The sequence below is a fragment of the Leptidea sinapis genome, chromosome 2 (genome assembly GCF_905404315.1).
Source record: "Leptidea sinapis chromosome 2, ilLepSina1.1, whole genome shotgun sequence".
Taxonomy (NCBI): Eukaryota; Metazoa; Arthropoda; class Insecta; order Lepidoptera; family Pieridae; genus Leptidea; species Leptidea sinapis.
Window position 1 is genome coordinate 4,645,315 of NC_066266.1, and position 61,098 is coordinate 4,706,412.

Below are 61,098 nucleotides of genomic sequence, written 5' to 3' on the forward strand. Positions count from 1 at the left end.
GCACTGCAACTGCACTGCAATTGCACTGCCACTGCACTGCACTGCAACTGCTCGACTCAAAAGACAATCGTACCAGTTCTGTTGCAGTTATTTAACAGAATTGTGTAACAGCATCTCAGGCATAAATATTTCTTCGAAAAACATCCAGAACCTCATTAATTTGCAATACAATATCTAATCATTCTTGGTGATACGGTCGCGTGGGTAGATTTTTCGTAAAGGCTGTCTCAAGCAGACGAAATGTATGACAATTGGTATATGGTGGTGAACGTCACTGATTTATTTATATTTTATTTTTATACCAACCAACACCTGATTAATACGCTCTATGTGATTATAATAGCTCAATTCAAGGTGCTGCTCTAGCCAAAGCACTTTAATTTTTCCTTTACTATTTAAATTCAAATATTTTATACAATACTAGCTGACCCAGCAAACGTTGTATTGCCATCATAGTTAACAGCTGTAGTTAATCTACTAAGTATAGGTAGCTAGAATAAAGTTAGTTTTTTACCTCCTGAGAAACAAAGATTCTAATTAGTTATTCATTTTTAACTATTCTTTCAATTTGATTTCTGAACGAAGGGGGCACATCAAAAGGAAAATCAAAATCGTTGTTTTTATATAATTCCGAGCATTTTTATATTTATTCACCTTTTAAACCTTCTCTGAACTTCCACAATTAATTTAAGACTAAAATTAGCCAAATCATTCCAGCCGTTCTCGAGTTTTAGCGAGACTAACGAACAGCAATTCATTTTTATATATATACATAGATAGATTTGATATGACATATAAAGTGTATTGAAAGTCAAAAACTACCACCCATTCCAAAGATAATGCCTCAGGCCTAATAAGAATGGGCGTAAAACACAGCAGGCTTTTTTTTATTGAAACATATGTTTTTATTTGGTGATAAAAGATGCGGGGTACGATTGGTCTAGCCGGTGTTCTGTATATAATAGAGGCATCGATAAGTAGTTTAATTTGGCGGACAACTGTTTACTGTGAATATAAAACAATAAATTGGGAACAAAAGCTGACTCAAGGTTCCAACTTAAATGAAAGATACGCAGACCAAGTCGCGGCCCGAAAGATAGTACGGTAATAACTGTATTTAGATTAATATTCCCATATTTGAAAAGCAACTCAACAGTTCATAATTGATAACAGTGATTATTACATTCCTGTTACACTAATTAAAAATAACAAATTTATGAACGATGCGTGACTCGCACCCGCGACCGCGTTTCTTGCGAGCGCTCTTCCACTTCGAGCCGTTCGAGTGAAGCCACAATCTGAGAGTTGAACAATATATATAGAAAATTTAAGAGAGAGAAGAGCGCTCACACGGTACGTCAGTCGTCAGAACAGAGGCTGCGGGTTCGACTCACGCATCATAGTTCATAAATTTGTTTTCAAATTTAATTTGTGTAATTAATCTCAGAAGTGAAGGTTTTATTTTTATTTATAAATTTAAAAATATAACAAATTGTTTACATTCCTGCTAATCATTTTCTACCGTGTTAGCTACGGTAGCTTGTACAGAGAGATTAAGATTTTTTTATTACTAAACAGTATCAAAACTTTAAATACATAAATAAGATGAACATGACGTAAGTTGTATATGTTTTGAGGGTTCCGTACCCCAAGGAAACAACAAAAAAATACTATTTAAAAACATACTTATTTTACAAAATAATTGAAAATGATATAGAAATCTATGTGTGTGGTATACTGGCCCGCCCGTGTTTAAAATTATGAAATAAAGCTGATGTTTATTATTCCGTCTGTGCAGCCATTACAGTGTCTCAGTGGGAATTTACTGGAAGCGTGCTCTGTGTTCCGGTGATTGATGGTTCTATTTTAAGAACATCTAAATGGGTTCCGTTTATTACTGAATAATGAAGATTATCTTCTTGCATGGTTTTTGTTCTCAGATCACAGCTGAAGTACACTTGCTTCTCTAGAACCAGTGGGAGGCTTCTTTGTACAGGATGCCGGCTAGATTGTGAGTACTACAACGGCGCCTATTTCTGTCGTGAAGTAGTAATGTGTAAACATTACTGTGTTTCGGTCTGAAGGGCGCCGTAGCTAGTGAAATTACTGGGAAAATGAGACTTAACATCTTATGTCTCAAGGTGACTTACGCAGTTACCGCTCAGAATTTTTGGGTTTTTCAAGAATCCTGAGCGGCACTGCATTGTAATGGCAGGCCGTATCAATTACCATCAGCTAAACGTCCTGCTCGTCTCATCCCTTATTTTCATTAAAAAAATAGAAGAAGAGTGGTCTAGTCTGTAGTAGAGAAGTGCCTACTTTCTTCACTAGAGTACTTAGAGTACTAGATAAAATTGAAACTCAATCGACAGTAGTATGTGTGAGAGATAGCGTAAAGTGAAATTATTATGGAGCAGTTGGAATGATGAAAATTTAAAGACATTTTTTGTCAAATCTTGTCCCTTTTTTAATATATTTTAATATTGAATAAATACTACCAGTGGGAGGCTCCAATGCACGTCGGCTAGATTACGGGTACCACAGTATCTTTTCTATTTTGGTCCAAATGTTGAGCAAAAGTGACTTGACATGTTATAGTTAAATAACGAGCGCAACTGTAGTGCCGCTCAGAATTTTTGGGTTCTACAAGAATCCTGAGCGGCCTGCATTGTAATGGGCAGGGCGTATCAATAACCATTAGCTGAACGACCTGCTCGTCTCAACCCTTATTATCATAAAAAAGTCACACGCAATGCCCTCCATTTGATAGGTATATCAGGAGAGTCCATTGAATAAAATGACGTAAAAACTTTAAGCTATTAAGGACATCCCTATGTGGCTATTAAGGCACCTACCAAATTATATATACACAAAAATTCTAATTGATACGTTTGACTAATAGAGGGCTCCTTCATGAAGAACTAACTTTTTATCATACTTCCTATAAAAATATGTTGTCATTGAGACGCATGTAGAAATATATATATGTAGGTATCTTATCGATTTAGATTATTTTTTCTGAGACAGTCGGTATGCTGACGATAGTGTCGTAATAGCGTCCACAAGAACGATCTACTAGAAACTGTTAATAGAGCAAACGAGTGCAGCGTATAAGAAGGGTTAAGCATGAATGTCTCAAAAACAAAATACGTTATGGTCATTTCGGGGAAGCCAAAGCTTACGTCACAATATATACTTACGGCCGTTCCCAATATTCAGTCTATCGCCTGTTATGGCCTACTTGAGATAAAAATCGTAAGCATCGTTGACTTCTACTGTCCCAATAAACTTATCGGCGGTAGCTCACCTTATCCGTACACGCTCTCCGTCAATGGGAAGACGTATATCTTACCAGCGATAGAATGTTTGTATGGAAATTGCAATTCTCGCGTCCCAATTTAAGGCGATAAGAATGACTTATCGGGTATATTGGGACAGCTTCAGATTATTGACAGTAGAAGGTATTAGTTTATCTCTAACTGTAGATAGTATATTTTAGCGCCATTTACATTGTACAATATTTTGCGATATTAAAATGGAGTGGGGTGATAAAGAGAACCGAATCGCTGTGATTGCATTACACAAAATAGGTATGGAGCCAAATGCAATGATTAAAACTCTCCATACGCTTGGTATTAGTAAAATGTTTGAGTAGCGGGCTATTAATTAGGTACAATGAGAAGTCTTCTGTTTGTGACAGAAAAAGATCTAGCCGTCCACGTAGTGTTCGTACGAAGAAGGTTAGGATCAAGCAGTAAGGGTTTCGCTGCAATCCTTCACTCTACTTACAATTTCTAGTAGACCGTTCTTGATACATAGCGGACTTAAAATCTTGGAGAGAGTTGTCAAGTACAAATATCTTGAGGCATGGCTAACAGACCCATGAAAAAGCAAAACAGACATCGACGAAACGAGTTCACATAGAAAAAAAATTGCTCGCGCATCTTTTATGAAGATGAGAAAAGTTCTTTGCAGGCGTTAACTTTCTCTGAAACTCTTTACCAGACTCCTTCAATGCTTAATTTGGGCCGTTGTTTTATACGATTGTGAAGCATTGTCCTTAGTGGAAGATTTACGTAAAAATATTGAAGCCTTCTAGATGTGGACGTTTCGTAGAATGCTCCGCATAAGTTGGACGGCTAAAGTGTCTAACGCAGAGGTCCTTGTCCGAATGTAGAAGAACATCGAGTTAGTGAGAACCATCAAACAGCGTCAGATCTCGTACTTCGGTCATCTACTACGCATCGATAGGTATCTGATGGAAAATTGCTGGTAAAAGAGGTGTTGGAAGAAGAAAGAAGACTCAGAAATATAACGGAATGGACTGGCATCAAGAGAGTCCAAGAACAATTCCGACTTGTCATAGACAAGGAGAATTAATTTAAAAAAATTACTGCTGACATCCAGTAATGGAGAGGCACATGAAGAAGAAGAAGAGACATTATTACCTTTTATTGATACTCACTAGTTTAGGCCAGAGCATCGTATAGACGTATCACTCGCCATCAGGTTTACCCGATGGTAAGTAATCTCACGTCTCGTCACTTTTTCATAAATAAAAACCTACATGTGCCCAAATGCACGTTTAAGTTATTTTATATATTCTAGGAAATAGGATTAAAAGAAATTTTTTATAACAATATACCTAGATGGTACCTAAAAACGAATGTTAAAAATTCTATTAGATCATAGAACCATTGTTCAAGTAAATATTTTATCTACACCAATGCTTTAAGTCCTCTATAAAAGATTCTAAAACAGTTAGTTTATTGTCAACATTAAAAACCCAAATGTCCTAATAACCATTACATCATCCGAAAGAGTTCAGAATTGTAATGTTGTACTGAATTTCATTACAACACTCCTATATAATAAGCTAACTGTTTGAGAATCTTTAATAGAGGTGTAGATAAAGTCATGTATGCAACTGTTCATAATTAGTTATTAAAACACTCATGTTACACTATTATCACACACACACATTCGTGTTTTAATACCCCTTATTACACAACAGTTGCATCAATAACTATTAAAGTAACTATTCATTAAATAATATTCTAGTGAAGGAAACAAAATGAAGCAATCTAATAATTTCTAATCTTAACCAAACTTCCGTCGGTTTAAGCAGTTTTTATAGCACGTGAGGTTTCAGCTCTTAAAAGTCTCTCGGAGTCTCATTAATTCAAGAATCTCATAACGAGATGACTGCAGTAAGTGGACCTGAGTGGACTTTGGCTCGGATTTGTAATAAGTTCTGAATTAATCGGTTTAGACTTGAGCTCTCTTTTATGAAAGCAACTCTCGGGACGACATGACGTTTATCTAATGATAAGCGACAGTCCTGCCCATTACCACAGTATAGCCCAACTAAAAAGGCATTTACTTTCTCAAAATTCATTCCTGTAGAATTCTTTTTGATGTCATTACTAACAGTGAACATAATAGACACTACTACTGCTTCGGAAACAAATGGCGCTCTGAGAGAAAAGAAGCGGCGCAAGAAACTCTCCCAGCATTCTTTTCTTTTGCGCTGTTTTTAATGAAATATATAATATTACTAGCTAACCCGACAGAAGATGTTCTGTATAAAATAAGTAAAATACTGGTTTGCATGTATTTGTCAATAATTTTTCAGAACATCAAGAATTATTTCGTAACATGTGCTCCTTGTTGTTATAATGAAATTGTTTCACAGCAGAACTGTCAAACCGTGCGTCAATAAATTCTCTCACAATAAATATGTCCATACAAAACAAATATTGGAAATAAAAATAATTATGGGTCCCAAATCGTAATAAAAACTATTCTATCTCTCAAGTTGGACTAAACTGCACTCCATGAAGTAATCCCCATTTAAATCCGTTCTTAAAAATTAAGGGCCCTGTAAACGGTCAAATTATTTGTCAAATATTTGTTTGACAAACGTGTTTGTCAAATTTTTTGAAAGTGTGCGAGCTTGTTTGACGTGTTTGTCAAACAATGGAAATGTTTGACCTGTTTGATGGAAATTTTGATTGACGGTGTGTTTGGCAAACCTGTTTGATAGTGTGCAACGGTGTTTGTCAAATAATATCTCAGTTATCGCCTTGAAACCATGGAAAACACAACTGCGACAATCAATAACAGCAACATGTCTGAAAAAGAATTTCTTTTGTAATTTATCTCCGTATATCGCGACATGCCGATGCTGTGGAGAATAAAATCAAAAGATTATATGGATAAACACAAGAGAATGAATGCGATCAAAAAAATGACGGAGTTATTGAAAGTGTCTCGCGGGAACATCACTGAAGATGTTAAAAAAAAAATAATATTTTACGAACAACTTTCAAGCGCGAAAATAATAAGGTGAAAAAATCTATGCTTTCTGGATCTGGTACTGATGAACTCTATGTACCTTCATTATGGTACTACAAAGAGCTTGAATTTCTACAAGACCAAGTGGAGGAAGAATCGGGGATCAGTTCAATAACAGGACAAACGGTAAATAGTAGCAATCTTTATTTTATTTTAATTCTACAAGTACAACATATACAGTTACCTACTCTTAACATTTGTAATTTTTTCATTTTCAAATAAGAATTCATTTTCAAAAGAATATTTTTATAAACAACTTGTTACAAATAGGTACAACATAATATTTTAACCTAACCAATAATAATATTTTAACTTAACCAATTAATAAATATTTTTTATTTTCACAAGTACAGCAAATACGATTACCTATTCTAAACATTTGTTTTGCCATGGAATAGCACCCGTTGAATTAAAATATTCACAAAAATCATCTCTCACTTCTTTTACTAATGTAGCGCTATTTCCAGCCCGTGTACGTTCGATATACAACAATTGATTTGACTCATTTCTCCAAGATCCTTGTATGACAGTCCCTGTAACACAATCTTCCATGTCTAATTCTCCATTCCTAATGTAGTTTTTTTGTTTCATTAGTAAATTGTGTAAATGACAACACGCCATTTTCAATTATTCGCCGAGGACGGGATAAACGATAATTGAAAATCCTTCTGTTATCATTTAAAACCTGCTTATTGTAGGGCTTCATAAAATTTGGAAGAAGCTGGAAAGCTTCATCGCCTACAAATACAAATGGCATTTTTTTATTAAAGTTTGGCAATTCCTGTGGCTCTGGAATCTGCAACTGATTGTTCTTAAACATATTCCAAAATTTTGTATTTTTAAGTACTCCTCCATCTGACACTCTACCATTTGTACCGACATCAATCATGATAAATTCATAATTTGCATTAGCTATGGCCATAAGCACTATGCTGTGTGTTCCCTTATAATTATAATAATAGGAACCGGAATGCTCAGGTTTTTGTAAAGTGATATGCTTTCCGTCTACAGCTCCAATGCAATTATCAAAGTTCCATGAATTTCCAAATTGTCGTGCCAATATTTTCCAACTTTCTTGTGTTTTGGGTATCTGAAACATAAAAATACTTATTATTATTATGTAATATGTTTATATTTATTGTTTTGGTTTCTAGGAATCATCATCAAAACTACCAACATCAACATCAACACAATCACCTTTGCCACCTTCAGCATCTATTAGTCCTGTACAAATAAAAAAGAAGAAAAAGGAGGACTTGCAACATGACTTAATGACATTAGCCAAGGATCATTTCAAAAAACCTGAAAATGAATATCAAGTGATGGCAAGAAACTGGGTCTTTAAACTAGAGCGCACATGCACATGGAGAACAAAGAAGACTGGCAGAAAAATTCATAAACGAAATACTCTTTGAAGGAGAAGAAGGAAACCTTCATAGACATTCAGTAGTTATTAATCCGTCTCAGCCAGCACTCGCTTGGAACACTCCATCACCTATTCCGTACACCCCATCTCCTATTTCACACACTTCATCTGAACAATCATATCTGTCCAATACGGAGCAACCTGTGATGATTCATATTTCAGACTCGCAAACAAATGAAAATAATCCAACCGAACCTGAAGATGATACAGCAGCCAAATTTATAAACAATTTTTATTCTCTTTAAATTATATATTTTGTAATTTTGAAATAAAAATCTTACCTGAATATTGCTTAATTTTTCATTTATCGCCTCACAAGTTTCAATGATAATGCCGCCGAGTGTACGAGGTGCAATGCAGGCTTGAAATTTTAGGTCTTCAAAATCGGCGCCACTAGCCAGGTACCTCAAGGTTATAGATAATCTTTGAGAAGCTGGTATAGATTTACGCATAACGGTATCCTGTTTTGCTATGCAAGGACTTAGCAATGTTAATAAATCTTCAAATGTTTTATGGTCCATGCGCAGGAAGTTTGCATAGTCATTTGGTTCTGTGAGCACTATTTCCCGTAACAAATTTTCGTGCGTATATTTATCCCGTAATTTCAACCACTCTCTAGACCATCGACGACCTTTTTTCTTTTTCTTCATACATAGTGCTAGTGTCAATGCCAAAAACGCCTTATCTGTATTATTACTCATTGTTATATACGACAGAAGATGATAACAACACACGAAGTCAAGGTGAAAACTGAAATATGGGCAAATTTATTTGATCTATTGGTTTGATCGTATGCGCTTTTGTTTGATGAAAACATGAAGTTTGACAAACAAATTCGACAAACAAATTTGACCGTCTACAGGGCCCTTTAGTTTAGGAGTCAATCGCGGACAAACAACGTGGTACGTAATTGATATATATTTAGATTGTACTGTCATTGCTATTGCCATAAAATAATCATAATCTAGTCCCAGGCTGTCGGATTATTTAGATATTCAACTGTGGAGTAGTAGGATATACGACAAAGCCACTTCTTAATACTTAATTTTTTATAGATAATCCCTAAACAGTGGCTGGGACTTTATTATAAAAGTGTATAGAGTATAAAAGTATATTATGTATCTTATAAAGCCTACAAGAATTAGTTACAAGCAATCCCTTATTTCTAGTGTTATTATAACTAATGTTATAAATGTGACTGTAAGTTTGTTTGTTACGCTTTCACGCCTAAATAACCAAAAAAAAAATCAGTACAGAGATAGACTAGAGCTTGTAAAAGCACATAGACTACCTTTAATTGCAAAAAAATAAATGGGGGGGTTGCAATAGGACGCACTTGATAAGAAATAATTTAGAAACATATTTCGTTCGAGCATTTTTGAAACTTTGACCTTCATGGGAATGAAATAGAAGATAAAGTTCACAGAGAAATACTATTAAAGAGACTGTCCACAATGACAAGGGATATGCGCTGTATCATAGAGCAGCGGAAAGAGCAGTTTCTATGTGTATTATTTGAAAAGTATCGTAATATTTATTTATGCAACTGTTGTGTAATAAGGGATATTAAAACACGAACGTGGGTTAATACCCCTTAATAAGTGTGATAATAGTATCACATGAGTGTTTAATACCTAATTATCAATAGTTGCATACAAGACTTTATCTATACCCAGAATATGAATCCTCTAAAAGATTTAAAAACAGTTAGCTGACTGCTAACATTAAAACAGCCAGTCCTAGTAGTAACCTAATATCATCCATTACTGATTATATACAAATAAACTAAGAATTAATGAAAGAATTATTATATTTGTATAGTGCAATTATTAAAGTTCACTTGAATATTATGTTCTTTTGCGTTTAGCATTAGCGTTTAAAATATCCAGTGTTGTGCTGTCAAAACTTGAATCGATCATTTTTTCAAGAAAAATGGCGGGGTTTCGAATAACCTATTTTTTTTTACGGCATGCGTTCTGTTAGTGTGGAACGCAAGTAAACGAAAATGTTCTTTTCTTGAAATTCATACAGATACCACGCATCGAGCAATAAGAATGTGGCTGTTTGTTGAAACTCTTTGCGCATCAAGGGATCGAAAAAAAACCGAGGAGTGTTGTTATGAAATTCAGTACAACATTAACACTCGTTTGGATGATGTAATGATTATTACGTCATTGGGTGTTTTAATGTTGGTAATAAGCCAACTGTTTCAGAATCTTTAAAAGAAGATTTAAAGCATGGGTGTAGATAAAAGATAAAAATAATGCCCAAATTACTATTCGACGCGGTCGCAGTCGCGGGTTAAAGCTAGTACTATATACACTAATGAGTAAAGACACTACACGCAAATTTTCCAAACGACGCACGTACATAAACGCAGCTGTCAACAAGGCCAATAAGCGGTCGTCGCAGTGCTGTTACCCACACGAACCTTGCCCGAGCCGCATTGAAACATGCACGACACCTGCATAAGTGTGGGTGCGTTATATCTAACGTTAGTACGTATTTTCCAGCTGACATATTATATACTGTGCCATCCACTGTACTTTAAACCACTGGACTGGCTGCTGTCAAAGTTCGCTGTTGGCCATGAGAGTCTGCAGTACTAAAATTTGTGATGACAACCTCAGCAAACATCGATAGATGATGGGAAACTAGTAAACAAAAAAATGTGTACTTTATTACGTCGTTGATTCTTGAAGTGTAAATATCATGGAAAACGAACGAAATTAATTCAAATGCAAAAATACTTCAGAGTTTTGTACATTCCTTCGCAGCCATTTGTATTATGCGTCAAAATTGGTTCTATCACGAGGCACAAAAAAATCCTGTCAAAAATATGGAACAGCCTGTCCAGTGGTATTTACACCTAGGTAACACTGAAAATGTTTAGAAAATGAAAAACGGCTTAATAAAGTGCCAATACTTTTATTGTTTTTCGAAGTAATCTCCGTTCCTCTCTACACATCGTCGCATTCGATGGAACCACTGAGAATAGCAGTGGGCCCATTCTTCCTTAGGGGTATCTTGCATTTTCTTACGCTTTCACCGCATCTTCAGGGTTCGTAAAACGAATACCTCGAATTTTATCTTTAGTTCTTGGGAATAAATAAAAGTAGCAGGGCGCCAGGTCAGGACTGTATGGCGGATGACTCATTATCTCGACACCTGCCATAGTCTAATGCAAACAGTGATTGAGTCTGCAGTAACTGTTCTTCCATCTTCTAGCACAACTGTCGCGAAATGACCTTTCCGACCAAAGAATGAGGCAGTCATCTTTTTACTTGACTTTTTCCTTTCTTTACCTTATCACTTAACATCAGGTAGCACCTGCAGGCAGACCTGTATGCCACCTTCCCCTCCCATAAAAGAAATATTGGAGAGTTAGCATCCGCACGTTGGCTGTGATTGGACCACACTAAAGACAAACAGTTAAGGCTGGCGACCAAGCCAATGGCCTTGAGGAATCAAGCATAGCTAGATTACCTCTCTCCCACAAGATCGCCATAGTTTTAATTCAGAATTAGAAGCGTTTTTAATTTATTACAAACATAATACAATTTCCTTTACAAAACTATATAATGTTAAATAGTATTGGTGTACAATTAATAAATTTTCGTACAATTTTTGATTAGATTGATTGATTAATATGGCTCCAATTGTATTAGTATTTTAGTGATTTATTTTTGCACTGTCTATAAAAAATGGAAATGTAAAGAAAAAATGAATTTTCTTCTCATATTCTGTAGATATTTAATTATTTTTTGTAAAAATATCAGCTTTATATAAACCGTTAAGAAGTGGTTTGAATTATGCGCTATTTCTGCGATTTTTGGGATAGGGGCCTTAAGTAATTTTATTTGTCATATTTCTCTAGCCGCTTGTAAGGTCGTAACCTTGTGATTACATTTATCACAATACATATTTCATTGAAGTGATAACCCCTATGAGCAAAAGAAACAGCAAACATTTCAAGAATAGTTTCATTGTGAACAAAACAACATACGCAACTCTCTAGCGTTGAAGGAGCAGTCATTAGGTGTAGGAAACCGTAAGAACACTACACACGAGCTTATATGCTTTAGCTAAGTATGAACTGTAACAATGCAAGATACTGCAATGTTAGATGCTACGTGTGGTCCGAGCTAGAGGCGGTAGCGATGATACAATATATCGTACGTTTTTTAAAGCTAAAAGTAAATAATATAAAGAAAAACAGTGATTTGTGCTATCTAATATATTAATTATTTCCTAAGCTCTATCATTTTTTAGTTCTTAACCTGGCTACTCGCTCCACCATATTTGTTTTATGTATTATTTATTCATGTTTTAGTTAAATATTACACGTTTTTTAATAAATTATTATCGAAATTATTATCTAAGCCAATACAATATACTAAGTATCAAAGAGAACTCGTTAACATTAGCATTTTTTTATGGAATTGTCTGTCATGTAAGAGTCATAACCGCTCACACTTTTTTACAATACCAGAGGACTCACAAGGGCGTTGCCGGCGTGTAAAATGGAAGTGGGTATATGTTTTTGTAAAGCAATCATGAATTTTGTCGTAAATCAAGTATATTTCGCGTTAACTTGCTCAATTTGATAAACTTCTCTTTCAAAATTATAAGTTTTCTTAATGGGAGTAAGCTTAGTGGTGAGCGTGTAACGGGGTCGATGAAAAACTAGGGGCTCAAAAGGGAGAAATCCAGATTCTTGAAGTCAGGGCCGTTTTTCATTTCAATTTCAAATAAGCTAATACTGAAAGTAGTATTTAAATTCTCTTTTCTAATAGTAAATGTTCAGTTGCGATCCATGAGCTGTCATTTACAAAATGTTTTAATCAAAAGTCGCTCTGGTCGGCATCTTGGACCACATCTAAAATGAAACCAACCTGAGTAGTAGTGTACATGAACCTTTCAGCACTCTTGACGGTCGCTGTTCCTAAAGAAAACGTGTTTTCCTTACACCTAGAATACCAAGACTTAAATAAACTGGATACGATGCTCTAACTCCCAAGTTAAATTTAATTAAACTTGCAATGAAGTGAAAAGATAATTAGTGCTTTTCGTATATTTTCGTCATTATTTGAATGAATATCTACTAATTTTTCTAGACCTAATTAGTTTTTATCTAACGTAAGTTATAGTTATAAGAATGTATTTTCTTAAAATGGAATTAACTATACTTTATTATACGAAAGCAATATTATTAAATTTAAAAAATACATACTTTCATATAATACATGTCTTACCAGTGCAGTACCTTTGCACATTTTTAGAAGTTCAATGATTGCACTATTTGTTTTTTTTTCTTTTTGAACTTATACATACTTCTCTAACCGCGTTATGAAAAAATAATGAAAGTGAAATTTTAAGAAGAATCGCATCACTGTAGCAGAAAAGTAACAGATTGAAGTTGGTTCCTAAGATTTTCTGACGTTTGCGACATTCGTTATTTTTTTTTTTGTTTATTCGTCCATTATTAGGACAGGGTTCAAGCCCATACAGCCGTATTTGCTATTTAACGCCAACGCCATCTTTGCAAGATTTCTTCTTGCGTGCATACTTATGTAGGTACACATAGTCTTTTTTTATTTAAGAGGGGCCAAACGGGCTCACTGGTTGGGGAGTGGTGAGGCATGGACATCCGCAACAACAGATGTAAAGAGATGTATTGCCGGCCTTTAAGGTAGGAGTATGCCCTTTCTTGAAGGTGCCCAAGACGTATAGGTTCGGGAAAACAGCAGCTGGTAATTGATTCTACAAAGTGGCTGTGCGAGGCAAGAAATTTCTTGCAAAGCGTGCGGTTGTGGAATGCCAGACGTCAACGTGATGCGGGTGGTATTTCGAATTTTGATGTAATGAACAGCTCCTTTGAGCACTCCCCGTGATAAATGCGGTAGAAGATGCAGAAAGAAACCACATCTCTACGCAACGCCAAGGAATCATGCCGATCGTCTTGATCGTCGATGATTCGAGCCGCTCTTCATTGTATGCGGTCAAATGGAAGAATCTAATTAATGTAATTAATCTAATATATTAATGTAATTAATTTATTTTTTTATTTTAAAATTCTAATTACGATTATTGACGTGACTCTCATGTTGTGGCTTCATCATTCAAGTGTGTATTTTCACTTTAAAAAAAGTAACAAATTGTTGAGATTTAAAAGAGCGACATCTCTAGTCAATTTCCTTATATGAAAATATTGGGGTTGAGCAGGTTATCAACTTTAAAGTAGATCCTGTAGATGAAGCCATAGCCTGAACAAGATTTATTAGGACACGCAGTTGCGTGCATCCCATATAGGCAATGCCTACCTTAATAAGAACCTAAATTAATATATACCACTAGTATTAAAGTTCACTTAGTTTCGTATCTATAACCAAACTTCTATTGAACATCCACCTAACCAGTAAGTTTTACATTACGCTAACTAAATACCCAGTTAAAAGATTTGCCTCGCGATGTAACGTCAATCTCTTCGCGTTATGCATGCAATAACTAAATGTCTAACTATATTGGGTACCTACTTGTACCTAGCATTACACAAACTAAAGTATTAGGTTGACCAAATGGTCCGTAAACTATATACGAAGCACAAAAAAAAATATTTTGACCTCAAAACCTTTTTTTTATGAAATAGGAGGACAAACCAGCGTACGGTTCACCTGTTCTTAAGTGAACACCGCCACCCACAATCTCTTGCAATACCAGATGAATCAAAGGAGCGTTGCCAGCCTTTAAGGAAGGTGTACGCGCTTTGTTGAAGGTACCCATGTCGTATCGTCTCGGAAACACCGCACAAGGAAGTTGTTTCACAGCTTTGTAGTACGTGGAAGAAAGCTCTTTGAAAACCGCACTGTGGTGGACCGCCACACATCCAGATGGTGGGGATGATATCCTAACTTGTGGCGTGTCGTGAGAAGGTGGAATTCGGCGGCAGGAATCAGGTTAAACAGCTCTTCGGAACACTCCTCGTGATAAAAGATAGCAGACACACAAGGAAGCGACTTCTCTACGCTAACGCCAAGTAATCCAGCCGTTCACAGAGCACTGGGTCCCCCACAATTCAAGCTGCTCTGCGTTGCACGCGGTCAAATGGATCGAGCTGATACTGGGGTACGTCAGACCAGAGATGACAGCAATACTCCATGTGTGGCGGGACCTGCGCTTTGTAGAGCGCTAGTATGTGGGCCGGCTTGAAGTATTGCCGTGCTCTATTAATGACGCCCAGTTTCTTTGAAGCCTAGCGCTGTCCGACTAAAGCGCAACTTCAAATAGATCTACAGTGCCTACCTTACTGGAAAACCAATGCACGCGACTGCTCGAATGGTTTGCGCAGTTTTAAGAGCGCCCGCACGGAACGCGAGAGGTCGCGTGTTCGAGTCCCACATCGTTGATAAATTTTGTTTTCAAATTTTATATCTTCTATAATATAAAAAAAAAATTGAGTGTCTGTTTGTAATATTATTGCATATATATATGGCACATATACCAAAATAACATTTTTTACAATTTCTTGTCTGTCTGTCTGTTTGTTCCGGCTAATCTCTGAAATGGCTGAACCGATGTTGACGGGACCTTTATTGGCAGGTAGCTTATGTAATAAGGAGTAACTTAGGCTAAGTTTCTTTTAGAAAAAATCTTTTATTTTAGAAAAATAAAGTAATGTTGCAATGTTCAAGAAATGCTTTAACTCTAAAACTAAATTATATGGCAAAACAACGTTTGCCGCTAGTATATAATAAAATACAGTTCCAGTTTTTCTTGATCTATGTTGTAGATAGTAATGGCGTCGTAGACAGCGCCTAGACTGTTAGACATGATGCATTAGCACGCTTGTGAAATGTGAACCGCCGCCTTATTGAAGCGTGTACTTGAGAAGACGTCTACTTGTCTTGTACTTACAGACAGCATTATGATAATTATTTTTAAAAGGCATTTATTTTCTCAAAATTGTTTTTTTATGACAATAAGGGACGAGACGAACAGGACGTTCAGTTGATGGAAATTAATACGCACCTCCCCATTACCATGAAGTGCCGCACAGGATTCTTGAAAAAAAAATTCTGAGTGGCACTACAATTGCGCTCGTCTCCTTGAAACATAGATATTAAGTCTCATTTGCCCAGTAACGTCACAATAATGTTTACACATTCACAGTCACTAAACAGTTTTCGCGTAGGCACTAATTTATATATTTATTCATTTGGTAATCTTGCGGCTATACAATAGAATTAAATATAAAAAGTTAGATTAAATTCACAATAGGAGATAAAACTGTTCCTGTACTATATAATGTCAGTGGTGGTGTGTGTTTGCTTAAAATTGAGCTGTTTATATATTGCAGTCTGATTGTAAGTATATATTTATTCAGCTATTACTAAACTATGTTTACAATACTATGATTACATTAAAAAAAAATTATAACAAAAATCAACCGACTTCTAAAACAATAGATATAATATACTCTTAAAAGTATAAAAATAATTGCGTATTTTTATACAATCTAATTTTGAAATAGTGTTTTTGTAGTCGGTTGTTTTTTTGTTAATAATTTTTTTTATTTTATGATTTTTAGTGAATTTGAAGTACACTAACAATTTGGCTAAATATGTGTAGATATACAAATTTTTTCAATGCAGCAATGAACGTAAGCGCTTCACAATTTGATTACAGACAGGAAGAAATTCTGCCACAGATGGCAAAGTCCCATTGATCATCATATTTGACTACGAGAATTACTTGATATCCGGATACCATAAAATAGATTCGGCCGAGTATCGTTAATTTGCTCCTAAGAATTGAAGAGTTCCGTTTCTTTGTCATGTTTTCTGTAATCAGAACTTAACTACCAAACTATCTTTGAAGTATACCCTTTCCAATAAAAAAAGAATCATCGAAATCGGTTGACGCGATTGAGTTATTCGTAAATTTACCATCCATTTTGCTATACGCATGTGTAAAAAATTTAAGACTTTTATGGTTTTCTCATGGATGCCAATGTCAGATCAGGACCAAATGGGACCACACAGGACGTACCAGCTTTCAAATAAAAAAAGAATTATCAAAATCGGTTCACCCAGTCGAAAGTTTTGAGGTAACAAAAATAAAACATTCCGACGAATTGAGAACCTCCTCCTTTTTTGAAGTCGGATAATAAAACGATCATTACGGGGAAGCGTACCAAGAATAATGGCAGCATTAGCGCGTTGGATTGCTAGGCTGATCCGTTGACCGAAATAGTTGCCAGCGCTTGGATTTCCAGTAGCCTTATTGAGGCGCGAAGATTGTACATTGTGCATTCTCCGCGCTTCTGGGCCCAACGCACTCAGATCGACATATTTGTGACGTTTGCCGTCTTCGGCAGTCGAAGCAGCAGCCCCAGTACCAACTGACGTAACTTGGACATGAGAAGGAGCCGTCGACACAAGTCGCGTCCCACACCAGTGCCCTTCCCCGTGCCCGGTCAGATTATAGTTTATAAAATACAGGCTGCTAACAGCGGACAGTAGATACTCAGGCTCAGATCTATAAAGCGTGCTTAGACTTTACTTACTTAAAACTTAGCTGAGTGCAGGGGCGAAGCTACCGCCGTATCAATTATACGGAATTATACCGACATTTGCATTTGCATAAGCAAAAATTAATAAAAACTTTTGCTGATTGCCGAAAACAAGACAAGGAGAGTATTTAATTTGAATTGTTTCCTTAATTTTAGAAAACTTGACAGATAATTATGATGAATAAAATATATTTCTTTTAATTCTATGCAAACCGATGTTTTTCTTTTGTAAGAAATCTATACCCTTCATAAGGACCGCCAAGCAAGTTTTTTGTACGGGGCCTCGCCAAGGCTAGCTACGCCATTTTTTTTGGCTTTCGTTATAGGCTAAATAATAAAAACGTACTTGCTAAAAGTCAGAAAGACACTTGAAGAAATAAAAATAGACATTCCACAGCAAAATTAAACTTTTGTGTTCACAAACAAATTATTTCCCTAGATGTTCGAAATTTCCACCACTTAAAGAGTCAAGCCCGACACTATGGGTCTTTGTTTAAATTGTGGTTTTATGTTGTCAGGATGAAGTAATACACGTTTAAAGGGTCAGAGGGAAATAGGCACCCGTAATTCAAGTTTTATCGTCTAAATAATGTGGCAGTTCAAATTATTTGATCTTATGGGCCCACAGATTGTTAATTTTTTGGCTTCATGTTGTTTTGTTTATCTTTCTGTCGTTTTAAATATGATAATAATTTCTATAGACATTCGTTATTCATATAGTATAGATTTAAGACGTTATTAGGTATTTTAATCCCTACTATCCGGGTCGTATGCCGGGTCGTTTTCTACCCTCAAATATGATCGAAATGAACCGTTATCGTCGTCGTCGTCGACCTGTTATAGTTTAATAAATCATTGTACTTGTTTGATTTGATTACTAAAAATTATGACTGTAATCACGACCATCATGTTCACGAAGCATCCTTACACAAACAATGAATTCAAGCTCTAATAGTCGATGCATCCAATATAGGATTTTTATTTGTACAGTAATATAGTTTTTTTTTTCATTTTTATCAAATATTTGATACTTTACTTCAACACGACTCATATATTGGATGCAGCACCTTACAAACTAATTTGTTATGTATATTACAGCCATTGTAAAATACTCATTGATTAAAAAGAGTGGCCGTTGAGATTTCGGTAAGAAGTTTTAATAAGAATAAGGTCTTCTCACGAACTCTACTTTTTCCGAAGATTTAATAGATTTAGTAATTTAAATGAATAATTTTATAATTATAATGACGTTCCAAAAATCCTGGCAAAATTATGGCTGTAGGCTAGTTACTATCGGTTAGAAACAATGCAGGCTCAGATAATTAAAGCGCGTACACCTTCCTTAAAGGCCGGCAACGCTCATGTGATTCCTCTGGTATTGCAAGAGAATGTGGGCCGCGGTGATCACTTAACACTAGGTGACCCGTATGTTCGTTTGTTACACTCGCGATTATATGTTTTGTTTTTTTTTTATGACAATAAGGGACGAGATGAGCAAGACATTCAGCTGATGGTAATTGATACGCCCTGCCCATTACAATGCAGTTTCTTGAAAAATCCAAAAATTCTGAGCGGCACTACAATTGCGCTCGTCTCCTTGAGACATAAGAATTTAAGTCTCATTTGCCCAGTAATTTCTCTAGCTACAACACCCTTCAGACCGAAACACAATAATGTTAACACATTACTGCTTCACAGCAGAAATAGGCGCAGTTGTGGTACCCATAATCTAGTCGGCATCCTGTGCAAAGGAGCCTCCCACTGTGTGTTTGTGTTAATGTCCGCGCATTGCTCAAAATAGATGTTAACTATCAACATCAATTTTTTCCGACGTTTTCACAGCTGTTATATAGAGTTTATATAATCTAAGTATTAAGGGTTAAGGCCGGAATGCATTAGCGCGGCGCTGCGCAGCGCTGCGCAGCGCTGCACTGCACGGTATAATATTATTTCAACCATTTTGTATGGATCAAGTCGCAGTCGTGGAGTGGTGCTACACTGCGCGTCGCGTCAGAGTTGTCCCAAATACCGCAGTGTCTGAAGACGAAGCTTTTCAACCAGTGTGTGTTGCCAGCGATGAATAACGGTACACAGACGTGGTCGATAACTATGGGCCTTATGAGAAAGCTCATGGTCGCTCAGAGAGTCTCGAAATCTCGAGCGATTGCCAATTCCGTGGCCGTCTGGAGGGCAAAGCCAAATTGGCTTCAAAGAAACTGGGCGTCATTAATAGAGCACGGCAATACTTCAAGCCGGCCCACATTCTAGCGCTGTACAAAGCGCAGGTCCGGCCACACATGGAGTATTGCTGTCATCTGGTCTGGCGCACCCCAGTATCAGCTCGATCCATTTGACCGCGTGCAACGCAGAGCAGCTCGAATTGTCGGGGACCCAGTACTCTGTGAACGGCTGGATCACTTGGCGTTGCGTAGAGACGTCGCTTCATTGTGTGTCTTCTACCGCATTTATCACGGGGAGTGTTCCGAAGAGCTGTTTTACCTAATTCCTGCCGCCGAATTCCACCTTCGCACGACACGCCACAAGTTAGGATATCATCCTCACCATCTGGATGTGTGGCGGTCCTCCACAGTGCGGTTTACAAGGAGCTTTCTTCCACGTACTACAATGCTGTGGAATGAACTTCCTTGTGCGGTGTTTCCGGGACGATACGACATGGGTACCTTCAAAAAAAGCGCGTACACCTTCCTTAAAGGCCGGCAACGCTCCTGTGATTCCTCTGGTGTTGCAAGAGAGTATGGGCGGCGGTGATCACTTAACAACAGGTGACCCGTACGCTCGTTTGTCCTCCTATTCCTTAAAAAAAAATAAGAGGGCAATGGAGAGGGCTATGCTCGGAGTTTCCCTGCGAGATCAAATCAGAAATGAGGAGATCCGTAGGACAACTAAAGTTATCGACATAGTCCAAATGATTGCGAAACTGGAGTGGCAGTTGGCAGGGCACATAGTTCGACGGACAGATGGCCGTTGGGGCAGTAAAGTCCTCGAATGGCGACCTCGTACCGGAAGACGCAGTGTTGTTAGGACCCTCAAGATGGACCGACGATCTGGTCAAGATCGCCGGAATACGTCGGATGAGGGCAGCGCAGGACCGATCGTAGTGGAAATCTTTGGGGCCAAAGATTTCCAGTCTTTGTCCAGCAGTGGACGTCTTCTGGCTGATGATGATGATGATGAAAATAGCACTTAATCAAGTACAACTAAAAGTACTCTGTGAGTTAATCCACGTAACAAGGAGTTTACGTATTTCAAAATGCGAAAAGCGCAACTAAGCAGTAGGAGAACAGCTTGTTCTCAAGCAGACGCCATTTGCAATAAATAAAATATTGTTTTTAAAACTTATAAGAACTGTCAAAGTTTCAAACTCCGTTTCTATATCGGCATACAGATGGCGTTAGTTTCAGTGAAAAAATTAATGTTCTAAACTTAGAACATATAATATTATAGTAATTGCAGGAAGAACCTTATCAGGTGGACTGCGATTGCCAGGAGTCGAGATTAGTATTTGCCATAGCTGTCATTGTGAAGGAGCATCCAACCGCGAGGCGCCATTTGTTGCCTCGGGGTTGGATGTGCTCTACATCATTGGCGTACAATGGGCGGCCATAATGCTTGAAGCGATCTGTTACAGACAACGCAAGCATATACTGGATATAATAAGTTATTAAAACAGTTATGTTGAAATTAACGTCTGTAAATACAGATAATGTTTTATTTAAATAACAATTATAATTAAAATCGTTTGTGTGGATGGGAAAAAAGCTTAGGTAATTACTTATATTAATATAATAATGTAAGGAAAGGTTATTCATGAATATTTTTTTATTAATAATAATTATAAAATATATTCTATTCTTAGTTACAATTGTTGAGTATAATACTTATACATTAGAATTTTGTGTATGTACATTATTCGAAACTATCTTTATTGAATCATATAAAAGTAACAATTGGTTAGAGCGAGACAGGAGGGGGCCACCTACTGCTGCCGTATGCGTGAGAGAAAGGGAAGCCAAACAGACTGGCGCCGTAACGCGTAACGTTACAAAGCGGCTTACCCTCCAATAAGAAGTTATCACTTCAATAATAATATAATTTGAAATTAAATAACATTGAGATACCTTCTGGAATATTGACGTAAATAATGTCCATAATATTATATCTAGGTATTTATAAATATCCGACTCTTAACAACCGACGGGCACAGTGTTGTCAAATTCCAAAGTTTTTACAACTTCATAAAATCTCGGTATTCCTGAATTTTACGTGCTCGTAATAATAACTTTTTTAATAGGATATAAAATAAAAGGTTGAAAATGATACACGAAATATAATTATTCATACATTCAGTTGAATAATATGTAGGAATGCAAATATATATAATAGTATCTAACTGATAACTGCGTTCCAACTAGATACCGCAGGCGTAGTCGCAAAGTGCGGCAACTAATACTCACACACGCCCAAGTGGGCGTACTCGACCCAGTCTCGAACAATGTGTGACGTTGACGTACCGCATGTACTGTTAAACATTGCTAATAATTGAAATTAAAATGCCGGGTTGCGTAGTAGAACTTTGTAAAAATAATACTACAAGAAATCAGAAAGACGCCGCTGGGATCACAATAATATATCATCAGTAAGTATTTTTACACGCTTTATATTAGCTTCACTTGTATGTTTGTAACTGACTCCTTTAAACGCGATTTTGACCCACTTTAAACGGCCATTTTATTCAAACTTTGTAGATTTTTCAAGGACCGATGGCAATACACTAATTTGATAAGATTATTCCATTATTCAATTTGTAAAATAAGATTTTTGACAATATATATAATAAATAAATCACTAATAAGCGCCATCTAGTAATTTATTGTAAACTACAAAGGAATCGTGCGACATGTCAAGACAGTCCCACAAAATTATAGTAACTAATTCGTTTAGAAGCGAATAGATGGCCATCACAATAAGAAGTAGGTATAACTGCTCGATAGGAATGCAATTTTTGGGTTTATACTTTGAGTTAAGTAGTACTTTTTTTAGTTGTGGAGGTTTTTACTTGTTTTTACTTAAAGATTCTCCACTTTATTATTAAAACATTTTAATCATAATTTGCTCGAATCATTTCCTTGAGGCTGATTTATATATCTCCACTAAAGTATTTAAGCCAATGATATTTAAAAGTATAGATAGTTTACCTAGACAACATACGGTGTTTGTAAATGATACACAAACCCACACATGAATAATTTAACATTGCAATATCACACTACATTACGATTACACGTCAAAGAAGGATAGTAAATGCAATTATCACATGTGAAAGAAAGAGATAAGTCTAATTTGCTAATTGCTTCGTATTTGCATAGCAAAAACACAGAATCATTCAACAGATATGATTTTTTACCGTACACCGTGATTTATATACAGTATGGATTGCATACCTATGAAATAAATGAAAATATAAGTAATACTAGTCCGCAGAACTATCGCAAAATTAATTATTTAGTTAAAGAGTTTATGTTGAAAAAGTGAAATTTTCAAACAAAATAAATATTTAAATAAATGTAGTAAAATTTAACAGTCTATATAGACAACTTACCTTGACCCTGGAACGATGTGCGAAGGCGGCAGGTTGTCGGCTTTACCTTTGATTCGTTTCATTTGTAATTTTAATTCACTATGTTCATTTATGCAAACACTTTTAATTCGGAATATCTGAACTGAACTTTAAATTGAATATTGCACATTCCAATAATAATGGAAACCTAAATTTTAAAATTTTCAAAATGTCCACCAACAACTAACTTAAAAACACAATTTACACATACACAAAGTCAAGTACCTAGTTAATAAGTGTCTATTTCACCTTGAAAAAACTAATTGCATTTATTAATTTACTAGCTAAAAGTTAAATTATCAAATTCAATTACTTTTTACTTACTACGCTAGTTAGCTAGAACTTCAGTTAATAAGTACAATTAGTTTTTCATAGTCAAAGGCAATCGCGCAAAAAGTATGAAATCACTACGAAATGCAAATTAGCCTATTTGCCTAGAAGACTCGCGATAAACTAAAGTAGAGGTCACTTAATATAACGAAAAAATAATTCCTTAATAGGGAGTTCCTCACAATTATAGTTTATCGACACTTTTTTATACTTATTTAGCAACCATCACCAAATACCTAAACATGGCTACTATTTTTTGTGTTTTTCGAATATCTTAATAATTTTAACAAATTATTTATTAGATAAACTTTAAAAAATATTTTTGTACGATCAAACAAGACCTTTTCGATGTGGACGAGTGAGAAAGATGAAACGCCGCTCAATTCTGTCTTGTACCGCATTTATCAAGGGCAGAGTTTGGAAGAAGCCGCTGGTTTCCACCATCGCACGACACGCCACAAATTTGGATGTCATCCCCACCATCGGGGTGTCTGGCATTACTTTACAGTACGGTTTTCAAAAAACTTTCTTCCACGTACAACCAAGCAGGTTGTGGACTGAACGCCCTTGTGCGGTGTATCGTGGACAAATTTAAAAAAAAAGTACGTACACATTTCTAAAGGTCTAGCAAAGCTCATTTCTCCATAAAAATCCTCAGTATCAAACGGGCAAGTTGGTACGATTTTTAACAATTAGATTGCATTGTATTACGTTACACTGTCCTATTTTATCGATACTTTTCTACACATACACCAACAAGATAAACTAGCCAACAAACTATAACGATTATTGTAAACTATAATGATTGGGTAAATTTTGTAAAAATAAATTATTTTCGTAAGTTCAATTAGAAAACCACTGTTTTCTCAATTATTTCTTGAGCAGCAAATAGGTAATTTGGTTCGATTTTTTATAGGTTGCTTTCAAATTACGTAACATGTGAAACAAGTAATAAATCGTTATTGTTACGTTTTTCCTTATTCACAATAATTATCTCTCAACTCCTAAATTTATTAAAACAAAATCACGAAGCTGTTTAGTTTGAAATACCTAGGGTGTAGTGTATTTTTACAACAATCATTACAGAACAATTTTACAGTTCCATTTTTACAATTTTACTAACGATGGATCCCAAAATGTTTTAAGTTTACAATTATTATTTCTTGTATATTAAATTTTTTATGAATGTATTTTTGTTGAGGGTTTATTACAATAAGATAATGGTAGAAACAGAAAATGATCCATTGATTCTTCTACAGTTAGCAAGGGATATACCGAAAGGGCAGTGTTACTGAAAAATCTCCTATGCAAGCAGATAGCACTTACTGTCTCCATCCGCTACCTACCCTAAAACTTGTTTTTGTAGTTTGATAGTTCAGCTATACGCACTTGTTTATTAAAAAATATTAAATTTCGTATTACATTCACTGCAACAACGCCTTTTTTACATCATTTCCTAAATTGTCGATTTTGCGAGTAGACCTCCTGGTACGTTACATACATTCCAAGATTAAGTATTAATAAAATATCAAATAGCCTGCTATTACTAATCTCATTCTATACCACCTTTATTATAAGACTTTGAAAGCCAGAACTTATTATAATCATCATAATATTATTTAAGAAAGACGCTCACTAACTATCAAGAAAACTCAAGTACCGCAATCAAGCGAATACGAACGCTATGTATTCTGCCTACGATTTCACTACTGGTTGATTAATCTATGACACATACTATTTGTCCTTGTCGCGCTGTAGTTGACATCATATTCTCTATTTTGCTCGAACCACCACGTTAATAATTCGAGATTTATTTGTAAATAAAAATAAAATCGTGATCAAATACAAATACGATGTTCTTTTATATAATTTCGTATGGTATGAAATACCTTCACTCTTATAAATCTTGCAAACAAAGTTTTTACATTTTCTTAACACACAGGTTGGCAAAAAGATACCCTGGAAAAGATGTCGAACAGATTTTGATCAGAAAATAGGGACAGACTGACAAACGTAAAACTTTACCAAAAGAACCTTTTTAAACAAAAGCAACCCTCTTTTTTGTCAGCGTTTAAAAAAAAACTCAACTGCTACTCCACTGATGTCACTGTCCAAATCGTTTTCTAAATTGAAAATACGCAGCTTAAACTGAAACAATGTTTATATCCCAGCCTATTGATCAATTATATTTCAAACAACTGCAGTAAACGCAGAAATGTATTGATATGGCAGTCGAAGCTTTATAGGCCTATCACAGGCGACAGACTATCCGTGACGCAATTTTTAGTCTGTGATAATAAGACCTAAAGAATTTTAAGGAGCAACGCATACGACGCGCAAAAAGTCTAACATAAAATATATCGTCTTAGATCTGACAGACCACGCCGCACCGCACCGTACAAAAATTTTGCCATAAAAAATAACGTTCGCGTCAACACGCGATAACGCAGGCGACGATTTTACAAACAATATTTTTCGGAAAGAAACGCAATCCCTTATCAAAAATCACATTCATATTACAAAGGCGAAAGTTTGTATGCTTATTTATTGGTTTGAGTGTATACTTTTACGCTCCAAATGTATTAGGATCTAATTAGTTAAGGTAGTACCTATAATGAGAGAAACAAACACTCAAATATAATATTTTTATTTTCATGAAATAATTCGGTAAACTTGTTATTAAAATGTTAAGTTCCCTGAGATAAATTTAATATTTTGTTAAAATTAGTCTTTTAGACTTAGACATCTTTTCCAGGGTATCTTTTAGGAATATGTTATATGTATAAGCGGACACCAACTTATTTTTGTATGACAGATTTTATCTAATTATAAATATGGTTGATCAACCTCGAGGAAATGATTCGAGTAAATCCCAATCGACTTATTTGGTTCGTAAATTTCTTCACATCTCTCTCTGGCGCCAATTCTCTTTCACTGTCTCGTGTACGGAAAAGCCTAAAAGGATTAGCTTTTACAGATTTGGGGTGTAAATAAGTATCAATTATCACTAGGGAACGATACGCCTGTAATACCGTGTAAATAGCACTAGTTTGTAATTGTTCACATTCTTATTAGTCATTCATATTCACTGGCAATGTGTTCTTGCACAAAATATAATATTGTTCTAAGGTCCTTTAAAAAAAGCGACTCTATCGACAGTGACTTTCCGTACACAAAATACAATGTTGCTAATCATTGTTCTCTGGACCCTTAAAAAAATATATTAAAAAGAGCGACTCTATAGTTTTTTTAGATGACGTGAATTGTCTAAATTTATGAACCGTCAGTGGTGACAAATTGTGTCTCTGTGGAGCGCTGAAAACTGAAGTGTTCTGTGGCTGTCGCTGTGGAGCTTGGAAAAAATAAATGCAACAGCTTTGAGTATTGAATAACTTAAACTTATTAATTTACTGACGAAAAAAAATTATATTGAATTAGTACAAATCTCAAAGGAAAATGGAAAACGATATCTTGGATTCCCTGAACGATCTAGGGTAAGTACGGAGTCGGTATTTATTTGGAGGTTATCGGTTACCAAGCTTCTAGGAAGTTCTTGTAAATTAATAAGTTATTTTATACTTATATACGCGAACAGCCGGTCCAAGCGGTAAATAATCATTTTAAGTATCCAGTTAAGTCGTTTTAAAAAGTATTGAATTTCTGTCACAAGCACTAGCCGATATATTTTTCAAATATACGTATATTTTTCACCTATAATGCTAACCATAAGACGTCAGGTGAACAGTATATTAGTTGCTGACTCTATTAATACACAATATTGTGACAAGTTAATTTTGAAATTATCATTGTAAAAAGAGGAAACGCGAGAAGATATGCTAGAGTTCATCAGACCATAAGTGACTTTTCAAACGTCCCGGTTGCGGGGAATCCGGCGGCGAAGTGTAGGGTCGAGTACAACAGCTTTCACACGTACTGGCATAAATTACCAGGAAGACCGTCGACAGATCTACCACAATGCGCCTGGTGGTCGACACTGGTTAGCCGGCCAGACCCACAATGGTGTATCGAACACGTAACAAGCTTTTATATGCACTGGCGGTCAGTCGCCCAGGTACAATCACGTCGTTTTGTCTCAGAACCTCATGTGGTCATAATTTATGTGAAAATTGCAAAATGGAGATGAATCTAGACATATTATGTAGAAAAGCTGTAAATGGTTTTTCAAATTGTGATGCAATAGATTAAAAGAGGATATTGAAATCCTGAAGTATGTGAAAAACCTGTTTTCATCATATAGTAGGTCTGGAAGTAAGGTGTAGAATGCTCCAATGTGTTCTCTTTTCATGTTAATTGGATGAATCCAATAATTTCTTGACTTCCTTTTCAGAGTACCTTGAAAATTAAATTATAAATGTGTAGTCACTTAGCATTGATGGTAAGAATGCTACTGGATACAAAATCTGGTTGTGTGAAAGCTGATTGTGTGAGAGGACAGTTGGCACCGGCTACCTGGCAACCGGGACTTATGAAAAGGGCTTAAGAGATATGGCCTGCCAATTACAATGCAGATCCGCTAAGGATTCTTGGTTGAACCCAACATTCTGAGCAGCATTGCAGTTGCACTCGTCACTTTGGGACATAACTCTCCTAACCCAGCAATGTCACTACCTACAGTACTTATAAATGACCAGAGATTGGAAATTGTGGATACTACGGTCTTCTTCGGTATCACGTTAGATAAAAAACTTTAGAGGGGTCCACATATTGCCCAACTACCAGATAGACTCAGATCTGAGGCATATGCGGTTAGAAAGATTAGAGAGTACATGAATGTTGCGACTGCTTAATTTCAAATTTTATTTGTGTGCTAAATTGGTGTACTTCAGTTATTTTCACTGCATCATAATGTACCATATTTTACTGTGGGTTCATGCTGCTGTCATTGATATAGTGTTGTCTTTGCAAAAGAGATCTGTTTGTGCTATATATTAGCTTGGTTATAGAGTCTCTCAAAGAAAAATTTAAAGAAATAAATATTATGACTGTTCATTGTCAGCACATTTATGAAAAATTAATATACATTCACAAAATTTGTCACCTTTTTAATTAATAGTGATTTTCATTATTATAACACTAGAATTAAGGGATTGCTAGTAGGCTTCATAAGATACATAATACCTTTAGGGTAAATGAATACATTTTCATAATAAAGTTCCAGCCACTGTTCAGGCATTATCTATAAATAAATTTAAATGTTTTATTAAAAAATGGCTCTGTTGTAAATCCTATTACTCCACAGCTGAATATCTAAGTTATCAGACAGCCTACGGCTAGAATATGATTATTTTATAGCAATAGCAATGACAGTACAATATTGTATATTTTTATTAAAAAGAGTGCAAAAGATAATGCTGGGAAAGTTTCTTGCGCCACTTCTTCCATCTAAGAGCAATATTTGTTTCGGAAGTGGTATTAGTATCTAGTATATTAGAAATTACATCAAAAAGCATTCTAAAGGAATTCATTTTGACTTTTATGCCTTTTTACAGCACACACACTTTTTACAAAAACAATAATGCTAACACAACTACTTCATTATCCTGTGCAAATTATTGAATAATATGTATAACATTACAGATATGAAGGCCATCTAGTTGATGAAGCATTCTTTGGAAAGGCCCTTGATGGTGGGCCGAAATCCATGGATTATACCAAGCTGGTTCATATCCTATCGGAGGAAATCAAACAACTTTGCAATGTAGAGGAAACTGTTAACATGATTAATGATCCAGATGAATCAAGCACATTTTTGTTGGAGCTGAGTTCCTTCCTGAAGGAGTTGGGATGTCCTTATAGGAAACTAGTGACAGGTAAACATTCTATTCTTTCTAGTGGCTTCTGTGGAAGGGGCACCACAACTCGCCAATGTCATGTTCCAACAAGCTTAGAGTGTGTCATTTGATCGGTGTAAACGAATTTACAAGTGATTATAGTAATGACCGGTGCCCAGAATCAAAACAGATTTATCTTCTTATTATACCTGAAACAAATATACATGCTGTTAGATTATAATGGACAAACACTGATAATATTACTTATATAAAACACTTATTGTGTTAGTTATAACTTAATATTATTTTGTTTAATATATTTACATAAAGTATTTACAAAAGGAGTGAAAACAAAGGTGAGGAGGCATTTCATGGAGGTGGGGCGGGGGATAACATTATGCAATTCTGCAAAATAAGACTTATAATTATATTAGGATGATACTATAACCAACTTTCCACATTTAAATGTGGAAATGTTGTAATACTCTTTCTACTTGACATCAGAAAGTAGTAGCCAGATGGTAACAGTACCTTCAAATGGTGATTTTGAGGACCATCACTAAAATGGCTGTCATATTTATATAGATGAACACGCTTTTATTGTACGAATGGTAAATTTTTATTTTTATTGAATCTTAGAGTGGCAAAACAAAACATAATACTATTTAATAAGGCTATGTTAGCTTAGGTAGTGTTTTAAAGTTTTCTAGTTCATTAAAAAAAACTTGTTGTGGTACTGTCAAATTAAAAATATTTGGGATTACACTTGACTGGACAAAAGTTGAATGATCACCACATGATCAAAGTACTGGGTATACCTGACCTAGAAAAGACAGTATTCACAGTAGAATATGGCGGCAATTTATGATGTCATCTATTTCCCTAGGGTACTGTGGTGGTCTACTGACAATCCATAACGGAACAAATTTCTCTACTGTGATGGAACTGTATAGTGCTTGCAGTGCATATTGGAACATATCCTTAATCTGCCTGTTAAGATAAAGATAAAGATTTTTTCTTTATTTCTTTTATTTCTAGACACCAGTTATGAAGTAACATGTTTATTCTTTTTTCCTCTAGTTTTTAACAATGTGTCTAGCTTGTCCACAGACATAGGCCTCCTCTAGGACCTTCCAGTGCTCTCTCTCCCGCGCTTCTCTACTCCAAACTGATCCAGCAACCTTCTTTATGTCATCTTCCCACCTTAGTATCTGTCTGCCTCTCTTTCTTTTAGCATCTCTCGGGTACCAATGGGTGAGTTTCTGTGACCACTTGTTTGGGCCTCTGATCATATGACCCGTCCATTTCCACTTAAGTTTTTTCTCTTATGTCAGTTAGTCTGTCCTTTAATTTTATGTCCAATATGTTCCTCTGCCTGGTGTTTTGGCATACTTCCAGTTTTCTCATATTTTTGCTTGTAAGGGCCCAGGTTTGGCATCCATAGGACATACATGGTGTTATGCAGGTGTTTAAAATCTTGCCTTTTTCTAATGCTGGAATCTCCTTACTATTCATGATTTCCTTCAATGACCAGTAGTGTTTCCAAGAGTTAGCAATCCTTTTATTGATCTCTTTATCCATTTGGTCCGTCGGGGATATTGTCTGGCCTAGATATTCATATTCATCCACATACTCTATGCTTGTAACTGTTAATTCAATTTTTGTCTTTGGTCCATTTGTCATGACTTTTGTTTTAGATGTATTCATTGTCAACCCAACTTTTGTACTTTCCTCATCTAATTGATTAATCATTTCATGTATCTCTGTGGGATTCTCGCTCAATAGTACTATGTCGTCTGCAAATCTTAAATGATGTAGATATTCTCCATTTATGATAAGACCTTTTCTTTCCCAGTTAAGAATTCTGAAGATCTGCTCTAATACTGCTGTAAATAGCTTTGGTGACAAAGGGCCCCCTGCCTAACTCCTTTCTGTATCTCAAATTCTTCACCAATGGATTCCAATTTTATTCTTGCCTTTTTTTGTATATTTGCTGTATTATATTAATATATTTTTGTTCTATACCTTGGCTTTTTAGTGCTTCCCAGATGCTGTGGTGTTTTAAGGAATCAAATGCTTTATTAAAGTCAATAAATGCTACATAATATATCTTTCTAAATTCATTATACTTCTCAATAATCTGCTTTATTGTATGTATACGGTCCACGGTTGAATAGTTGCTTTGGAATCGCTTGGAAGCTTGCTCAATAGGCTGGTTTTCTTCAAGTATTCTGGTCATGCATGCTAAGATTATTTTTGAAAATATTTTATATAAGTTAGGCATAAGGCTTATAGGTCTGTAGTTGTTCATTTGCTCCTTGTCTCCTTTTTTATGTAGTAGGGTAATTGTAGTTGTTTTCCATGAGGAAGGTGTACATGCTTTAAGGAAGGTGTACATGCTTTTTTGAAGGTACTCATGTCATATTGTTCCTGAAACACCGCACAAGGAAGCTAATGAGCTTCCTGCCACATATTACAAAGCTGTAGAATGCTACAGCTTTGTAATATGTGGCAGAAAGCTCCTTGAAAACCGTAGTGTGGAGGACTGCAACACATCCAAATGGTGGCTGTAACACATATCCTGTGACACTGAATAAGCTTAATTATCATATTATCATGCCAGTTAGTTCTCCACATACCAATGTTTATTTGGTTTTTGAATTCCATATTATGTAGGTACATTTATTTGGCACACTTGAAGAGTCTTCATAAAGAAAAGCTTTTGAAGAAATTGAAAGACAGTGCGTGAACTTAACCAACAGTCACTGGGCTTAGAGGGCTTAATTGAACCCATATTGTTGAATAATTGACTTACTCAGAACTTACGGAAAATAGATTGTGAACAAGTTTAACTTCAATGATTTAAATCCCACAGGTCACTTGTCTTCCAGACTCCAGTCCAGAGAAGATAAATTGCTCCTGCTTGATTATCTGATATCTGAGCTGATGGCAGCGAAGATAGTTAATGTTGATGCACCAAAGGTGAAGACAGGAATGGATATTGTTGTTGTAAGTATACCTATATTAAATTAGCAGCTATCTTACTCTGTCATGTTTTGGTCAGGACATAAGATTAGAGGAACTTACAAATGGAGTAAATTAGTCGCTCAATGTTACCCAAGGAATGGAAAGTGGATGGGATGTTGATATAAGACAGGTGGCAGGAACAACCTGGCGTAAAAATGGAGAAAAAGTGATATATATGCTAATGTTAAATGTCCAAATAAAAAGCTAATATTAATAAATATCTTATTCTGTGACATGCGACCCTGCTTTTAAGCTGTTCGTGCTATGATGTTTTTATTTATTGTTCTAGTGGCTTGCGACTCATTGTAATTACTGATTTATTCTCATTTTATTATTGTATTGTTATTTTTGTTGTATTGTAAAGGAGTTGGTATGAGGTAATGCCCACCTATTAGATATACTGAACCTTTTTGTTACTTTTCCTATACATTTGCTTACATACAAAGTAAATGAGTACAATTACTTACTTAATTCATAATTAGTTAAAAGTAAAACTATTAATATAATTTTAGACTTCACAGGAATTGAATTGTTAATTCTAATGACAAATAAAGAATGCAAAACCAAAAAAAAAACCAACATTTTTCAAGAAAATTGAGCTCATTTTTGTGTATATTGAATGTGAAATAAACCCTCATTCTAGTTTATGTAAGATTTATTCTTTTTAAGTTGGTTTAAGTCAACTAGAAGGGAGCATAATGAGTCAGAGCAAATCTCATCAAAGTAATTTTGACTCAAATAAAGTATTAAATATGCACACTAAATACTACACATATTACATACACTTTAGGAATATAGAATAAAAATATTTGGTTTTCGCATTATTTACACCGGATTTGATGAAGATATTCTATTGTGTTTTGCAAAAAAAAATGAAACAAATTGTTAGAGTCAATTTAAGAAATAATCAATTAAACTAAATGTAACATATGATAAAAAGCCAGAAGTATTGCTTTACAAGTATTACCACTATTGAGACAAAGAACTTAAACAAATATGAAATCACAATTCAATGGATTGTGGCACAGTTCCCGAGAGACACCTTTAAGAAGAGCATTACTACATGGTGTTTGCACAACATGTAGCAATCAAGTTGATACTGACTTGAACATTATGATTATATATTATGTTATTCTATGATTTATTATGAGTAAAATGAGATAAAATTAAAAGTCTTAGCTAGTCGGTAAAGTGTGAAAATATAATTTTAAAATTATTATATTTATAAGAAGAGAACCGTGTTATTGTAAATCGATTAATCAAAAATAAATAAAAACAGAAATAATATGTCTATCGTTGTCTTACTAACAACTAACTATCGGCAGTTTTCAATAACCTATCTATCCTTAGTTTAACTTACTAGAGGTAGAATAAATCTATCCTTTTACACTTACTTACATTTCAATAACCTATTGACAGATAGCATTGGAAATAACTATGGATACATAAGATCTTGTCATTTAACAGTGACAGCAATGTATCCGTAAGTTAAACTAAGTATAGATAGGTTATTGAAAACAGCTGTAAACCAAATAAGTGATATACTAGTTTTTTTTAGTATTCTGTTACCTTATTAATCAACTAAAGTATTTATTTATTTTATTATGGTTATCCACTTGATTAGGTTGATGCTAAAATCGCAAATGGATATCTTGTTAGAGTAATATATTATTTATTTATTTATATTTAATTAGGACCACCAAAAGTTGTTACATCCAAAAAATAATACTTAAATCTATACAAACACACTTTATAAGATGTACACTTATTATTACAGGAGTCTCAACATTTTACAAAAATTAATAAAAAAAATGTTAAAAAATATAAGAAATTTATAGTATTCAAAATGAAAACTTAATAATATTTAACAAAAGTGGTAAACTATTAATAAAGGTATTAAAACAATATATATTAATACATAGTTATTATAATTTATAATTTAAGCCCTTAACCATCTTAATGCTTGTTTTTTAAATTATACCCTTTGATCCATATCAGATGATATTAAATTGATCAAAGAATATTAATTAACAGATGTTAATTGTCAATGTAACTTCTATCACAGTTTCTGTTATGAAATGATATTCGCTTGCGAACACTTGTTGGTTCTGTTTTTTCTGCGATTTTCATGGTTTTTGTGCTGTTTTTATAAGGATTTCAATTTATGCTATGCAATATAATTAACATACATTTATTTCGGTACCAATGCCCCATACCTAGTGGTTGTTCTCCTTTATTAATTATTTATTAAATGGTAAACACTCCTGTGATTCATCCGGTGTTGCAAGAAAAAAAGTCTGAGTTTGGTGGTGTTATTCCATTCCCAAACTGTCATATCATTCTGGAAGTAAAACTATATAGTCTGGGAGTAAGATGAGAAAAAGACTAATTTATTGTATTTCAGATAGAGACACCAACAGCTAGAGATCTGAAAGAGATACTGATTACACTGAAGTTCAATAAACCACCACCGAATATAACTCCAGAGATACTGTTCTCTAAAGTTGAAGCTAAAGTAAAGGAGACCATACAAAAGGAAGGTGAGTAGAATCTCATTGATAACACTATCCCATACAAATGTTACATATATAATAGGGTATATTATTATTATATATTATTAGAAAAAGTGCAGAAGGCCTTCCTAAGAAACCTGTACAAACGTTGCTATGGATATTATCCTTTCATGTATCCAACCAAAGGAGACTTTTTTTTTTGTTCGACATTTAGGCCCACCTCGAAATGTGGTGTTTAGTATTGAAACATATATTGATTTATTGCTTATAATTAGCAGTCAGGGCAATCACCATAACCACTATACCAGAAAGCTTGCCAAAAATACTTAACAACCATCATTATAATTTCAAAGTCATGTCTTAATAAAATAAGTATTTCATATATATACTATTGAGGTAACGTTTTGTACACTGTTCATCATAGAAAGAAAAACATATATAGTATAAATATTTATTAGTCTTATATTAGTCAAATAGTTATTATGATGTTTTATATTTAGAATCTTATCCAGAAACAATGCAGGTGGCTCAATCTCATCTTGATGCCCTGCCCTAAATACCACCCAACAGACATTTCATGTTCACAGCAACCAACAGAATGTCTACCCACCAAACCATTGCAACAGTATCCGGCAAGAGCAGCTCTAGTATTAGAAATCGATGGGTCAACCAGTAGCTAAGTTTTTCTACTTGTGTGCCTTGAATGTATCCTACCCCGTAGAAGGTATTTATTTTGAACAAAATTTTTGTGTTCTCCGGAGGCCCTGTTCAACTCTCCAGGCATCTCAGACACTAAGTAATGTTTTCGCACATTATGATGAAATCGTACTGCACAATTTACACAACGACTCTCTGGAGTATAATATGCTGTAGATGTGATACTAAAATCTCTGAAATAAACTAAATAATTATAATAATGCAAAATAAACTTTCATGTAACTCGAAAGAAACGAAAAGTACGGAATTCCGTTTTGACAACATAAAAATCAAAATGACATGTGAACTGTGAGTTCACAGATATAGACTTTGTCTATGTTACTTTATTCCATTGCACGGTAATATTTAACTATATACTTAATGCTAAATTAGTTTAATCTCTAAAACAATAATTGAAATGAGGTTAATGGATCCAATAGATATTTGTTACTTTTCAAAAGCAGATAATCACTGTTAAACGTGGTGGACGTTTTGCAGTAATATTTTAATTTTCTCACATGAATGTTACAAAAGTTTCATTGTACGCATTTTATTGCCATGGTGACCACAACTGTATGCAGGTGCAGTGTTTGCCTTTTTATTATAATTTCATGAACCCGGTTAGATTTTACAATTAAATATGGCCTGTTGACAATAATAAATTAATTACAATTTTACTCCAGTGGGCCCAAAAAAAAATGTCTCCTTTCTCCTAGGTTGTTTAGGTTTGAATTAGCTTGGAGGCCAGACGGACTTGAGACCAGCTTATTATATATAAATTATGTGTCGAATTTTACCAGGCGAGGTTGATGCTCCAGATTTTTATGAGCAATTGTGTCATATACGTGTCCCTTAATTTAATAATCTTCGCCCACGAAAAAATAATCTTTTCGTGGTACCGCCTCACCGCACTGTTGCCCGAGCCATGGCTCCTATACCGCGTTCATTGGCATCTTTCAACGCGATCTTGGATAAGAATGCTCAATGGGATCCATTCAATGATGAATGGACTTCCCTAGCTTCTGATATACTAAGGTACGCGGAGAGCATTGATATTGTATAATTAATTCAATTATTCTTTAATATTCGTTTGTTTGTAATAATATATCCTTTTAGTGTTTCGTCCAATTAGTGTAAGTGGCACTGCTAATTTGACAATCAATAAATAAATATTATGACTGCATCGGCAATTTGGATAAATCTGTTGATATCCTAAGAGATTATATTTTTAATGAAAGAAAAATTGTACATTGTTACATTAAAATATATTTTAAACATTCTCCACATCTGATTAGGTTTTATTTAAATCTTCTTGCATACTTTTTAATGTCAATTGAAAGCACTTCTGTATAAACTTCCCTTTTGTGAGGTTTTATAAACATAATAAGAACGGACGCAAGAAACTCAGTGGGCTTCTTTTTTCATAGAAATTATGGTTTCAATGTAATATCTTACAATAAAACATATTATTTAATGTGTAAGTGCACTAAAAATCAAACCCCCCGCCCCTAACCTGTAATAAAATTGCATTTTTGCAATTGAGTTGAGGGGCCAGCTCAAATGATAAATTGTATTCATATTAGATGATTTTCAGGTGACCAGATGGTTGGAAAGCCTTTGTACAACAAGGCACTGACCGATAAAGATTGGAAACAATTAGACCTGATGTTCATGGATATGTTTGAAGAGTACAGGTGTAGACGAGAGACATTGATTACGAGGCTTGAGTGTACCATTCAGAGTTTTGAGGTATGTTTGTAATTTATTTATTATTATTTACTGCTGCCCGTGACGTCGAATGCATGGATGCTATAAAGCTGTAAAAATAGTTTTTAAACATAAAAATATACTGAATATTTAAAGTATATTGTTCGGTGTCCATACATCATCACCTCAAGCACCAACAAAAAAGAAAAATGCTTGAAATTCGCTTACCTTTTCATCTTGCTGTATCTCCGTGTGAAGACCACTGGCGGCTGAGCAATACAGCTGCAGTTCAGAGGACTTCTTGCGAAGTGGACTGTGTGTAGGACTAGGAAACTAACTCGATCAAGCTGTACCACTGGCACACTTAATCCAGTTCTTGTTATAGTCCAACTAGTTTTCCTTGAGGATGATGAAACACCTCTTAATCTACTCAGTAAATGCGGCCCAATAATGCATAAGCATAGCACCATCCTTGGTGACTATACCCTACTCCCAGTTGCTGTTTGTAATGCTCGCGTCAAGAAGATACGGTTCGTAAATGCGGCAGGGCTTGATGTTCCATTCTGGACGCGGTGTTACTAGGACTCATTAGGACTAGCCAAATAGCCACCCTGCAAATAATAATAATAACTGGTTGAAGCTCCTCTTCACAATTCTATTCGCGCGCGGGCACCGTGAAGGCATTGGCGAAGGATTGGTTCCGTCCTTCAAAATTTCGCGGTGCAGCTAAGTGGGGAAGAGAGAGAGCGTGATACGAGAATGACAAGGATACATAGATAGTGGCGTTAACAGTTTGATCGTCTCTTTCGCACGTTTGTCTATAGGTTGGTATATTTTAAATCGGTGGGACCTTTTCACACGATGCCGGCTAGATTATGGGTACCACAACGGCGCCTATTTCTACCGTTAAGGAGTAATGTGTAAGCATTACTGTGTTTCGGTCTGAAGGGCGCCGTAGCTAGTGAAATTGCTGGGCAAATGAGACTTAACATCTTATGTCTCAAGGTGATGAGCGCAGTTGTAGTGCCGCTCATAATTCTTGGGTCTTTCAAGAATCCTGAGCGGAACTGCATTGTAATGGGCCGTCCGGAAATCACTTATAATAACAATTTTTTATCTATCTTCCAGTGGTCAGACCGTCTGAAAGGCAAGAAGGATCTAATACAAACAACATACAGGCCCAAACGTGACCTACTGAAAATGAAGCCGGATGTAAAGCTGTCGGATTTCTTGGCAGCTCGTTCGTCACTGTTGCACGTTGAGAAGACATCGAGTGCTAGCGTCAGAAAGAACACACAGAGTGATGTTAATAAAGTGCTTATTGGGAAGGTAAGTTTTACATCTTAGGTAATTTAAATTAGTGGCCAACTGTTAACCTCTATTTTCAGCAACGCACGCACACTTAGCCTGAGATCAAAGATTGTGCTAAGCTTACACTCAGCTAAGTTTTACGTGAGTAAAGTCTGATTACGCTCTTTAGATCCCAGCTTAAAACAAAGTAAACACATCGCGAATATAAGATGTAGGTTGTGATGCACACTTAAATTAATAAATAAACCTGGACTGTTGTCATGCGTTGCCTAACTGCAAGGAGCTGCGTCTAGATATGTTAATTATCTGCGTTTTATATTTTAAAAAATACTAAAATACACTTTCATAGAAAGCCAAACGTAAAAGTTGAAAATATTTTGAATAAGCAATAACTACGACTTATTTATATAACAAAAGATGTATTTGTGTATATTTTAAGATATCTTTAAAATAAAATTGTAAATATATCTTACGCCTTACGCCTTTTTATGGTTCCGTAACCAAATGGCAAAAAAACGGAATCCTTATAGATTAGTCATATGTCTGTCTGTCCGTCCGTATGTCACAGCCACTGTTTCCGAAACTATAAAAACTATACTGTTGAACCTTGGTAAGTAGATGTATTCTGTGAACCGCATTAAGATTGTCACCCAAAAAAAAAATAACTGTAAAATAAGAGAATGCTGAAACTAAAAAAATGATGTAGGTACATTGCCGTGCAAACTTCCACCGAAATTTTGGCTTGAACGAGATCTAGTAAGCAGTTTTTTTTTAATACGTCATAAATCGTTACAACGAACTACAAGAACTTTTATATTATGTTATTTTCTGCTACGGAACCCTTCATGGGCGAGTCCGACTCGCACTTGGCCGCTTTTTATATTATAATAAATTTTTTTGTTAAGCTCTACCCATTCTTTGTAGCGCTTGCGACGCTGCGGATATTGTAAGACCATGCAGCATAGTGTGCAAAGTTACGGCAAAACAAATAAATTAAGAATTTTATATTATGTGCAGGATAAACCTGCAAAAAATCTTATAAATACACGCTATATATTCAATTACCCAACTAACAATTGAACGCAAAACTCGTCTGATAATTTGTACTAAAAATAATTTCTGTTTCAGGTTCCCGACCGAGGTGGTCGTCCTCACGAACAGCAGCCACCTCCACCCGAGATGCCTTCCTGGCAGCAAAGGACATCAGCGCCACAGGTATTATTATCGTATAGTAATACAGTAAAACCCGCTTAATACGATTTCACACCCGACCAACAACATGTCTTATGTGGGATACGGAAATTTAACTATATATTATGTTCTAATATCATATATTGTGTAGTTATTAAAATTATGGTAGGTAGGTACGTATTCACGGGCTACTTTCCGTAACTTGACGTCTGCTATGCGCCTATTTTGCGTCATAGGATTGGGTTGCTAATCTTGCCATCCCAACTCCTCAAGGAAGTTACTCAAACCTCTGATGTCACCCATGACTTCGAGGAGAGTCCTCGGTGACCCCAGGTGTTTGGCCCGGTATGTGGCCACACTACGGCACTCCAGGATGAGGTGTGTGGCCGTTTCTTCTGTCTCCATGCAAGCCCTGCACAGGGGACTATCAGTGACACCTATATTAAACAGATGCTTGTTAAAGGGTCCGTGACCCGTTATTACATGAGTTATCTCACATAATCTTGATCGTGTGAGTTTCACCAGCTTGCGAGAGAGCCTCTGATCTATGCATGGTAGAGCCTCTTTTGTCTGTCTGCATCCACTCATCTCCGTCCAGTATTTATTATGTAGCTCATTGGTGCGCTGCCTTATGACTATTAAAATTATACATTTCTAAATTAAATACATAGTGTAATTTTAATTATGTTATTCAAAGTAATCACTTATTTTTCATTTAGGGCTTCTTTTTGTGTGTAATTCACATTCTCAATAACATCCTCAATTCATTGAAGTGTGTAGGGTGCCATATTGTCATCAATGGAAGTATATTCAGGATAACCCTGCAGTATCAGGGGTTCTTGTTTTACTGTTTTTGGCGTATTAGGCTCCTCATGTCTAAGCCCCTTAACAAACTGATGTAGCTTCATGACGATTGTCTAGTGTTGTTGCAATATGTTTTGTTATAAAATTATTATAACTTTCGTGAGGCATTGTAAATTTATTTATTATCGTGGCTTTACTTAAGTTTTATCGGTTTGGGTACCGACTAGTTTCGGAGCATTCGGAGGTCTTCATCGGGGTGAGTGTAGTGAGTTCGCATTCACGTCCCGTCTCGCACTACGGATTTGCGCTCATAGTGCGCGGCTTGACAAGCCCGGAATAAGACCCATAGTGCTTATGATTACGTAGTGGTGGAGTCACCAATAGTGTCACAATAGTTTCAAGAGTAATACCGTGCTCGTCATAAACACCGGAAGCACCCCCCGCAGTTTGAGATAGGACAACGCAAACTCAACGCACTCACCCTGATAAAGAACCTCCGAATGGTCCGAAACTAGTAGGAACCTACTCTCAAAGAGCATGTAAATATTACGTAATAAATGGCGGGACTGCCTGAGTGAACATTGAAATTTAGTTTACTATGAAACATACAGTGATTTATAAGTTTCAAATAGTAGTATTTTAGTATGGCGATTGGCGACGTATAATCCGACGAAGTTTAAAAAGGAACAGTTGCTTAAAACGTAGTGGATTTTGGCTATCTCCGTTTATTACAAGATTATAGCCGTCATAAATAATGTTACGTTATTGTTAGTTCCTATGTAAATAAATTGTATTTCTATTTGTCTTACAGGGTGGTGGTGGACGAGGCGGCGGTTTTGGTGGAAGGGGCGTTGGTAGAGGTGGTAGCAGCGGCGGTAGGGGAGGCAGGGGTGGTGATAACGGCGGGAGAGGAGGGGGTCGCGTGCAGGGAGGCTACAATCAGCCAAGCGGGGATTATAGGTCAGTGGATCTTTATTCAGTGTCTGAAGATGAAGGTTTTCAACCAGTGTGTGTTGCCAGCGATGACATACGGAACGCAGACGTGGTCGCTAACTATGGGCCTTATGAGGAAGCTTATTGTCGATCAGAGAGGATGGAGAGAGCTATGCTAGGAATTTTCCTGCGAGATCCAATCAGAAATGATGAGATGCATGGGAGAATGTCACCAACATAGCACGAGTGGTTTGCGAAACTAATGTGGAAGTGGGCAGGGCACATAGTTCGACGGGCAGATGGCCGTTGGGGCAGTAAAGTCCTCGAATGGCGATTTTTTTAACAATTCTTTTGGATTTCGTAATACATATATTTGTTTTAAACATTTTTTCTGTAAAAGCATATACATCGGCCAATAAAAGACTTACTAACTCAACTAAGCTGAGTAGTAGTATAAGTGTGTTAATGATATTATTTTATGTTTTGTGTAATAATAAGTGTGTGTGGTGTCGCACCAGAATAGCACCACCACACCTCCTCCCGTGGGTGTCTTAAGAGGCGGCTAAGGGATACAAACAACGGAGGATGGGTAGCAGCATCTTTCGTTAAGAGCACACCACCTACTGCGATCGCCAACCCGCCTGTAAAGCGTAGCGATTATGGCAAAAACCCCCCAAAAATGTGACGGAGCAGGGGGTGCTAATAATCCCCAGGTGCAGCAACGCTACCACAAAATAATACCACGCAGTGTTGGTATGCTCCTCACAAGATGGACCGACGATCTGGTCAAGATCGCCGGAATACGTTGGATGAGGGCAGCACAGGATCAGAAAGCAGAAACCTTTGGGAGAGGCCTTTGTCCAGCAGTGGACGTCTTCCGGCTGATGATGATGATGCTTGTGTAATAATAATGTATTGATTCCACAGGCCCCACACAAGCCCAGCTAGTTTTAACCAAAATCCAAACAGTCGAAACTACCAAACTTATGAAGTGCCGCCCGGAGGGTATAACGCTGCCAACAACAGTTACACCCAGAACCAGAACCGCAACCCGGCGGGCTACACCACGGGTTACGGTTACAGCACCATCCAGGGTTACGATAGCGCGGGCAGCTACAACCAAGGATATCAAGGTATCACATTACATTATCATTATTGTAGCAATGACAGTACATATTGTACATTCATTAAAAAGAGCGCAGCAAAAATGTGCTGGGAGTTTCTTGCACCGCTTCTTCTCTCTCAGAGCGCCATATGTTTCCGAAGCGTACTACGGCTTGTCTAGTATATTAGAAATGACATGAAAAAGAAAACATCTAAATGAATCAATTCTGAGAAAACAAATGCCTTTTATGCCTTTTAAATACGATGTTCAATGATAACTATATTAATTTCAGTAGGCTACACTACGTACGAAACGAACCCCGGGTATCAAACGCAGGGATACCACCAAAGTCAACAAGCGTATCAAAGTGGCCGGTATCAAAATGAACACGACGATAGAAGACGCGGCAACTACCGAGGACGCCGTTGATTTTAATATTTTGTTTTGTACTGTGTTTCTCATTTAACCAAAGTTTAGGAGCTGATGAATAAAAATAATACCTAATTAGTTTAGATTAAAGAAAAATAGAACACAAATGTAAAAAATAGCATACACCTACAAGTAAACTCATTTAACATAACGTTACGTTCTTGCATGCTTCCAAACTTGGTTCTATTACCAAAATAACTGCCAAAACACAACATAAGTGTTATCACATACAATACAACTGTGCTGTGAAATACACAATGCCTGTGACCTTGCAGTGTATTGTTTGATGTCAAAGGAGTTTGTTACCTTCTAACCACAGTCGTATAAGTAGACACCTAATATAAACCCTTTTTAATGTTATATCAAATGTGTGTAAATGGAACTGTACTTTTGCATTAGGTTTCTGCGTAAGATAGAGTATAAAATACAGTTACACACGTTAAAATCCATTAAAAGTATTTTATTTGAATAAAACACTCGCGCTAATCAAAGAAAATACTATAAAAAAACCCCAATTTTTTATCATTATTTCCATCAAAATAGACAAGCATATGGCGATGGGGTTTAGGAAGTAATTTTATAAGTACTTAAGTCTTAAGTTTTAAATAAAATTTAATTCGACAGCTCTTAAACTTTAGTATAAGGATTGTGCATCTAGCGAATGTGCTATAAAGCCTTGTATTTTAATAACGAAACTCTCGTCAATGTAATAATTCATTATTCAAACGACGTATTGCAATATTTATTGATTATTTAATTTAATAAATCTCTAAATTGGCTTGTATTGTCTATGTGCAATTTAATATCGCTATACTTATAATATATTAAAATTAATAGACTATAACTACACATGTTGTCATAATAAAAGAAAAGATTTTTGTCATAAGGAAGGAGATAATGTTGAATCATGTAGATTATGTACTTATCGTATAATTTATGAAATATGTAATCCATTAATATATCTAGATCAGTTGGCACTGACTTTCTGTGAAAATAAAAACTATAAAAACTTAAATGTTTTTTATTTTCGTTTGTCAAAATAATTCGGATTATATTTGTATCAGCTAAGTAACACAATATAATGTTCCATACCCAAAGGATAGGCAATGGAAACTGGGCAAGATATCTCATTAATCGCATTAAAATCCATCAACAACTTAGAATTGACAGCTTTTTGTACCTAAATTGTTATTGGCTGTTACCAGAAAACTTAAAATCCGAAAAAAAAATAAGTTTTTTGAAAAAGTTCTTTCTATTAACGAATACTTAGAGGATTTTTTTAATGTCTGCACCTTTGTTCTTCATGTGCGTGCTGCATCAACGAGGTGTGTCATAAATATAATTATATAAATAAAACCATGATCAAAAAAATATTTAAGAAGTGCTATTAGACGTAGTCTTGTAAGATGGTATGGAACTATTCTGTCGCGCAACACTGTTGAACGTTGATTTTGTTCACAACCAACTTCACAATCTTCACGTAATAGAATTTGTGACCATTTTTAAATATTCCAAAATCTGGATATGTGGCCGGCTTTTGTGGTGCGTTTATCAAATTCCCTATATTATATTATAATGTACTCTGTGCTGTCAACTTTCTGCCTCTTTCAACCAAACGGTGGAATGAGTTCCTTACTCGGTGTTTCCAGGTATTAACAACATCGGCAGCTTCAAAATATATGATCAGTAGTAGTTGTCCCATACAAGTGATTTTATTCCATTTATTTGCATATTGTGACTATAAAATACAATTTAATGTGACGAAATCGGAATCTTGATTTTAGGATAAATATATAATAAACTCATACACATAATTTTGTAACTTCATTGAGTTAGTGACGTGCCACGCATAAGAAACAACCACAGACGAATCGAATTGAAATAAAAATACACTGAAGTATGTATTGGCCCGTGTTTTCCTTAATTCATATCGGGCAAAGACGTGGATATTGAAAGCAGCAGACCGGCAGAGAATTACGCCTTCGAAATGAGGCGTTGGAGTCCCATGCTCAGGATTCCCTGGAGAGCTCATTGGACAAATGTCTTATGTCTTAAAAGAGCTCGGGATTGAAAAAGATCAGCGGTTCTTCAGCGATCTCAGGGGAGCTACTCCTAAAATCGGTATTTTGATATATCGTGGCATTAGTCGTGTCGAATCCCTTAGTTACATCGTATTCAATGTCGAAACGATGATTGAACGAACGAAACATTTTTCGATATTATCGGTCCTAACCCTACTGTGACTTGAAAATGTCACAGACGAATATTCGAATTTGACAAATAAACGTCACTTTTACGATAATCACACCTAGGCTGTCGTTGCTATTATCGATTCAGGTTGTAGTTCTGCTTTTATTGTGATTGTCGAGTCAATTTGAGTTTTTTGGTGGATATTAAATAAATAAACATACACTTTTAAACTTGCGGTTTCTTATTAAATCTAAGTTGAAGTTTCGAATTCATTGTTAGGACGGTTGGTAACTTTGCCAGCACACATTTGTAACATCAAATCTTAAATTCCTTCGTCTTTTTCTTGACTCTAAGCTCTCCGGTATTCACCACTTGAAGTACATTGCTAAGAAATGCGAGAGGGGTGTCAACGTTATGAGGGCCCTTTCGGGGATACGCTGGGGTGCCCACCCATCACAATGCCATCTTTATATCATCATAATCAACAATAGATGGGTCGGTTCTCTAGTTTGGATATCTGAGTTCCATATAATTTCAAATTACAAAAGTCTCCCGCAGAACTCCATATTTACTGGCGAATAATTTGCCCTGTCAGAGGCGGTGTCATATATTAAATCACATAAGATCAACAAGGCTTTCATCCTGTCTGACTCATTAAGCTTCTTCATAGACCTAACAAACAATCCATTTAAATCTTCAAACAACCTCACAAATAATTTAAGAACAAAGGCATCTCTGTACAGATGTCAAACAATGGGAATAGACATTGCATTAGTTTGGATACCTAGCCATCTAGGGATAACTGGCAATGAAATTGCAGACTCATGCGCTAAAGACGTGATTCAGTCTGGAATATTAAAATATCATTACTGTTTCAATCGAGATCTACACGCTATGTATAAACACTCTCTTGCTGATTCATGGAATACTTTATGGCAAACCACAAAACAAACTAAAGGTTAATTCTATGGGGCTATCCAACCCTTTATCCCCTCTAAGCCCTGGTTCTTCCCACAAAAAAAAACAAAATAAACTGTTCACTTCTGTAATGATACGACATCGCTTGGGATTTGTCTGTTCTCCAGTATTTTTGGCCAAGATCCGGATAAGGTACCATTCAATATGTGAATGTGGCCTTGAAGAAGGTACTCTTGAACATATTTTTTTCTATTGCTCCCAAATTGTCAATTCCTTTATATGACCTTCTACTGAAAAATATCCCTTGCCTCATCAACATTCCTTTTCTTCTTACGTCTTGATGCCATTCCCCTTTCATAAATATTCTTTACAAATTTATTTACCGCAATAATATTAAATTGTAATTTTTAATATTTTAATTTCTACGCTTCTATTTGGCACATATTCCCACTTACATTCATACAATTCTCCCTTTAATTTCGATTAGATACTAACAATCTCTACCTTGACGTTGGCTGAATCATCGACATTCAGTCGACGGAGCCATTTAATTAAAAAAAATATTTACCATACAATATACATACTCATTAAATAATATTAAAATAATTGTGTCATTTACTACAATTAAGAACATATATAGGTAATAAATTTAAACTAATAGCATTATTTTAATTACATACTAAACAGGATTTTTTTACTACCGAGTAATTTAAGTCGTCATATTGATCGTTTATGCGTAAAGTAATGCAAATGGCCTCCTGAGAAATAGGAAATCGACGAGGAGGGTTGAGTTATATTTTTTACGTGTTTTTATCCGCAAGTTTTATATTTTTTCTTAATGGTCATATTATATTCATTATATATTTTTGGAATATTTACATTTTGTGTAATTGATGTATATTAGTCTGGCATGGTCCATTGCGCCTAAGCTATGTTTTGACTTTTCACACTTACAGCAACATAGCATAGATAATATTTAGTTTTACAAGGTTTGCACATAATTCATTCTCTCTAACATCGTAAAAAATCAAAATAGTACTCTATGGTTACGATAAACGATAAGGAATCGAACATTTGTTAGAGTAGCGTAGTTGCGAAATATTCGGAGTATTATCGTATCGTTGTCAATTTTGCAAGTAGACCTCAAGGTCCTATAATCCACAATGTTCGTTGAAAATAAATGCCACCTATAATTACTGTCTAATTTTAATTTTTGAAGTGAAACTTCTTTGGAATCCTTGTGATTTGAAACTCGGTAAAACGAAAAAGTGAGACGATAGAGATACAAGTAGGTAAAAATGAATTCAGGATTCGGGCGAGAGAATGTCATTGGAAGTATTTTGCTACCAGGCGATCATAATTAAGTCTAATGAGTAAAGTAGAGTAGAGTGAAATTGTCCTATGTATGATGTGAGTATACCTTAATAATATGTTCTGACGTCATGCGCTCGACGTATTACTACATAGACACCATGAGAACATAATTAAGGTAGCGGTGATGATGATGCCTTTCATACCGGTTGAAATCATGTGTCATCCTAGAAACATATAGTTACCAGGACTTCATGTGCAGTTTAGAGGTTTAATGTAAATTTTGCATCGAATACAGCGATACCGTTGATTGAGTTTTTGGACTCTACATTAAATTTGAAAATGTGCAGCAGTGTATCAACAACAAGATCAAAAACAAACGCAGTATTCCAAATATTTAATATGTACCTTAATAAGACCTAAGCATTTATTTTATACTTTAGTTACTATAAGCCTCTTGAATCATTTATAGAAAGTGTAAGCTCTGAGTCTGAATAAATCTAAATAATAAATACGAATAAAATGTAAGCTAATTATCAAACTTTCAATCACTGTGGTCATTACCAAAACCTACAATTATCCTCTTCCCGAAATTTTAAATTCGTCTCATTATCTGGTAGCCAAAATTTTTTAAGGTATCACTTTTCACATGTGAATTGGACACATGTTTTTATTTGTGTATCTTTATTTATTACTGTTTATTTATAGTTTCACAGGAAAGGCTCATCAAAATTGATTCAGTCGTACTGAAGCAAAGACGCCGAAATTTTTGTTTTTATTATATTTTGATAATGAAACAAACTTATTTATTTGTAAACCACTGGTTCAACTGACATGATATATATAAATATTTAGTAAGTATAGCATATATTATTTTTACACACAAAATGTTGTTTTTGTTTCCCTATATATATTTGTATTTAAATTGCAAGAATCTTCAAAGTTAGCCAGATATAAGAAAATAGACTCACATAGAAACGTTTTTAGAAACCTACAACCTGTAGTTCTCGTTAGCTAAGCAAATAAAGACTTTCCCAATTTCCCGATAATTCATACATTCAATCTTAATAATACAAAACGTGATAGTGTGCTTATTTTTCTTTTCACGTTAAAATGTATCGACAAGATGACTTAGGCGGCTCCTGGATCAAGAACTACAGTAATTTAACGCAACAGCATGTTCCTCTATTTCTTATAATCACTTTTTTATTTATCTATATTTTGTCGATATGATAGTGGCACGAACTACCTTGCTGGAATTTTTTAAATACATACTATACATATTATGGTTTTCAATCCCAACATTCCCAAGTCGATTGCCGCATAATATCGTCTCTTTCTATCGCAATACTGGGTGTGCTTGTTGAAAGAGTGCCGCTACTTAGAAAATGTTTAGTTATATGCGTGCTCTCCAAGCTTAATATTATTGTTACGAGGCTGTGTCTGTGGTCGCAGTGACATATTATGACAACCAAACTCGAAGGATCATCTATTTTGTAGATACTTTGAAATTTTGAAGCATAGTAAAAATACTCTGTGGTTGGTAGTTTGAAGCCGCAAGTGCCACTGTCAAGTGCCAAGTGCCAGAAATAATAAAATATTTCTTTGCTGCCAACTTTCTAAATATTCATAATATGGTAATAATATCACATAAATTGAATTGAATTTATTGTCTAACCACTTTGCTGTATAAATCGAATTTAATTTTTATTAGTTCATTAAAGTTTTGTAAAATCAATTAAACTGTAATCATGAGTAGAGCATACAATGTTCCCAGTGCTCACAAACATCAATAAACTCACGTGTAAGTAAATAACGCGGAATTTATTCAGTATTATAAATTGTATATCCATCATCAAGTCAAATGGCAGCAAAAGTGGACCAGAAGGCCTATTTACTAAAGTATTTGAATGGACCACCTGTTAAGAAGAAGAAAAAGAAAAAAGTGGTAAAAGGCAAAGGGTATGTTTAAATTTTTTGTTAATTCTAACTATTTTAGAAGTTTTATATGTTTTCTCTTTTCTATCAGAAGACACTATTTTTTTATTATTATTTAAATAGCTAATACATATTTTTTGTTATTTAAGTATGTTCATATTTTTTCACTTTGTTGTACAACAATTTAAGCTGTTAAAATAGACGATTTTCCAAACCTTTAATATTATATTTACAATTGCTAGTAAGATAGGTAATGTATAATAAAATACCCAAATGTTCATGAAACATGTAATAGGATACTTTTGCTTGAAAATGTTAACCCTAAACCTTTTTTGTACCTACTAGCTAGAAATTCTAGCTAGGACTACTCAAATTTATAGAATTATTAGAATCTGTGTTTAAAATTAGCTCTTCTGGTTAACACCATTAATGTGTACACCCCTTTTATTACAAAGTAGAGGCCCTACCACACACTACCTGCCTACCATTTGTGAAAACCATAAAATATGTAAAATTTAGGATACAAAATTCAGTACTGTACTCACATTTTGTGATACTTAAACTAACCTTCTGATATCAGTGGTGCCCAAGGGCACTAGATTTTTTAGATACACTAAAACAGAGAGTGCTGTATGGCATACTATTCTCTCACCAAATTCTGACCCTTATTTTGATTATAAGATGGTTTATTTTGCATAGTCTTATTGCTTGTTTCAATAGCTTTCACTTTCCACTCAAATCATTCCAATTATAAATGCAATGTATTAATACACATAAAATAATACTTGTTGACAGAAGACTACATCTGAGGCATGTCATATGAGTTTAACAGAAAGGTTAATCAATTCTCTATTGCTTTTACAACAACTGCAGAACCGTAGTGACACAAAAAACCATATAATTTGTGCTCATTTGGCACTCAGACAACTTTTTACTGATAAAATATGTTCTACAAGAAGAGTGAAAATTAATATACCTTAGGTACCTTATAATATAATTTAGCTATTAAAGCATTTTTAAATATATTTGGTAGTAATAGTGTAACAACATCTATGGGTCTATAGCTGCTTATATAATATATAGGTCTACTGCTGCTTACTAAACAAAAAAAATGCTTCATTCTAGCTTCAAAATAATTGATGATGACATTGATTTGTCAAAACTCCAAACACTTGAAGTTGATGAATTAGATGTGTATGGCGAAGGCGAAGACGCTCCTCAAGTGGTGGGGATCATTGACGAAAGACCTGATGATGTTAAGAAAGCGGAGCAGTTCAAAACCAGTACCAAATGGAAAATAATCAGTCAGGTATACTTATGAAAATTTATTGAAGTAGGCATTACTTTGCGGAAATCCATAATTATACAAATGATTTCAGTTTTCTTTAGTGTTAATTCCGCCAATATTTTTCTTTAAACAATTTGACATGTGTTTCGCCGCTACACGAGGCATCCTCAGGACGTGTTGACAAATATTGGCGGAATTAACACTAAAGAAAACTCAAATAATTTGTATAGGTATACTTATGTTAAGCACACCCTCAAACTTACAGTATAAGGTGCAGATTTGGCCACTAAAAGAATTGCTCTTTAGATTGATAATTTAGCTGCATGCAAAAGATGTGCTTGAATTTTAATTCCACCTTTGCATGACACATCACAAATTAGGATATCATCCCCACCCTCTGCAGGTGTAGCAATACAACGAAATGCAGTTTTCAAGGAAATTTCTTCCATTTACTACAAAGCTGTGGTATGAGCTTCCTTCTGCAGTGTTTCCAGGACAACATTACAAAAAAATACTCCTGTGATTCGTCTATTGTTGCAAGATAATGTGGGTAGCAGTAATCATTTAACACCAGATGACCTGTATGCTTGTTTGTCCTCCTTTTCCATAAAAAAAAAACAATTATTGCTTATACAGTAGGTACTCTGTGTGCATCATGTTATAGTTGTATGTTTTCAACTTCATTTATTACTGAGTATGTCCTGAAGGGTTGATTCTTGCCCCCAAATTCGAACATTACACCAAATGCATCCAAAACAAGATATCATCCCCATCATCTGTGTGTGGTGTTTGACATGCATGACCAAACTATGCAAAATGTAAAGTTTTCAGGTTGATACAATGTTCATAAAAAGTGCATACCTACCTTATAGATTCATATATTCACCAGAACACCAATTAAAATTATAGAAGCTTAGTTGTAACAAACCAGACAGTAATACACAGGCCTGCAAAAGTAAGTATCACACTTTTCAAATTAAATTTTTTTCTTAACTGTAGAAGGTAGAGATTTAAGATTAAAAACGTTTTGTTGCAAATTTTATAGGCTTTAATTCTTAGAAACTAAAATTATACATTAGTAACATTTTTAACTTAAAAAAGATAAAACAATTAAAATAGACATTTTTAGTTTAGTGTTTAAAAATTCAACTAAAATGTATTACATGTTATTTAATTTTTAATAACAGCTGGTATTGCCTCCTCGAGCTCTGATTACAGCTTCGAGCCGGTTTGGCATACTGAACACTAGGTTTCGGAGCCGATGTTGGGAAATATTCTCCCATTTTTCTACCAGGGCCTGCTTTAGTGCCCTGAGGGTAGTAGGTGGTGGTCTGCGATTTCATACTAGCCTCCCAAGCTCATCCTGGGCGTGTTCAATTGGGTTGAGATCAGGAATTCTTGATGGCCAAGCCATCACGCTGATACCGACCTCCTGAATATACTCTTGTACGATATGAGCTGTGTGTGGCCGGGCATTATCATGCATCAGCATTGATCCATCACCCATATTTGCTAAATACGGCCCTGCATACTCATTGAGAATCTCTTGAGCATATCTTTGCCCAGTGAGGGTGCCATTTTCTATGGCTACTAGCTCTGTGCGACCTTCTGAAGATATGGCAGCCCATACATGTACACTGCCTCCACCATATTGGACTATTTCTGAGATGCAGGCTTGAAGCTATCGCTCACCAGGTCGCCTGTAAACACTTCGCCTTCCATCAGAAGTGTAAAGGGAGAATCGAGAATCATCTGCAAACAATATTCTTGACCATTCTTCTTCATCCCGCTGCATGTGTTCACGGGCGTACCGCAGTCTCGCTACTCGATGCTGTCTCTCGAGTTTTGGGCCACTCGCTGGTCTTCGGGGTTTCAAATTTGCTTCAGCAAGTCTTCTTCTCACTGTACTGTCACTAATGTAGTCCCTCCGGGTCTGAAGTAGCTGTTGCTGGACTTCAACTGCATTTTGGTGGCGATTTCTTAACACAGTGGAAATAATATAACGATCTTCTCGGGCACTGGTACACCTGGGTCTGCCATTACAAGGTCTCCTCAGATGGTGTCCAGTCTCTTCGTACCTTCGCATCTTGCACCTTCTGGACCGTTCGTACCGTCACACCCACCATTCTTGCAGTGTGACGGATACTGATGCCTAGTTCCAGAAAAGCCATGATCCTAGCACATTCTTCAACTGAAAGAGGCATGATAAATAAATGTTATGTGCTTTTTAGCATAAATTTTTAAAACAAGACCCATCGATCTTGAAAAAAATTTAAAACAGAAAGAAAAATGTGAATGGTAAAATTGTAATTCGGAAACGTCCACTTTGAAAAAGGAATGGTTTTGTATTTGAAGTTTTTTTTCAGCCAATTCTTAAAAGAAGGTTACCGACTATAAAGTTTTTATGTACAAAATTAAATTCTCTTTGGAGTCCTTTTTATTTCGAAAGTATATCTTGTGAACTTAAAATGTTATCTCAATTTTAAAAGTGTGATATTACTTTTGAAGGCCAGTGTATTTTGCCTAGAAAACTTGTTATGACCTAGCTTGATATTCAGTATTGCTTTTGGCTGAGAATTAATTTCATTGTTATAATACACTGCCAGTTTGCAACGGCAAATAACAAGTATAGTGCCTTGACAAAACACTTCACATCTAAGTAGTTAGTGCAATTGTCTAAGGGTTTGCCAGGAATCTAGCTCCTCATTATAATCATATATGAAATCAATGTTATAATAATAATAGAAACACTTCACACATATTGTCTAGCCCTAAATTAGGCATATTAAGCATAGCCTTTACTAAGGGTGCAACAAACATACATACACTTGCATAAGTACATATATTCTCCATCCATGACTTGGTATCAAACATTAATATTCATCATACAAATGTTTGCACTTACTGGGACTCCTAGCTAAGAAGTCAGGCTCACTAACCACTGGGCTATATGAGACATCTTTATATGATTGTAGAATTTTACTCATTATCTATGTTACTATTGTCTATGTAAGTTATATCTTCATGTGTATAATCTATTAAGTACAACACAGCTTGCATATTTTTTTTTTATGAAAGTGAGGACAAATGAGTGTACATGTCACCTGATAAGTTCAGTGTTAAGTGATCACCGCCATCCACCTTTCATAAATTATCTCATACAAATTTCATGATTTCTTCTTAAGTATAAATAATTATTTTAAGTAAAGTAAATAAATTGATTTAAATAACTTTTAGGATGATGGTGTAAATACAAAACTACAGATTGAAGAAATAAAGAAAGATATTAAAGAAGTTGAAGAGGACAATGAACTACTTTTTGGTAAAATGTACAGTGATTCAGAAGATGAAGAGAAATCTGCAAAAGCTAACAATGACAGTGACAGTGATTTAAATCCGCCAAGAAAAGGAAATGCGTCACAGTCAACAAAGGCGTCAAAAGTCGAACGAAATAAGGTTCAATCTCAAAGAAAAGAGAAAAAGGAGAATTCTGATTCTGACTTATCACCACCTAGAAGTAGTTCTAAGCGTCATAACGAAATTAAGAGAGATCTTGATCCACCAAGAAGAGGAGCTGAAAATAAATCTGAGAGAAAAGTTAGTAGAAAATCTCGTTGGGACACTAATGCCAGTGAACAATCAAATGAACAAACTAGTGGAAGGCAAAGGACTCAAGGTAAAACATTTCCTGAGAGTAGGGCATTATATCAACGTTTGTCAGATTCTGACGAGTCTCCACCCAGAAAAACACATAAAAAATCGCGCAGGGATTCCAGTTCAGATACATCTCTGCAAAGAAGAAAAAACGAAGCTCCTAAGAAAAGTAAAAGTAAAAAGTATAATCGAAATAGAGCTTCAGGAAATCATAGAAATGGTAGTGATTCTGATTTGTCTCCACCACGTAAAGATAAGAGTAAACACATTGAAAATCCATATAAATCAAGTAGCATGATGAAAGAAAGGAAGAGAGAGAAACGAAAAAATGACAGTGATTCTGACCAATCTCCACCAAGAAGAAGCAGGACAGACAGGAAACCAGATGGTAAAGACAGAAAAAGATATAAACATAAAAGTTCCAGTGATTCAGACTTATCACCTCCTAGGAAAGACAAAACTAAAAGAATCCACAGTCCAACATCAAACAGAAACACATCTAATAATGACAGAAAAAGAGAGAAATATAACAATGCAAGTGATTCCGGTTCACCTAGAAGAACAAATATAAGTGACAGTCCGCCTCCATCAAACAAGAAAATGGCTAAAACATTGGAGGGAAAATTGGCAGGACTTCAGAATGCCGTACAATTGAGGGAAGAAAATGAGGCCTATAGAAGAAGGGAAGCAGAGGCATATGGAAGAATGACGGATGATGTCTCTGGAAGGAATGCACAAGTTGTATCAAGAAAAAGTACGTATTTTTTTAATCAATTTACTTCTTTTTTACAATATTTTAATCTATTTACTCATTAGTTGATAGCCACGACTTCATCCGCACCACACACATGATTGAACATAAAGAGCTTACCAAAATAGTTTTTTGCTTAAATTTTAAATTTAATGACAATATCGCAATGGTTTTATTTTGTAGATAAAGGCCAAGTTTCTAAGGACTAAAACTTAGAAGACTTAATAGAAATCTTTTTCTGTGATGTGTGCACATAGACAACCTCTTTATTTTATTTATGTATATAGATAATATCTTATCGCCTTCTAGAATCAGATACAATTGATGCCTTCTTTCTAGTGATTTCATTTTTATGTTTATGAAGTTTTCTGCTTGACGCTTTTGCCCACTTTCCATCAGTTATTACTTAAATATGGGATATATTTACGTAAAAGACATACAGCTACACAGCACAACATAGAATAGATTCAACTATTAAGTATGAATGCTATTAAAAATACCAGCCTCACTTGGCGATGCGAAGAGACGTCGCTTCATTGTGTGTCTTCTACCGCATTTATCACGGGGAGTGTTCCGAAGAGCTGTTTAACCTGTTCCTGCCGCCGAATTCCACCTTCGCACGACACGCCACAAGTTAGGATATCATCCCCACCATCTGGATGTGTGGCGGTCCTCCACAGTGCGGTTTACAAGGAGCTTTCTTTCTCGTACTACAACGCTGTGGAATGAGCTTCCTTGTGCGGTGTTTCCGGGACGATACGACATGGGTACCTTCAAAAAAAGCGCGTACAACTTCCTTAAAGGCCGGCAACGCTCTTGTGATTCCTCTGGTCTTGCAAGAGACTGTTGTCGGCGGTGATCACTTAACTCCAGGTGACCCGTACGCTCGTTTGTCCTCCTATTCCATAAAAAAAATATCTAAGAATCATTTTAATTACTATTTCAAACTTATGTCAAATCACACTGCACTTTTCATACTAAACTTAATTTCAATGTTTAAAGCAGTCCCCCCTCTTATTATGTAGTATTTACATTTTCTTTGAAAATACCTCTGTGGTTTCTGCTTTTTAAAAAAGTATGGTTGGTGATGATCACTTATAGTCAGTTGATCTGTACTTGTAATTCCTCATCAATCATCATTTCAACAGAAAGACGTCCACTGCAAAATATCGTCTAATTGATGAATGAATAAATTCAATGATTGGTTTGTTATCATTGAATAAATGAAATATTTTAATTCAAAATTCATGTTGACTATAAACTATTTTAGCTTAGTTATGCAATAATATTTATTTGCAAACTCTGACACTAAAATATTTATAACATTTTAATGTTGGTTTCTAAATAAATGAATAACTAACATAATGTGGATAAAATAAAATATAATAAAAATAAACATACATAGTTTTAACAATATAAATTGTTCTAAGAATTATTTGTACTTATAAATATAATAAGTAGAATTCATTTTCAGAAAAGAGAGAAACATCAGAAGAGAGGAAGAAACAACATGAGAAGCAAGAGAGACAAAAGATATTGGATGAGAAATATTCAAAATGGAGTAGAGGGTGAGATAAGCCATATTTTATTGATAACAATAATAATAACCAAACACTTCCAAACTTTTAAAAAATTTTGCGATGATAACTTCAGTTGAAGACTTTCAGCATTTCTTGGCCGGTCTTATTGAAAGAGTCGATCCACTGTAAAGCTTCTGTAACAGATTCTTTTTTAACTCTGGTTGATGTTTTGTCTCTACGAAATTCGCAATACATCCTGGATATTTTTTTTGTGAAAATAAGAGACGAACAGGACGTTCAGCTGATGGTAATGCATACGCCCTGCCGATTGCAATGCAGTGCCACTCAGGATTATTGAAAAACTCAAAAATTCTGAGCGGCACTACAACTGCGCTCGTCATCTTGAGACACAAGTTGTTAAGTTTCATTTGCCCAGTAATTTAACTAGGTACGTCGCCCTTCAAACCGAAACACGGTAAAGTTTACACATTACTGCTTCACGGCAGAAATAGGCGCCGTTGTGGAAACTCTGCTAAATACTCTAATTGGTTGAAAATAATGGCTGTTGAGTTTATTGTATATTTATATCACGGGCTCTAGTTTTGACGAACATAATTATTATGCTTTATTCAGTATCTAATTTAATTTAATTATATATAATTATGATTCAAAAGCGCTTAGTTTAAGCTTATTTCACTTTAACTTTGAATATAGAATAAACATTAATATTATATAAATTAATGAGGTGAGGTTAATAATACCACATAGGTATTATTAACCTCACCTAGATGAGTATTTACTGTGTGGTGTGGTCTTAGGCCCTCTTCACATTTCCCGGTTGCCGGCGCCGACTGTCCGGTAACACATTCAGCTTTCACACGATCCGTTTTTGTATCCGGTAGCGTTCTTACGGTCGACACTATTGCAGTTGCTTAGTGACTACGCATGGATAGTTTAATTTTCAATCTTGTCTAAAAAGGAAGTCAAGAAATTATTGGGTTCATCCTATTAACATGAAAAGAGGAAACTGTGGAGCATTCTACACCTTATTTCTAGACCTAATAAATGGAAAACAAGTTTTTCACGTATTTTATGATGTCTATATCCTGTTTTAATCAATTAGAATACATCTCTATTTTGCAATTTTCGCATTAATTATGACGACACGAGGTTGTTTGACAAAACGACGTGATTGACCTGGGCGACTGACCGGTGCGTATGAAAGCTTGTTCAAGTTCACTGTGGGTCCGGCCTCCGGCTAACCGATATCCGGCCACCGGGCGCATAATGGTAGATCCGGCGAGCACCCGGTGACCGTCTTTCCGGTAATTTATGCCGGTAGGTGTGAAAGGTATCATACTCGACCATACACGAAGTGTAGGCCGGCTATCCGGCAACCGGGAAGTATAAAAAGGCACTTACACATCATTAAATATCTATGGGACCAATCTGTAATAGCACATTACAAAATACAACATATATAAACTTAATCTAAATTGAAGATTTTTCGTAGTCTAAAACAAATCGAGGCTCATGAAGAAAGGATACAGGATTTCAAACACGAAGCTGCGAAACCATTGGCTCGATACAAGGACGATAGAGATTTGGAGGATAAACTGAAAGATGTAGAGAGAGATGGAGATCCCATGCTAAAGTACATCAGAGAGAGAAAAATTGAGAGGGGAGAGTTGGGACCGCGTGAGTATATCTTATGATAAAAAAATTAAAACATTATCAATATCAATCGTGTTGTCACATCTCTCCTCAATGACACTTCGAGCATCAATTATATGCATGTTTATATGTTTTTTTTTAAATATTCAAATATGTTACAGGCTGTACAAAAACATGACATGAAAATATAAATACAATTCCATTAAAAATTAAAAAACAATTAATATAGAATCATCAAATGATTTTTAATTTTATTTAAATGGTTTGCATCATTGCCATTTCAATACTACTCAGACTTTTTGAACTTTCAATAATTTGATTGTGTTCTAAATAAGAAATGATTTTTGATGTAATTTAAGTATTACGTAAAATTTCTAATCTTAAACTAAAAATTTAAAACGTGTTATTATTATTTTCAAACTCTTTTCCGGAAACCCTTTCATATGATATCCATATCGGGTTCAATAAAATCTGTACAAATAACGAAAGATAGATAGGCATCTATCTTTCGTTATTTGTACTGTTGACCAATGGAGAAGTCCTGAAAGCTGTAGGTATTTATCTAGGATTTAGCGGGAACCGTACATGGTTTGCAAGCGGCCTGCCGTAACTTTCTATAAAATCTTTAAAAATACAAAATAACGCCATTATTTATGGAATACATAAGATACTGAACTCTCATTAGCTAAAATATTTTTTGTTTTTTACAGAAAAACCGATGTACAAAGGTGATTTTCCACCTAACCGATTTAATCTCAGACCTGGCTACCGCTGGGACGGCTTTGATAGATCGAACGGGTATGAGAAGAAGTACTTCGAGAACCAGAGTAAGAAACGGGCACAGGCAGAGGAGGCTTATAAATGGAGTACTGAAGATTTGTGAATAAATAATACTTTTAAGTATGTTTTTGTGCTATTTAGAATAATGTGAGAGTACACATATACAGTTCAAACACAGAACTAGAAATTGACTTTAATTTTCAATTTATTAAGATATAATGAAAGTTGTAAACCAGTCAGGAAGGATAATAATAATATATTTTGACGAATCACTTAATATCACCGATTTTACAATTAAAATTTTTAACTTTAAAATCTATACACTGGTAATTATTTATCACTCCTGAATAATTAACTAAATCCTGAGCAAGACATTTATATACCATCTCTCCCCTCCTCGCTCCTCTTCTCTCCCCTCGCGCCCCCTCTCTTCTAACTCCGTCTCACACATCACGCCGCTACACTACCGCCTTCTTTCGGTTCCATAATTCACTCTACTCGTAACAAAATATTGCATTGAATTAATTAAAAAACTATTTAAATAAAATTCAACCTTATTATGTTGTTACCTGTTCATTAATGTATTTATTTCCAGAAATATCAACAGCTATTTACACATTGTCAAAATACAAGAAACAACTCGGAGCTAATTAAAGATATTTTTAAGAGTAAGAAAAGGAAAATTATTAAGTACAAGTGTAATATCTAATAATAAGCACACTTAGTATTTACAGGTTATACTTTGTCTATTTTATTTTCCATTTGACAGCTCACGCACATAAAGTTTCGTATTGCTTAGGATAAAATTTCATACAAATAATATTGTACTTCATGGACGGGTACCGCCCACTTAGTGATGTGCCACACATATCGATCACTACGATTGTAACACAGATTACAAATAATCGGTAGAAGTAAATGCTAATATGTAGATAAGGTGTAAGATTATGTTATTTAATCAGGGAGATAAATTAAAATATTCACATTATTTAAAGTTTTACATTTTTTCTTGAAAATAAATAAACTAAAATATTTTAATTCCTTTTATTGACATGAGTCGTCAGAATCATCATTTATACTAGATTCGTCCCAAAAGGAGTCTTCATTAATATTTAATGATTAGCTCAATTTATAGAGCTAATCTAATTAATATTAAATACAATGTCATAGTCCCAATCAGACATTATGACTCTCTTAGTTCTCTCCACCACACTTGCCCAGTTCTCGGCAGTCACGTCGGTGACACTTTTCTTAAAGTTGGAATTTCTTTTTTGAAATGGCGTCACACTGCGTTTTTTTTTGGTGTAAAAAGCCTGTTTTGTTCTAAGTCGCTTCTGGCGTAGGCTTCATTAGTGATTTCAGTCACAGTTGGTAGACTGATACCCAACGCGGCAGCAACAAGGTTTAGCACTTGCGAGATAGGTATAAGCGATGTTGATTTATTTTGTTCAAAGTAATTATGAAGTAGTTGTTTTCACCAGTGGGAGGCTCCTTTGTATAGGATGCCGGCTAGATTTTGGGTATTACAACGGCGCTTATTTCTGACGTGGAGCAGTAGGTAATGTGTTTCTCGTAAGCATTACTGTTTCGGTCTGAAGGGCACCGTAGCTAGTGAAATTACTGGGCAAATGAGACTTGGCATTATAAGTTCACGATATATGATTGCTTTTTGCTTAAACGCTTCAAACGTATGTGTTGGCTAGGAATTAGATCGGCTCCTAGCCAGTACTGACTTACGTAGTAGCTACGGACCCTCCTTATGACTTAATATTTTATGTCTCAAGATAACGAGCGCAATTGTAGTGCTGCTCAGAATTTTTGGGTTTTTTAAGAATCCCGAGCGGCGCTGCATTGTAAACGCATGGCGTATCAACCAACAACAGCTGAAGTTCCTGCGTCTCGTCATAAAAAAAAATTCTAGGCGATTTCACGATCAATGTACTCAGACCAATTTAAGCATTCCTGAAAGTTCCACCGAGGATTAAAACCACTCAACTATAACAAATGCGAGAAATCACTCAGCGAACGTAAATACGTGTGACTTGCTAGTCACGGACATTTGTTGCGAACGACAGATTACGTCAATATGGCGGTCAGACCGACACGATCGGTTGTTGTTGCGATATTTTACGATTATAATATTTATTTTCATAATAATAAATATACTATATTTTAACAAAAAAAGTAAGTGATATCGATTATTACGTCTTTAAGGACATCACTATAACTTGTCAGTCATAGAGC

The 61,098-nt window shown here is 35.3% G+C and overlaps 2 protein-coding genes across 4 annotated transcripts; both read left to right on the plus strand.

Moving 5' to 3' along the window:
• The first annotated feature begins 26,630 nt into the window (after positions 1-26,630).
• Positions 26,631-43,845, plus strand: LOC126975982 (protein FAM98A). 2 transcript variants are annotated; one of them, XM_050824127.1, is made up of 10 exons: positions 26,631-26,816; positions 28,921-29,153; positions 31,990-32,123; positions 34,546-34,681; positions 36,945-37,099; positions 38,186-38,386; positions 39,497-39,583; positions 41,175-41,323; positions 42,224-42,429; positions 42,697-43,845. In XM_050824127.1, exons 1-10 carry the CDS (start codon positions 26,779-26,781, stop codon positions 42,828-42,830), a joined length of 1,473 nt encoding a protein of 490 aa, XP_050680084.1. In that variant the 5' UTR covers positions 26,631-26,778; the 3' UTR covers positions 42,831-43,845. The 2 variants fall into 2 exon arrangements, with proteins under 2 accessions (XP_050680084.1, XP_050680079.1); XM_050824122.1 differs by having other exon boundaries at positions 26,633-26,816; positions 42,694-43,845.
• A 4,999-nt stretch (positions 43,846-48,844) lies between these two features.
• Positions 48,845-59,888, plus strand: LOC126975843 (BUD13 homolog). Of its 2 annotated transcripts, XM_050823899.1 has the most exons (7): positions 48,845-49,211; positions 50,313-50,496; positions 53,713-54,883; positions 56,355-56,448; positions 57,914-58,098; positions 58,785-58,974; positions 59,450-59,888. In XM_050823899.1, the coding sequence occupies exons 1-6, from the start codon at positions 49,114-49,116 to the stop codon at positions 58,955-58,957; spliced, it is 1,905 nt and encodes a 634-aa protein (XP_050679856.1). In that variant the 5' UTR covers positions 48,845-49,113; the 3' UTR covers positions 58,958-58,974; positions 59,450-59,888. The 2 variants fall into 2 exon arrangements, with proteins under 2 accessions (XP_050679856.1, XP_050679848.1); XM_050823891.1 differs by lacking the exon at positions 59,450-59,888 and having other exon boundaries at positions 58,785-59,173.
• Positions 59,889-61,098: the final 1,210 nt, after the last annotated feature.

Coding starts and splice junctions, on each gene's coding strand:
- LOC126975982 (XM_050824122.1), top strand. CDS start 26,779: ATGGAAAACGATATCTTGGATTCCCTGAACGATCTAGG. Junction 32,124..34,545: donor CAGGAATGGATATTGTTGTT/GTAAGTATACCT, acceptor ATTGTATTTCAG/ATAGAGACACCAACAGCTAG. Junction 34,682..36,944: donor GGAGACCATACAAAAGGAAG/GTGAGTAGAATC, acceptor GATGATTTTCAG/GTGACCAGATGGTTGGAAAG.
- LOC126975843 (XM_050823899.1), top strand. CDS start 49,114: ATGGCAGCAAAAGTGGACCAGAAGGCCTATTTACTAAAGTATTTGAAT. Junction 50,497..53,712: donor AATGGAAAATAATCAGTCAG/GTATACTTATGA, acceptor AATAACTTTTAG/GATGATGGTGTAAATACAAA. Junction 54,884..56,354: donor ACAAGTTGTATCAAGAAAAA/GTACGTATTTTT, acceptor ATTCATTTTCAG/AAAAGAGAGAAACATCAGAA.